Here is a 72,089-nt window from a genome sequence, read left to right as displayed (position 1 = left end):
TTTCAAATTTTGCAGAAAATATTATTCGAGGGAGGCTTACAAAAAAAGAAACACAAAGATGTGCAATTTGCTAAAACAATATGTCCCTTTTCAAGATTATCAATAGGGGAATTTTCAAAACATGATTGGCAATGATGCTCATAATTTACTTGTCATATCATTCGTTCAAAAGCTTTTTTGGAAAACTGGAAATGAAAAAAAAAAGTTCAAAACTAATTTTAAATGCTGGAAGGAAACTAAGATAAAGATAAAAAAAAAAAGTATTACTTTAGAAGTGGCAAAGTAATTAAACGTTACAAAAAAAATAAGGGAGTGGGAAAAAAGGAAGGAAAATATTACGGAAACCGATCTTTTTTTTTTTTTTTTTTAACACTTGAATATAAATTTATTGCACTAAAGCTGTTAACAATAACCTTACCGCTACAGCTTTAACTGTAAGGTACCCTGACATAGTTAGTATCTATAAGAACAGGGTTTCATATAGATAAGTATTTTGTTTTCTTAAATTTTATATTAGTATATTACAATTAAATACAATGTTCAATAATAATGTAATAAAATTCAGTACCCTGATCTGAAATAAATGATATATTTTCCTTCTATACATGTAATCGAATTAAATAACGCCCATTTAATACTCGTATCCGAAATTGAATGTTTGGTGTCAATTATCTCGTTTAAAAATTACATGATTTAAGAGTGTGTGACATCGATTTTCTTAATCGGATGGTTTACCTTGTTTAAAGGTGAGAGAGCATGCTTTTTAATGGATGTATGTTGAATTAGGCCGTGTTCACACCAAACGCTGTGTACAGTAAACATGTTTACATTTGGTTTAATGTAATCCACACTAGTTTCACATTAAATTTGTTCACATCTATACACCTTGTTTAGCTACCTGTACATAAGTTTTGTTCACATTTGTAAACTATATGTCATTTAAATGTTCATTACGTAGAACAGAATTCAAATTTTCGAAAAACTTTTCTAGCAGTTAGGGAACGACCATTTGACTTAAAAAAGGGGTGTGATTTTACCCCAATTTGATTTAACAAAAATCGGGTCATACAGATGATTAGAATGAACAAATGTTCTGAATCCGAAGTTTGCCCATACATTATAGACCTTTATCGGGACTCCGGGATCGGGTGTTTTTAAGCTCGGGATCTCGGGATTGACCCTTTCGGGATCCGGGAATTCTTTTTGTCTAATTTCGGGACTTCGGGATTTAGATTTTTTTAAATCGGGACCTCGGGATTTCGTGTTTTTAAGCCTGGGATTTTGGGATCAGGACCCCTCCTACCCCCCCTCATTATAGTGCCAAATATTGAATTGGTACCATAGAAAAAATAAATAAACACAAATTTTCGCCCGAGAAAAAAAGATGTCTCGATTACGCATTAAAAACGTAGGCTGCTTTAGCTTGCTTACAGACCAGACGAAAACATAGAATTGCTATGTTAAGGATCACTACATTTCTATCTTTTCTGTTTGTTTCAAATAGTTTTTTTTTTTTCCAAGGAGTATTTACATTTAGGCAGCACCCATTTGATTTTCTGGGGGGGGGGCTATGGATTTTTTTCTGGACAATTTTTTTTCTCCATTTTGCCGACAAGTCCAAAACATTTTTTTTCTTTCAATTCTAGCATAAAATATAGTGGCAGCTCAGGGTGAAACAAACATTTTTTTTTTCTTAGGGTCAAATACAAATTATTTTTTTCTCCAAAAACTGGAAACAAATTATTTTTTTTCCAAAAAGAATCAATAGCCCCCCCCCCCCCCCCCCCCCCGAAAATCAAATGGTTGCTGCCTTAGCAAAAAGAGGGGGTTATAGTTTTTTTCTAACTGTATTTAAACGGACTTGAGATACTGCACAAACAAACAATAAGCCTTATCCTTTTTCAGTATTGCATTTATGAGTGAATCGTTGATTGAGTAAAGACCAGTGGCAAATATTTCTGTCAGTGTGTACGTCAAGTCGATTTGGGAAGACCTTTTCAAATGAATTATGTGTTCGGCAATGATGATGGATGAGTTTGTCTAAAAATAAGGCTACGTAAAAAAAATTATAACAAATAAATATATCAAGTTTATACAAATATTTCTTCAAAGAACTTTATTAATAAGTGTTATAAGTATCAATTTTATATAAAAATCGCTTCTTTTTTAAATATATATATGGGAAAATTAAAGTTCTGAATGCCTAGTTTAGTCTACACTTAACCTACACAATGCCTACATCGACTATCGACTGCATGTAGACAAAACATGATTTACACTACATGTAAACATTGTGTTTTATCAATGAGAACGTAATGATGTTTAGTTTATGTGTGAGTTACACTAACACAACACCGAGTTTAGGTCAATGTGAACACGGCCTTAGGCTACTTTACTTCTTTTTTATTTGGATTTTAAACCTTTTAGGTGAGTCTTTTCTTTATTTTTATTTATTTAGTTAAAGTGTTCTAGAAATATCTTCTTTAAGAGTGTTTTATTTTGAAGAAATTAAAGTTTGAAGCACTTGGACTGTAGTATATTCGTGTAGATTGTAGGATCTTAAGTATTCGTCCAGTTCAAATTTAAACAGATTGAATACATTAGTAGATTTATTTCTTTGATCGGATACATAGTATGATTTGCAGATAGCAAATCCTATAAGTGTCAGAATTATATTGAATCCGATATACTCATTATCTGTTATTTTGTAGCCTATTACAATGTCTTTTAAGTTAATGTTTTTGTTAAAATTCATTTGAGATAAGATTTTATTAATGATTTCCCAAAATTCTTTTAGAAATTTACATTCGATAAAAAAGTGTTGATACGTGTCTTTGAGTTGACAAAGTTGACCAAATGGACTAGTTACGATTTTCCATTTATAGAGATTTTCTCTATACGGTAAAATGCAAGTTATTAGTTTCCATCTAAACATTTTAAGTTTATTAAGTTTTAAATGTTGGTGTATTTGGTAAAGTCATAATTTATTTCTAATTCATTTTTCCATTTATTTATGCCAATGTTTGGAGAATTTTTTTTTTTGAACGAGCAATTGATACACGTTTTTGTTGCTTAAATTTTCAATTTTAATGTTTTCTTTGTTTATATTGATAAATAATTAGGAGCCATAGCTATTCAAACAGGCAAATGCTCCTTGTGTAACTTATATAATACGGATATACTTATGCATTATATACTTTGCTGTGCATCTCTTTTACAAATTCGGACAGAAATGTTCTACAAAATTGTTGATATTCTTGACGTAGAGGATTCCGTTCGTTTCTTTAATCAAGATGATGACGAAATTATCGAGTCGTTACTTGGAAGTATGAATCATACCATGCAAACTATAAATGCTGATGTATGGAGCCTCTTGATGTGCCACATAGCAGATTATATGTATAAACTATATCAGGTCTTCAATTATGATCTTTATAGTCACATATTTGATCTTAACTAATGTTGTTCTTGTATGAAGTTTGTGAATTATAGACGTTTTGTTTTTGACTCTATTTCATATGTAATTATGTAACTACCTATAGACTTTTTTTTATTACTGTTTGTATACTTTGATGTTGTTTAGAATATGTAAATATGTTAGTGTTATGTTCTTGATTCTGTTCTTATAATATAAATTGTAAAATCTTCATATTATGGAGGAAATAAAGATAATCAATCAATCAATCAATCAATCAATCTGTTTAAATTTACTTTTGATTTGATGGATTCTTCTGTAGCTAAAATTTTTAGCCATGAGGTTGGAATTGAGTTTTTTACTTTTGAAATTTCTGCTATCCAATTTTTAGTGTTTCGCAGTTTTCTAAATAGTTTATCTTGGGCAATTTTTCCATTATCGTCAATAATATCGTTAATGTAAATAAAATCACTGTGTATCCAGTTATGCATAATAAGCGGCTTGTTTTGAAATTTTATAAATTTATTACCCCAGATAACTTGCTTTCTTATTTCGACAAAGTTTTTCAATTCTGTGATGTTCGTTTCATGAAATAAAATCCAACTTTTGTAAAATTCTGGAATGTCCTTAGTTATGTAATCTAGTTTTTTTAAAGTTTGGTTGTTTAAATTCATTCTAAAAATGAGGAAATTAGAACCTAATTTACTTAAAAATAATTTTGGTATCAATGTCCAATTTTCTTGTTTTGCCTGTAGCAATCTAGAGACCCATCTTATTTGAAGAGAGGAGAAATAGCTTTTTATGTCGGTCATGTTAAGCCCTCCCTGGTTATAATCTGCTACCAAAGTATGTCTTTTAACTTTGTCTTTCTTATTGTTCCATATGAAACCAAAAATTTCTCTTTCTATATCAACTATTTTTGAGTTACTTAAAGCTGTAACATTTGCTAAAAAAGTAAATTGTGGTATAATGAGAGTTTTAACTATTAGAATTTTGCCTAAAATGGTTAAGTTTCTTTTTTTCCACGATGTTATCAGGTTTCGACTCTTTTCAAATCTAGTATCCCAATTTAATTTTTCACAATCTTTTTTATTAATGCCGAAATATATACCTAGCACTTTTACAGGTTTGTCCGTGAATTTAATTTCATCTACTTTATCTCTACAATGCTTTAGTTTACCAATCCAAATTCCTTCCGTTTTATTTTTGTTTAGTTGTAATCCAGAAAAAGTTCCAAAAATTTCGATTATATTTAATGCTGTTCGGATTTCTTCTTTAGATTTTAGGAATAGAGTTGTATCATCAGCCACTTGCGTGATTTTTAAGCAATGTGTTTTACTATCAATTTTTAATTCTATGCCTCTTATATTTTTCGGAAACCGATCTTATTAATAATGAAAATGAACCAAATAATTTAAAATTAAGAATACAAGATTATTATGACAAAAAAAGCCCAGGCAGTCAGAAAAAGGTCTAAGGTTGATTGGTACGAGACAGGCAAAAAATCTACAGGGTACTTCTTTAATCTCTAAAAATAAGAGGGGCGCGAAAAAAAACTTATGAACTAGAATAAAAGGTTCAGACGGAAAGTATAAAGATGATTTAGAATCCATTTTAGAAAAACAGGTATATCTCCAAATTTAAACGATATTCACGGGCTTGTATTTCCTGACATGATATCCTTGATAGAGGCCTAGGTCGCTGCTCACAAGGAAGGTATTAAACGGGGTGTTTCAAATGGTGAAGTTGAAACCATCCATTCGTACATTTTACGGACGCCATCATGAGTTGGTTGATCGTTATGGGAAAAACCGTTTCACAGATGATATCGGAAATGTGTCTTGTGTCGTAACAATAATACCCTTCCCTTTTCACGAATGTGACCTACCGACGACCATTTACCGGATTTGTAATAACATAAGTAACACAACGGGTGCCACATGTGGAGTAGGTTATGATTACCCTTCTGGAGCACCTAAGATTATCCCCAGTTGTTGGTGGGGTTCTTGTTGCAAAGTCTTTAGTTTTCTATGTCGTATTTTGTGTACTTTTCTCTAAATCTTTTTTCTTTTTTTTTTAGTCATGGCGTTGTCAGTTTATTTCGATCCATTAGGTTGACTGCTCTTTTTTGTATCTTTCGCCCCTCCTAGTAAACAAAGTTACCATGCTTATAATGTAATACACTAGACGCGCATTTGTTTTACAGTGAGATTTGGTTTTTATAAGTATTGTGATGCGGTATATTCAATTATTTCCATCAGATTTGTGTATTCTTACAAATTCTAAAGGTCTTATACTTGAAAAACGTATCTACTATTTTGACTATTTTGACGTAATATCTTAATTTCGAACTGTCTACTCTTAACATTATCATTCTCAATTAAAAAAAAAATTAAAACATAGATTCAAGTTTGTTGTGCTTTGTCAACAACTTTACTGCTTCTCAGCATAAATAAGCCAATAATGATATCATCAAAATGCAGGCCCTTTTGGGTCTTTTTTTATCCTCAACTTATTATTTTAGTGTGGTGGTTTGATATTTCAACAGCTAGTCGGTATATAAAAAAAACCCTCATCCATGATACCAGGCTTATAACCGATTTTATCACAGTAGAACTCTGCAAGTTGTTTTTGTTGTTGTATAACAAGTCAGAAATATGTAGTTGTTATCCGTTCTTTGATTAGATTTTGCCATTTCAATAGGGACTTTCCGTTTTGAATATTCCTCGGAGTTCAGTTTTTTGTGATATACATTTTTTTTTCAAAATTCTTTCTTTCTGAAATGACGCTTTGGTCTTGCAGGCTATATCTTATAACTCTAAAAATAAAGCTACACCTTTCATTTCCTTTTTCAACATAAAAATGCATTGCATCTTACTCTTTCGATTTTTAGAGATGATTAGATAGATACATTAATCATCAGAGTGGTTATACATTTTCCTCGTCCAAATAGACATATAATCCAACCAGACGTATCATAAAGAAAAATATATTTTCGCCAGCGCATAGATTGAGAGAACTTCATGTTGATAAAAGATGAAGGTGGACTTTATGATTTTTTTGTATTTATGACTATATGGACTTATGGCCAAGGCTCCGTGTTGAATGCCGTACTTTAACCTATAATGGTTTACTTTTTAAATTGTTATTTGGATGGAGAGTTGTCTCATTGGCACTCATACCACATCTTCCTATATCTATTTAATGTAGCAAAGATGATGAAGGTGTGCACCACGGCCCGATATGTAGAGCCTAAACCAATTTAATCTTTAGAGAAGTCGTCTTCAAAACCAAGGAATTGAAAAAAAAACTACTTTTATATTATAAAATTAAAATATTGATTAAGAAATTGAAAACTTGTGATATGATGAATATATGCCTAAAGTATGTTTCCAGAAGAAAAAACAACATTGGTTTAGCACAGATTTTTTTTCCGCACAGCCGAAACTGTGTATTGCATCTTGCCTGTGGCATATCTCGCTAATTATGCACATGACATTTTTAGACATGTTTTGTCATATAGATCAGACAAGCATATACTATAGTATTCGTTGGTATCATAATTGTTGTAGTTTTCAAGGCTTATTACCTATAAAAGAGCTTGGGGGACGTGTTTGTCATCAGACTGTCGGCATTTAAATGGGAACCAATGTTGCCCCTCTTCTTGCCGACTAGTTTCTTTATTATCAAAAGGCGGAAATCATACAGGAACGTCTTAGGAAGAAAGATAAAGTAAGCAATATTCTCTAACTTTCTTAAAGCTATATAGATGATATTCTTTCCCTAAATAATTCACAATTTGGTGACAATCATATGTTAAACGCATCTATCCCATCGAAATTGAGATACAGGATACAACGAATACTGTTAAGTATGTCTCATATCTTGACTTAAATCTAGACATTTACAATAAGAGTCGGTTGAAAACAAAACTTTACGACAAAAGAAATGATTTCAGCTTCCCAAAATATATATAGCAACGTTCCAGCAGCGCCTGCATACGGAGTAATTATATATCAGAATTGATACGATATTCCCGAGCTTCTATTTCCTATCATGATTTCCTTGATAGTGAGTTGCTGCTGACAAGGAAGCGATAAAACCAAGAGTTCCAAATTGTTAAGTTATACCTCCGTAAATTTTACGGGCGCTGTCACGAGTTGTTGACCGTTATGGAATAAGCGTTTCACAGTTGAAATCGGATGTGTTCCTTGTGTCATAATGTCAATTCAATTCCCTTTTCACCACGAACGTGACCTACCGAATAATACTATTTACAGGGTTTGTAATAACACGAGCAACACGACAGGTGCCACATATGAAGCAGGATCTGCTTGCCTTTCCGAAGCACTTGAGATCACCCCCAGTTTTTACGGGGTTTGTGTTGCTCAATCTTTAGTTTTCTATGTTGTGTGCTATTATTTGTCTGCTTGTCTTTCTTTTTAGCAACGGCGGTGACAGTTTATTTTCGATCTATGAGTTTGACTGTCCCTCGGGTATATTTCGTCTCTGTTTGAAAATATAAAGACTACAAGATGAAAAAGACCAAACAAAGGTTGTACTTTTAATCGAATGAATGAATTTGATCTGATGGGTAAATTTTCATCTAAAATATGCAGAGGTTACAGAAAAACAAAATAAACCTAATACAGTAAACAAACCATATATTAAGTAACTAATCGGCCAAAACACTTTAATACATTCCAGCATATCCAAACAAACCTATTATTTATATAAAAAAGAAAACAAGGTCTGCATAGATTAAGATGTGGCAAGTTAAAACAGATAACGTATTTCATTCTTGAGTTGACATGGTACTACAGGTAGTACAACTATCTTAGCAGTCGACTTTTAAAATCAATAAACCAAACTTCGTTATTTGGTCTCTTGTGTGGAATTGTCTCATTGTGAATCATACCACTTATTTTCATACATAGGGGATGATGTTTCCAACAATATTCGTATTGTTTGGCTTATGTATTGTTTCTACCCGTGGATTTTTACTGGACAGTAGTACAAAGTTTCCTCAGGCTGGAAGCAGTATGTCTGATACCCATTTCACAACACTTTTGAATTTACTTGTAGAAGAGCGAAAATCACGTGAACAGCTAGAAAACTTTGTACAGCGGCTTCAACAGGAATTGACCAGTAAAGTGGATAGTGTAGGTAACTGTAATTGTAAAGGTCCAGACCTAACCGACCATTTAAATAACCATACAAACCGATTGCAAGATGAAATAGACTTACTACGAAAGGATTTCAATGCTTTACAAAGACAATGTGCACAACTCGATAAACGTCTAGTAACCACAGAGAATACCACAGGACGTCTTCAACATGATATGGATGGCTTAAAGCAGCTGAAGGGTGTGGCAGATTTACAGACTGTTTTTAATTTAGAAAATAAGACCAATCATTTAGAAATTAAAGTGCAAAACACGGAACAATCTATGCAAACAATAATGTCTAGTGCCAATGCCAGATCGCAAGATATAATTGGTCTTTTAAATAGGATAAAGGCAACCGATAATATGACATTGCATTTGGAAAACTATATTAAAAAATCAAATGGCAGACTTAATACAGTCGTTAGTGATACCAATAGTAGGAAGCAAGATGTCTTGGCCTTAGTGAATAAAACTGAAGCTACAAATCATCATTTAAAATCATTGGAAGTGTTCATGAAAAATGAAACACATAACCTCGAGAGCAATATCAATAATACAATAGGCCAAAGTATTACAGACGTTAAAAAGGACATGGTGAATAACGTACATCACTTACAGTCTGGTCTGAATGACACATTGTCAAAATTAGACAGAATGTCAAATAGAGGTAAGCTATTATGATGGGTCATTTACTTAGATTAAATTCCTGAAAAGTATTTTGCAATTTGCTCAGGCATTTAGTAAATGTATAACAAGTCTAATAATTTGTTTTGTCCAATTTGAATGTCAACTAGAAAATTTCTTGAATAAAACAGTTGGAAATTGAAATACCATCTATAAGTATGGATTGTGAAGCTCACTTATCAAATCAGCAAATGTATTTGTTTTGATTTGAAGCATATAGTCAAACAAACATTGTTGGCATGGCACTTGGTATGTTATTCTCATATATGTTATGATGGTATGATACTAAACCCCTAACGGGAAGGATTGTGCCAGATATTCATATGATAAAATCATAATCTTTCAATCAGTTTAATTGAAGTCTTGAGGTGGCATGTCAGTTGTCCGTTGTTATTTATGTATTATTGTCATTTTGTTTATTTTCTTTGGTTACATTTTCTGACATCAGACTCGGACTTCTCTTGAACTGAATTTAAATGTGCGTGTTGTTATGGATTTACTTTTCAACATTGGCTAGTGGTACATGGAGAGGGTTGAGATCTCATAAACATGTTTAACCCCGCCGCTTTTGTTGCACCTGTCCCAAGTCAAGAGCCTCTGACCTTTGTTAGTCTTGTGTTATTATTTAAGTTTCTTGTATACTATTCGGAGTTTAGTATGGCATTCATTATCACTGAACTAGTATATATTTGTCTAGGGGCCAGCTGAAGGACGCCTCCGGGTGCGGGAATTTCTCGCTACATTGAAGACCTGTTGGTGACATTCTGCTGTTGTTTTTTCTATGGTCGGGTTGTTGTCTCATATTCCCCATTTCAATTCACAATTTTATTGGCTCTTGTATATATTGTATTCGAATCGACGTCCGACCTATTATCCACGTCCGTTCTTCCAAATTTCTTCGATTGTAAATTAATAACGGAAAGTCCTTAATCAAATGTCAAAAAATCAAACAACAAAACACATCAAACATAATTATGGAAAACAAAGGCCATATTCCCGACTTGGTACAGGCATTTTCAAATGCAGAAAATGATGGATTAAACCTTGTTCCATAGAGGAATACACCCATCATTACAAACGCGCATTTCGTCTACAAAAGACTCATCAGGGACGCCCGAATAAAAAAATGTTAAAAAGGCCAAATAAAGTATAAAGTTGAACTGAAATGGGGACCAAAAGTTCCTAAAACTTTTGCCAAATACAGCTAAGACGATTTATTCCTGAGGTAGAAAAAAAAATCAAAGTTTTGTAAACAGTTAATTTATTATTACAAACATATCAATGGTAACTCAAATCAACACAGACGTTCTGACAACTGTGCTGGTGATACCCTTGCTGGAAATAAATCTCCACCAGCAGTGGCATCGCCAAAGTGGTTGTAAATAAACTCATCATAGATACCAAGACTAAAATGGAACACTTACGCCAGACGCGCCAAAACACACCAGCAAATAAAGAAAGATAATACAAACACATTAACGGGATGTACAAGTACCGAACCGCACCAAATATCTCACAAATATACACCATACACCTATTAAGCCTCGGAATGATTCAGATCGTTGTATTGCATAGACACCTGTTTATTGCTAAGGCTACATGTGCTGTCCTCAATATTATTTGGATGTTTTTTGTTGTAAGGTTGTCTTATTTGCTAATGTCCAACATCTTCTTTTATAACGTTTATAATGTGTATTTGTCATAGCCTATGTTTAACTTTACAACATATTTATTTTCCAGTTGTATTATCGGCTAGGAAATCTAGTGGAAAAGTAGCATCTTCAGCAATTATTCCATTTAAACAAGTGCATACTTCAAATGGAATTACCGACCTCACGTCAATCACAAATGAAGGGAAATTCACTTGTGAGAAACCAGGGTTATATCTTATATCTGTGTATGTGGCTACGGATACAAGTTCTTCTGGATATTATTATGTTTACAAGAATAATCAAGTAGTAGCTATGACATTCAGACATACAAAACCGTATGTTATAACATTTACCGCCATTGTTACAGAACGACTACAGACCAATGATACTGTGTATGTACAAAATGGCCCAGAGATGCATGTTTATGGTGGGTACCAGTCAGCATTCTCAATAATACAAATTGGATAAACAACAAATTTTGTTTTCACAATAAATCTGTTGAGATCGGACATTTTGTATAGGATGTACACCTCTGAGGAGCAAAATAGAATAAGACTGTTTTTCTTAACCTGATATTTAGATTTACACAAATTTTATAAGACTAAAAAATAATTTGTGAAGAAACATTCATATGGTGGTGCACTTCTTTTTTGCTGTTGTTCTTTGAAAATACCAAATTTTTTGATGATTTTCCCATTTTCATCAATGTTTCCCTATTTTTGGGCTGTTATCGTGAAAAAAAATCAGTTCCACAATTAAACTTTGGTATTTACAGACGTATAAGACCTTGAATGTACTTATGCATATAACTACAAGTAATATTTACAAATGCAGTTATTCTTTTACAGAAAACAATGTTGAATTGGTAACCTTTATTAAAGGTTATTTTACCAACACGATAGTTTTACTGGGATCATATCTTAATTCACAGATTCGGCAAACAACATCATCGTTAATCACAAAATGTGCTTTCCTGTTTGTAATAAATCTTTTACAGGTACATCCAAACTTGCAAACAAAATCATTGTGTCAAAGGAAAAGCGTAGTGCATATTTCAAGTACTATCAATCTTTGACCCTATATTTTATCCTGGAGTGCGTTCAAAATCATACATGTTGCATTGGGCTATGTAAATTTTGACAACGGAACCCTACAACTCGCCTAGCCACACAAAATATCTAAATAGCATTAAATCATTTATTCTATTTAGAGAATCGAAAATGGCATTCACAGCTTATTCATCATGGCATAATTTTGATAGGCTTTCATGTTCAAAACACGTTCTACATAGATAGATAGCGGCTATACTAACTACTACGATATTGAACACTGCACAGTATTCGATATGTAACGACGTTCATTAAAATCCAGCACTTGACTACAGACACGAGCAAAACATTGAGCCTATACCTTTTTGTTATCAGGATTTGTATAAAAAAATCAATTAAGAACTTCAGTAAATATATCACCAAGTTTTTCGAGTATTGCGCTGCCTTAACATTTTTCGTCTAGATGTTAAGAAACAGTATATGTATGGTTTTACTGACAATATAGTAATGTCGAACTTCAGGCGATAATCCGAGCTTCTGCGCTATAGCTAGTTTGCAGAATATGTTTTGCATATATCTTGCATAATTAGTCCTCGTTCTGAAAATATACTTAGAATTTATAGAACAAGGTTACCACTTATCAATCAGCAGAATAAGATAATGCATTACTAATTACTATTTATGTATGTACTATGTATCCCTTTGTTGTTCACTAAAAAAAAAGAACACTTTATGATTCGACTAATAGCATGGCGGATAGCGGATTTATTTTATTTATCTGTCTTCAAAAAAGTTATGTTTGAAGTTGCTCCAATCTTGAAACTTTTATTTTGCATTCTCTTTCATTAACCTGCGATCAAATCTGTGTAAAGACTCATTAGAATTCAATTTATCACTTCATCATGACTTACAAATGTATGTTCAATAACAACTTAATTGAGTGTTTTCAACCGTCTTAATTTTCTTCCAATTACATCTTATACGATACTAACAAGTGTAAATGTCTCGTAAACTTTTAAAATTGATTGAAATGTATACAAAGAATTATACCAGTTGTCGTGTCATTAATCTCTGTACGTTCTTTGTAGCTTTTCTCATTATTACTGGTTTAAAGCATATAATTTTACGTGTTTTATAATTGTATTGTTAGAAAACCAATAACATTCCATGTAAATTACATTACCGCTATGTGAGACAGACACTTACAGATGAAGGAGAAAATTGTGGGCGTGATTTTCCGCCATGATTGACAGAAAAGCTTGATATTATAATATTTATGTTATTAGTACATCTTCCCGACACTTATTATCGAGAAAAAATAATGTACGTTCTAGATGTAACTGAGGATAATTACTGTGCGTGTTCTACTGGGATAATTTTAATGAAGGCGAATAATTTTTACGGTGCTTATTTTAGGGATGTATAGTGGTAATACTTCTTGTGTTTTAATCAAATTGGAAAAACTAAAAATCCTTAATTATTTGTTGAATGTGCATTTGCCGTAAATATGAAATCTGTGTTGCTACAGTTACTATTTCTTACTTTACTTTTACACGGATCATTCCAATATAATACCTACCCGAGACGGTATGTCCGAGATCATAGTGCTCATCTGGAGGCCTGTCCTTTACACTGCCGGTGTATGGACCTAAATCAAAGGTCTGCTAGAGGATTATTTGATTCCTGGAATGTAGATCAGTCGTGGCAAAATACGGAACCGGACGAGACTGGACGATCCGTGGTATGTCAGGGACTAAGAGAGCTTCCCGCACGGATACCCTCAGGTGAGAAACTCCGATTGGTGACCTTTAATACATGTGTGCATGATTGGTTCGTAGTCATAAGTCAAACCTTTGCTTTTTCTATGTATAGACTTTTTTAAAGATAAACAGGGAACAAAACAACTTAGCTACACCATTTGGAAAACACACAATACAAGTATAATAACCAAATTTCAGATATTGATTTATGTACGTTAAATAATTTCATTTTCTGTTTTCAATGATTTTTGTTAATAGCAATAAGAGAGCGAATGTGCAAGAAAAAGATGTGTACGGGTAATGTACATTAAGAATAAAATACGCCTCCCAGATAAACTAGCTACATGTACTCAGACATACATAATAAAATTCATATTTTTTCGTGTGGTTTCATCCCTGAGAAAGGCCTATTTGCTCACATAAGCGCTAGATGGTTGACATTTCAATATCTTTTTTTTTTTATTTAGGACAGTAGAGTATCTCATAATTTCGCATTGCTAATTTCGTTCCAAACAAGCGGATAATAAATAATCAATTAACAGTTGACAACTCAAAGAAAAAAAAAAGACCACAACTTGATAATACCTTTTTAGTGTAAACAATATTTATTCAAATACATCAACATTAAACGATATGATACAATGAAATAATATTAAGGATTCAGAAACAAGCAATTTGCTTTTACAAATCTGTTAAGGAAAGTTTTTAACAGTGTCCTTTACAATGCAAATGATATTCCTAAAATCACGAATAATGGTGAGCTTATAAACCAAACGGCATGACCTGGATGTAGTACTTGAACGTTATACTTCAGAATGAATTTTAAGTCGAGTGCAACGTTAAAACCCCAACAAAATCATTATGTAGACTATTTGGATATATAAGCTAGGGTAGAGGCTCTGAAGGATAAAAAACAAATGTACATGTATAGTATGTAACAACTTGCATCCCGTGATTTCAACTGTATTGTCCTAATAAATATGAATAATTAAACGGGAGATTGGGTCACAAGTGAATGAGACAACAACCAAACAACACAAATACGTAGCAATGTAATAAGTTTATCAGGATTTGCCGTTCTTCGTGCTTCGATTTTCAGTTCTCCTTTTCGTTTCTATTGCCAAGGACAAATCGAATCAATCCTATTTTCGTGTAAGACATGCAGGGTATATATGTTTCTAAAAAGGTCTATTAATACTAGCATGACGTGATCAAAACAAACACAGAAACTGATGATGAGATCCTAAGCAAGTTTCAAATGGTCATAGAAATGTTTCCATATTTTATATATAAGTAGCAAAAAATTGAAAGCATTTATTCAGTTGCAATTTTAAATTAACTAGTATCTTAACGTTAAATAAATGTAAGCAAGTCTAGTCAGTGACAAATCCAAAACTTTTTATAAGGGGTCCCGACCCCGCTGACTAACCTAAGGGGCCGCTACAGTCACGTTACAGCGATCTATATGATTAATCAACCCACTTTTTTTTCTCACGAAAGGTAGGGGGCAGGGTCCCCTGTTCCCGCCTATGTCTAGTTCATGGATATATATAAGTTTGTCGAATATACAATGACCTCAGTTAGCATCATACACACCCTCTTTACTATACACGTAAATTCAAAGGTTAAGAGGGCTTTGACCTTTTTCCTTGAGAACCATCTACTTAACATATAAAGATATTCTATACAAAGCTTGCCATTGTTACAAGTATCTTCAATACTTCAGTAAGTATGTGACAAGATTTAGGATTAGAGTTTATAACAGTTCATAATCTTAATAAATACTCTATAAAATATTCATTTAAACGACATCATTGTAGTTCAACGTGTTAGGTGAAATGATTACATAGATATTTTGACCCGAAGATTGTAACCGATTTACTGGGTTTATGATAGACAGACCCAAATACTATAATCGGTTAAATGATCAAAACATTATTCTGATGATGGATAAAATAGAGGGATTGGTTATTGTTTGCTGAACGTTCAGTTTAGATTAGACATATTCTTCATAGTGGATTGGGAAACAAGTTTTTGCAACTCATATTAATCCCTTTCTACTTTGTGGGTGCTAGTGCTGCCTTGTAGCAGCATTAACCTGCTCTTTTTCGAAATCTACAAGGGTGTCCTTTACGTGCAAGAGATATGGCTCCCTCTCTCTTAACACGGGTCAGCCATTTGTCGTCCCCTTCCGACGGACTATCATTTCATTGCAAATAGAAGGTAACAGATAATACCACACGATATATAGAATAAGGTTCTCTCTTGATGAAAAGTAAAATGTCTTTGATTCTAAGCGTTCAAATATATATTGGAAACGAAACCAGGTTGATGTATCGTATACTTTACATCAAACAGTAGTTTGTATGATGATGCATGATCATTCACATCAATTGAAATACTAAGGCTTCTCTACCTCAGGAATAGATTACCTTAGATGTAATGGCAAAACTTTTAGGATTTTTTTGTCTTCAATACTCTTTAACTGGGTACTTTATTAAGACGTCACTAAGGAGGGTTTTTTTTTGTATACATTTTTCGCGCGTCTGGTGTAAATATAAAGTTTCAATTCAATGTGAATGATAACATAGAAATGATAAAAAAAAAGGCAATATTATGACACAAGAAAAGATTTCATATTAAAGAAATCAGAAAAAAATACAGAGAAATCCAGATTTTCAGTAACTTAGTATTTTTTTTAAACTTCACTTTATCTTTAATTTGTAAAACATTACCAGTTAAAAGAAAATCACACACGGTTGCTCTTTCATACTAGAATTAATTTGCCAGATATTTCATTTTAGGTTTCTGCAATCAGCGATGCATTAAACACTCACATATAGCATATGTCCATTAATTGATGATGCAGTATCAATGTGAAACAATCTTCATCGTGATGATAGGTCGTCAGAGTAACGAATCTATTTATTCTCATCATTTTCGAGGCAGAGAACTTTTCATGGTTTAATATACATATGCCGTATTGTTACTTTTAGTAGGTACAAATATCGGCTTATGAAATTATTGCACCTGTTTTCTCTTCCCATTTTTTTATTGTTGTGTGTGTATAATTCTTTTATTACACTTTACTTTCAAATTTCAACTTATTTTCTGATTGTCATCTATCCATGTGCAATCTTACACAAACTTAATCAATATGTATATATCTCATGATAATTCTGGTTTGGTCGGCTGTCGTACTTTCAAAAACCGTAAGCTGGATATAGTCACTAGTACTGTAATGTATGATGAAATATTAACCCTTCCTGTGTATTAATTTGTGGACAAGGGGAGGGCTTTTATTATGGCTATGCGGGATGTACTTATACATATCAACGCCAAGTCAGAATCGAAGACGTTGAATCCATCACCTCGTGTCGAAAATTTGGACATAGAAAAACGGTGAAATAACTCTTCAGAAGTTTCTTGGATGGCCTGTTACATACATGTTCTTTTTACATCTATTAATCATTTGTTAATAATTATAATGATGCACGAACTTGTGCATACTGGATGTTGTCCAAACAACAATTAAACATACTTTCTGAATTGCATTGGTTATGCAAAGAATACCAATAGTGTCTGCATTGAGGACCTGAGCTCAACCTTATGTTTTGTTGGGTATTGTGTTTTCAGTAATTAGTTTTGTATGTCATAGTTTTGAGTTTATGTGTCTCTTTGGTATCTTTTGGTTGTTCCAAATTGTCAGTTTCCCTCTAAATTTATGTACATTTTGTGTATCCTTCCTAACTTTTAAATTGAAGCCTTTCAAATGAACTTTCTGAGTTCCCCAAACTTGTCTCACTGCTTTAGATCTGATACAAGAGGTCCCTATAATAAAAAAAAAGCAAATCCGAGGTCTCGTGTACTTAGTTCAACAAAATAAACACCTTGACATCAATGATAATTTAAGAAAAAGAAATAATAACATTAATCAAAATGACAAGTTAACACTTTAATACATAACTGATTTTATTAACCACAGATTTATCAGTAAAAAATGTCTGATACTAAATATATCAAATTAACCGAATTATAAAGTATGCTGAATACGAAATGTAACAAAACATAGAACTACAATATTTAGTGTAAAATTCATACGCAGATTCATGTACTAGTATCCCTTTTCCATAATGTGTTGCTTTCCTAAATAAAATTGAGAGTGTGAATGGGGATGTTAAAGAGACAGCAACCCGACTATAGATCAGAAGCCGAAATCAACCAATTGGTCGTCAATACAGCGGGATAATCCAACACCCGGAGGCATGCTTCAGCTGCCCCTTCAACAAAAAAGATACCAGTTCAGTGATAATAGACGTCATACTTCGAAACATATAAATGATCTAACCTCTTTCATCTACACTTTCGCCTTTACTGTCTTTAAATTCGTCTGCGGTTTCTATTGGTGGTTAAAAGACAAGACATACATGTACGTTTGTACGTTAAATCAAATTCAAGTTCATCGATCAATTATAAATATTATCTTATCGGCTACTTCAACTTGCTGAAACGTTCTTATCTTATCAGTATTAGATCTTTTTAGATTTGTTGAGGGTTTTTATAAATGCAGCGATGTAATTGAAAATTAGTGAAAAATATCCTAATGTAATTCCAGCCGGATATCAATTAAAACTACAAGCTTCAAAGCAATAAAATCTTACCTTCCTTGACAAGTATCACAGTACGTTCACAGACACACTCAGTAGCTTTTTTGTTTTAAATTTAAAATTAGAAAATATTAGTTGAAAAAAGCTTCCCCCTTGGCGTCTTCGCACTAGATTAAAATCAGATACCAAAAAATCCATTTATTTAAAAGTTGTCAAAATGATGGAGAGATTATTGAATAGAGCACGAATTAATTTATTATACAGTTTTGCAGTCCATCATATAAAATGTACTGCTTCTAATATCGAACGTTGGTGAAACTTGTGAAAAGTGCTACGGTTACCTATAGTTGTTAAAGTTTGTGTCATTTTGGTCTTTTGTGGATAGTTGTCTCATTGGCAATAATACCACATCTTCTTTTTTTATATATTGAACTTTAAATTTGTCCTTATTTAATCAATATACAAAATAAAAATGTTAAATTGGTACTGGATTAATGTTAACATTCAAAATTATATATGAACGACACTATATTTTATAAATCTCACTGTTTCTTAATATAAATAACTAGTAAATAAAATTGAGAATGGAAATGGGGAATGTGTCAAAGAGACAACAACCTGACCAAATAAAAAAACACAACAGCAGAAGGTCACCAACAGGTCTTAAATGTAGCGAGAAATTGCCGCACCCGGAGGCGTCCTTCAGCTGGCCCCTAAACAAATATATTCTAGTTCAGTGATAATGAACGTCATACTAATTTCCAAATTGTACACAAGAAACTAAAATTAAAATAATACAAGACTAACAAAGGCCAGAGGCTCCTGACTTGGGACAGGCGCAAAAATGCGGCGGGGTTAAACATGTTTGTGAGATCTCAACCCTCCCCCTATACCTCTAACCAATGTAGAAAAGTAAACGCACAACAATACGCACATTAAAATTCAGTTCAAGAGAAGTCCAAGTCTGATGTCAGAAGATGTAACCAAAGAAAATAAACAAAATGACAATAATACATAAATAACAACAGACTACTAGCAGCTAACTGACATGCCAGCTCCAGACCTCAATTAAACTGACTGGAAGATTATGATTTCATCATATGAACATCAGGCACAATCCTTCCCGTTGGGGGTTTAGTATCATACCCTCATAACATATATGAGAATAACATAACCCGTGTCATGCCAACAACTGTTTTTAGAATAAATGTGTTCAGTTCCGACGCAAAGACCTTATCAGTGACTCAATATTAACGCCAAAATATGCAATCTTTAATGACTGGACAACAGTATCGTAATTATATCCCTTCTTAATAAGTCTATTCAGAGGTTTTGTAAGTTTCTGATGTGCATACTGACACCTTTGTGCTTTATACAGAATATTTCCATAAAAATTGGATGTGAAATACCTGAATGATAAGAAGTTGAGCTATATTTACGAATGATGTCTTTATACCGATGATCAAATTTAGTAAATGTTTTGACTAGTTTGTGATATCGAAAACCCTGGTGTAATAATTTTTCAGTAATACATAAATTTCTCTCGTTAAAATCTAAAACATTGTTACATACACGAGCGAATCGTACAAGTTGAGATATATAAACAACGTAAGATGGTGACAAGGGAACGTCACCATCTAGAAACGGATAATTAACGATAGGAAATGAAAAATCATCCCTTTTATCATAAATTTTAGTATTCAGCTTTGCGTTAGTGATATAGTAAAGCACACCTCATACTAGAAAAAAGGCTTTTCCAGATCTGAATTTAGATTATAATTGTTTAATTCCAGACCGGTGCCTATAAACACATGCTTACATGTTTTCCGGTTGTTGTCTTTTGATTTGTGTGTTTCGTAAGGTTACTGTTTCGTTGACGTATACCACATTGTTGATGTATTCAAATATGTTGATATTAATTCATACTGATTGACCTTTTTGGATTCACCTCATATTTTGCAAACTCAAACCAAAAGTATTTGAAACCTCATGATGTATGCATGCTTTATTACATGTGTACTTCTATGATCATAAGGGACAGAAAAGGAATAGCAATATCCACATACTTTTAAATTTGAAAGTGGGAGTTTGAACCATAGTCTCTTAACAACTTTAGAATCTAGGTACATATGAGTATTGAAAACAAAAGAGACGGAAATTGCCAAAGGGACAACTAATACTCATTAGTCGTAGAGAAATTGACAATAAGAAATAGGGGGGGGGGGGGGGGATAGAACTACGAAAATACAAACAACAGTTAAAAACTCAACATAAAAAAACTTAAGTTGAAGAAAAACGAGCCCTAAGGGGTGATATCAGTTGTTTCTGTAGTTTAAACAGAACCTGCTCAAAATTTAGCATACGTCGTGTTACTCGTGGTGAGAAAAAAATCACTTACAAATCTGAATTGATAAGACTATGATATAAGAAAAAAAAGTATTAATTATCTAACACGAAATCAAACCTATAATGTGTATATAGATTATGTATTGCATCTTATTTAAATATATATATATTTAAGTAATATTCAACATGCAAGTCACACATATTTTGAAAAAAACAATGAATTAAATCTATGAAATAGTTTTTATGATTTTTACGTCAGGTCAAGTCATTGCGATCATTGTATTACATGCAATGAATGCACATTACACGTTTTTACACGTTATAAATGCATGTCAATTGGCAAACAGTTTAAAATCTGTCTGATTATTTACATAGTAATGTGCCCTTGCAGTGATGTCTTGCAGCAACAATTAAGCATATGTTATATGTATATATAGGTGATGTATATACAAAAGATGCATATGTTATAAGTATTAATTAATGGAGACAGCTTCTAGAAACACCAATTAACTCTGTACTCCTTGAGACAAAATATAAACAATCAGCAAGTTATTTGTATGATTTTATCTCTATACACTGCTGAGACGGTGATGGCAAAAAAATTAATCTAATGTTTATAATGACGAGAGTGTATATATTCATAAACTAATTACAACGCTTGATACGACGAAAACTGTTATTCAATAAACACCTTTTCCGTAGAATAATAAAATGTATAAAAAAGTTCGTCAATGATAGTCTAAACTTGCCAGTTTTCTTTTCTTATCTTTTTTTTCAATTTGAAATGTCTTCGTAATAAACGACCGATGTATTTGTAACGTTTGATCAGTTTTGAAACTTTTGAAAAACATATGTTTTGTATATTTATAAAATGGCACGGATTTGTTAACTGCCTCCTTCTTTCAAATTTGTTGTGCTAATGCGGCGTAAAGCAACTAACAATCAATCAATCTTCTTTCAAGTGATTGGCCCATGTCGTCAAATTCTAGATCTGCCACATATTGTTTTTAGGGTAAGATAAAGTAAGCCAAAGAGTGCGGGAGTTTTTCAATGTGTTGAAGAACCATTGTTTGCCTTCGTATGCTTTCTGATCTTTGGTCTGATTGTTGTCCTCCTTTACACATTCTCCATTTCTATTCTCAATTTTACTATTGTATAAGTCGAACTCGATAGCATTTCATAGCTTAAAAACACAAGACACATTAATATTATTGTTTTTTTATTATAATTTTGTGAACAAACCTGATTTGAACTGGGTTTTTTTCAGCTATATCAGGGCCTTTTATGGCTTGCAGTATGTGTGATTTTGCTCAATGTTGAAGGTCATATATGATTGATAGATTACCAACATGGCATATTTTATTTTATTTAAACTAGACTCTGAGACAGACTGGTTTTTCCGTTATTTAAGAGCCTTTTATAGCTTGTTGTATGTGTGATTTTGCTCAATGTTGAAGGTGGTGTCTGATTAATTACAGCTGTGTATATAATTGGCAATCATGCTATAAATTTTTATGAATTCTATCTTAACTGGGTTCTGAGACAGATAATTTAAAAGTTGATTTCGGCCTTTTGTTCCTGTTTGTGCTTCTGTCATAGAAAAGTAAAGCCCCGGAAGAAGTTTCGTTACCAACGACGCAGTTACTGCACTGTATCAACACTTCATATCTGATCTTTTCAGATATTGATTAAAAAAAAAGAGTATAAAATAAATTCGAATTTTTGGAAGTCAAATATATGTGCTTGTTTTGCTCAATCTGCAGTTTTCCGTGTTTTTTTTTTTTTTCTCGCAATTTGTTTCTTACTTGTGTATTTTTTAGCCCACTATTTTCAAATTAACTTAGTTTATCCATTGATGTCCTTATGCATATGCGGCCATGTAATTCAAGATAGAATTGGTATATTAAAAAACAAGGATAAAAGCAAAAATATTGAGAACTCAACGTTTTATTAAAGTACATTTCGAGTCCTCTTAAAAGCGTTACTCTTTTAATCTCTATGGAGGATATGATTATAGATCGAAGTTCTGAGAGCATGTAGACGACAAATCAACAGAAAATATTTACGTTATTTCCATCAAAGAATATCATTCTTGTAGGTTATACTTTTATCTGCTTTCTGTTTGTAAAACGCCAAACGCTATAACTTGAGAACATATGTTAAATCTATATCAGTCAAGACATTAGGTTTAAACGTGTTTACTCGAACTGAATATTAATTCTGAGATACGTATCTAAATCTGTTTCTGCTTATAGATAGTACAGCATATAATTCTAAATCAGAAATAATAAATCCTCTTTGATGTCTGTACATACGTAACTAAAACATGTCATTAAAGTCAAAGACAAGGAAATAAAACATAGAAGGACTTTAATGTATGGAGATGTTACACTAGTCGACATCTGATTTTAATACAATTCCTGATATCATCTCAACACACCCTATCACAAAATACCGGTACCTAAAGTACAATAATATATGTAATCCCACTTTCTATTAAAAACGATTGGTTTTGCAACTCTGTATGCGTTTCTTATTGCAATTGCAATAATTTATACTGAATTTTGCAAACGTGTATCGGAGATCTTGATCTATGTTACCTGTTGCTCCTATCTTTAAAAGTCGTGGTAATTTCTGTTATAATGTCTTACCGGAAGTCGTGGTAATTTTGGTTATAAGGTTTTACCATTTGTCTCAATTCAGGGAGACAACATTAAGTAAACACTGTTTTCTATGTTTAAGACAGTGTACTCTGCTCACAATGTTTTTCTTTTGGGTTTCATTTTGTCGTATTGTTTCTGTTTCATTAACGCACACCAAAAATACATCATGTAAGGAGATGTTGTGTGGTGTCATATGACAGTGCACAAGTCCAAATGACATTGGTGTGATCAAATACTCTGTAGCGTTCACCGTATGACAACAAAGAGCAACCTCAATATCGTTTACCCAAAATATCTTCTTTTGAAGATATAAACCCTGATCCATGATAGAGATAACAACGGGAATAAGTCGGATTTATTTCACATTTGATAGTATCACACGATTGTACTCACGATAGTTCAAAATTATAAATATATTTTAAAAAGTTATAAGTATATTGATGATCAGTAAATAGTCGCCTTAAAAGTATTTGTCAAATGTTTTTTTAATACAAGGTTTAAGATCTAAATTACTTAGAATAGTTCAGTGATATGTCGAGATGACCTTATGTAAGCCAAATATAAAAAAGAAGATGTGGTATGATTGCCAATGAGACAACTATCCACAAAAGACCAAAATGACACAAACATTAACAACTATAGGTCACCGTACGTCCTTCAACAATGAGCAAAGCCCATACCGAATAGTCAGCTATAAAAGGCCCCGATAAGACAATGTAAAACAATTCAAACGAGAAAACTAACGGCCTTATTTAGGTAAAAAAAATTAAAAAAAAAAGCTTCTTCATTCGAAATCCTCCGACATGCCTTGTTTATTTTAAAACACATAGAAAGATTTTACCGTCGCTCACTCACTCACTTTGTAAAATCCTCTCCGTTGATATATTATGAAATATCATTTTAATATGAATGTACATAACTATTTGCTACTGTGCATTAATCAAGACGAAAGCAATCGACGTATGGTCAGTTGTTCAATAATAACAACATGAAGACCGATTTCGACCTACATGTAATACATCTAGTAAATTTAATATAATCTCAGGAACTAAAAATCGAGGCTTTCTCACATTTTGTATGAACCTTTCTTCGATCATGTGTTATCGTGTGCTGCGTTCTTACTTACTGCTCATCTAATACTTATAGCAGGGATATCATAATTAAGCAAGCATACGCTTACAATTTAACTTGATCTTTCTGAACAAACTTCTAGTAACAGCAGTCGTCTTACATCCAAGCGAAATAGTGTGACATGGAACTTATATAACAGTTACAGAATGAAAAAGTTTACAAGAAATCACAACATTATATAATTTGAATGCAGTGTTAAAAATACTGATAATAAAAATGAAAATGAAAAATGTATCAAAAAGACAACAACCTAACCAAATACTAAATAACACATAATTCCGTATCTAGTTTTCATTGGAGATCTGATAATTTTCTTATATTTCTTCATTTTGACATACATCTCATTTTCTTCATATATGAACTATCTACCTTCTAAAACCAGATAACACATTAAACAGTTTGAATGAATAAACTTGGCACAATAACTGTAATATTTATCGTATACAATTTATTTTATTATGTAATTCAGCACCTTTAATCTTTTGACTAGTTATATCTTTAGATCACACACGGACTAATAATAAGTTAGAAAAAAAATCATTCATAAAAATAACCATTCATGAATGATTTAAAATCATTATATGAATTTACAACGAAAAAGATATTATTGAAGTTCAGTAATGATATTTGTATGCAATTCATGTTCTTTAATATATGAGAAATAATAAATGCGTTTTACAGAAAATGAAATTAAGAATCAAACTTTCAATGTGAGCCGAATGTTGTCGCAATACGTATATAATGATCATATATTGCGAGTACTCTCAGATCGATACTCTATCATAAGTCTTTTCGAATTTGCTTATTGTATACTTTGAGTACGCATTTTCAACTGATTTTTATACTTTGTTCTTATATTGTACTGCTAAACTACTGTCACATTTTAGTGGGAAGGTTGGCGCTTGAAAACATGTTAAAACCCGCGACATAATATACGTCCGTATATCAAGTCAGGAGCCTGTATATTTATTTAAACTACTTTGTTGTTGTTTGGTGGGGTTTATCATGTTTGGTTTTCGTTATTCGTTAATTTTCCCGTTTGTATTATTTGATATTTATTATGCTCGGGTCCTTCATAGCTTGCTTTATATGCGGTATATGATTTATACAATGATATGTAAATAGTTATACTATATCATTTTATTCTAGTGGAATAATGTCTCATTGTCATCAACAGTATTGCCAAGTCGTTTTTTTTCTTTCTTTTTTTTTATGTGAAGGCTCAAATGTAAGAATTCAATGATGAAGAAATTTAAGAAATACATAGAAGTTATGGAAAAAAAAAGAATCAGCTATAATTCTAATCTGAAGAAATGTAACATAATTTAATTTAAAAATACGGTCACGTGGTTTGACATGTAAAAATACAGTCATGACATATAAGACTAAGGACGTTTGATTTGAAATTATAAAAATTAAGTCATGTGGTTTGACATATAAAGATAAGGACATGTGATATGACATATAAAAATTGGAACATGTGGTTGACGTAAAAACAAAATGACAGGTGTAAGCTATATATATGTATTTACTTAGATAATTTATCTGATCTGTAAAAATAACATTTCCATGCCTTATATATCATGTACTGTAGTACGACGCTAGATTAAAACTGACGTGGAAATGTAACACCCGGCCACCGAAAGCTTCATTTTATGAAGCCCAGGTGGTCGTGTGGTCTAGCGGGACGGCTACATGGTAGGCGATTTGGTGTCACGATATCCCAGTAGCATGGGTTCGAATCCCGGCGAGGGAAGATAAAAAAACTTCGAAAGCAAATTTACAGATCTAACATTGTTGGGTTGATGTTTAGACGAGTTGTATAGATGTATATATATACAGATGTGTCCTCCATTATTGTGTGTGTGTCACGGTGTGGATTATTTTTACGCGAATTTAGCTTCGATGTCAAATCCCGAAGAATACACTTTATCTAGAGAAATATGATAACTTATTTTTTACTATTGATACATTTGAAGTCATAGAAAACCTGTCCATTGCTGAACCCTTTATGTTTTACAAGTCATATTTATTTTACTGGCGTTAGCTTGCCGTCTCAATTGACATTAACCTCACTCCTCTCTTTATGTCATATTGTATTTTTGTGTATCTTTTGTATCGGCTATTTTACAACAGGTATTGATACAAGTACCCTCTATTTAACCTTATAATTTTATTGCTCTCTAGACAAATGCCATAGAAACAAAACTATGCCCACCTGAAACGTAGCAGACATTTATTACTATAGATAACAATTCTTTCTACCAGAACTAATTATTAAACAGAAGCTACTTACAGGGAAATATGTAGAATACCTGGTGACTCTAACAGATAGGTGCAGTTGTATATTCGTTGAAGTTTTTTCAATTCAATAACTCTTCGAAAGGTGAAGCTTGAGTCTTCAATGTTCTATACTAGAGTTACTGGGGGTCCCCAAAATGTTGTGCCACTGTAAATAAGGACCAAGTTTGGTGCGATGGAACATCGAAGTCATTTAAAACACGAACTGTTTTACTTCTTTAATATCTGCATGTCTTGGGTACTTTTTTTATATTTGATCTGTACTTTTTTTTAATGTAAAACAACGGATGTCCTACATAAATCAATTTAATATTCACACATACTAAATTAATCACATGCAACGGAAAAACATTCTCAATAATATGTAAACTAAATAAAAAAATAAGAAATTTTATAGGTTTCATAGAGTTTGGCTAAATTTGTAATATGTCGAAGCAATAACATATAAAACGCTTATCTGGACTATCTACAGAACAAAACGTTAATGTTTCATAAAATAATAAATCTGCTGATCATTCCTAAACACAGATATTTTTTATTAGTGCTCGATGCTAATACTTATTGGTACTAACACGTTTTAAAATGTATGCGTCCAAAGCATGGATTAACCATCATCAAGAATGCCCAAAGCCACAAAAAAGAAAGACAATGATGCAACTGTACCGGAAGACTTGTAGTGCCACGTGACCGAAAGGAAGATGTATATCTTACGATTCATAGTTTCCTGTTAAACCATTTCAATTGTTTGAACTATTACTTATCATTGACTGGTCTGTTTTAACTTAACAGTGTTTTCCATTGTTTTCGACCTCGGGTTGAGCGGGGTTAATTTAAGGAGGTTGTCCTTGAACAAGGGTTTCTTGATATAATTGGGATATTTCATTCAAACCATGATTGTTTGGGGAAAAACTGAAAGTTGTCACATTGGCAATCCTGTCATATATCTTCTTATTTGATATTGACCAAATATCCATTATAGTACTTAATCGGGTTAGGCCATTCCGATGGACGAATCTATTCGTTAAGAAGTCGTGCTCGGAATTCTTTGACTACTAAAGAGACTAAACAAAAAGCCATCATTTATCACCCTTGTAAGTCGAGAGACATTTGAACAGACATACAATGTTGAATGTTTACAATAATATGATTGAGTACTATTGAAATACAGTAATTGTTGATTTAAAACCACACAAAACGTCAGCGTAGAGATACAGGGTTGAGTTTGATATACTGAGATGAAACACCAGTCTTTGTTTCAAGCTTGCTGTACATCTATTGATATTGAAATCTTTGAAATTTGAATCTCACCAACTACTTTTGTTCTAGTCAAATTTGCACTGTGAACTTAAGACATGCACTAAGCTTAAATCCTGCATCAGATCTTTGATATATGATCCCACTTGTGTAGTCATTTAATCATAAGCTCCATGTATACTTTGTGGACTCACGTTTTAAGTTCGTATGCGAGACTTTAATGTCGTATATATGTCGAATACAAAAGACCTTTCATTTTAACGCGGTGTAATGGATGTATGCCAGAGACCCTCTATAACAGCTTGTACAATTATAAGTTTAATCTACATGACGGTTCGTTAACACTGTGGCCTTACATATATATATTACAGGTGTATGAACCCTTTCTTATAAATGGTTCTGACAGTAATGAAGTAGCAGCTACTTTCTTGAGTGATGATTTATACCTCCACCTACACCAACTTGTATATATATATATATATGCAATACTATACAATGCAAGTTATTATATCCTATTGCGAAAGATCCTCTGTGAAGATTTTAATGACAAAACATTATCTGTGAAAAGAATTGAACCATCAAAATAATAAACATGTAATTCGTTAGGACGCTATGCATTTTAGTTTCACAGAAAACATTCTGATAAATTTCGATGAAATAAAAATAAAACTTGAAATATAATCTCTTTCCTTTTTTTCTAAAAATTACCGTGTTACTTTTTCTATACATTTATCTGCTTTTTATTTTCTACTAGAACACGTCAATTATCGGTTCATGTGTTTGGAACATGTCAATATTCCGTATACAAAAATAGCCGCTTGTGTCATTGAACATGTAAATAAGATGGAACGTAGAAAGGACATAGATAGCATTGCCTCGTACACGAAGAAATACGAAAGTGTCATTTGGACACGTGAATATTGACAAATAGCTTGATGTTCGGTGTGAGCCAAGGCTCCGTGTTGAAGGCCGTACATTGACCTGTAATGGTTTACCTTTTTTTTAAATAGTTATTTAGATGGAGAGTTGTCTCATTGGCAGTCACACCACATCTTCCTATATATATATGTTATGTTAAAAACAATACATGTGTTATGTATATACTTATGTGTAATAGTCAAGACAAATGAAGGTTGAATAAATGCTAGTAATTATGATAGTGGATGGGTGTGATTTAAACTTGTAAGACGTTGTAAGTGGTAGCTGTTAGGGAAAAGCTTGAAACTTAGAACATTCAGGAAAACTTCAAGAATGGTGTGTGAAAATTACAAATGATTCTCTGAGAATAGAAAATAATTTCCCATGAATGATTTATCTATGAGCAACACAGATAAACATATTAATATCAAATAGATTTCAACGTTGCAATGTGTTTTGCTTGGAAGACATTTAAAAGTAAATCATTGTGCATGTATCATTTGTTAAACAATAAAATTATTAAACAATTGACTTGAACAGATATTAATTATTTGAATACTGGAAAGTATAATGTGTAAAATAATTAAATTGAATTCAAAAAAAATATTAAAAAAAAAAATTTTTTTTTTTAAAGTTTTTCGAAAACATAATTTAGAAAGTTACTTTAAAAAAAGTTGAGTTTCCAAACAATGTTCATTGTGTAAATTGTTGAATATTTTCGTCAATTCGTCCATATAAAAATGTGTTTTTTTTCACTGTTGAGGCATATGAAAGAAAGATTTCATATTGAATGTATCAAATTTTGGGTCCGACGTCCGTGAACTTTTTCCTCTTTAAACTTCTTTTCGGGAACCATAAAAAAGGATCAATATATGAATCTGTTATTTTTCTCTACTGTTGAAGCATATGATAAAAAGATCATACTATGCGGCTCTTGGGCTGATATTGAACCTAGGGCTGATAATACATGCGATATGAAAAATGCCATGTAATAATCTGATATTATCATACTGCAGAACGGCAGATGCTAAATGAGCGTTTGCATTTCTTAAAAAAAGTATTAGCTCGGGAGTGTCCTTATTTATTACAAGCTTTATCTTTCGTCCTCTTTTCAGCTTTAATGTAAATTAAACTGATACACGTGGGACATACTTTTTGTGTAAAAGTACTGATTGGTTTGTTTATTTGCAATGAAAAATCAGCTGAAAAGTACATTCGCTACATCAGATTATTAAAAATTGTAACCTTTTACCAAAACAATATGACAACAAAAAGTACATATGCTATGTTCTCTTGTTTCACGCTATTTTATTTTCAATACTAACACGTAATAAGCCTTTTTTACATTTTGATAACGTCTGTTTTCACAATTATATTTCAACGTATGTCTATCTAAAAATCACTAGCTATTAAAATGAAACTCCGAAACATCGTTCTACAGTTGATGTGGCGGTGATAAGACTGATAAAACAGTTTTTTGTATAAAATAAACAGCTTGGAAATATAATATTACAATTATCAAATCTCTAGACATCCTGATAAAATATATAAATATAAAAAGCAAATCCTGAACATCGATAAAATATGATAAATGTTGTCTATTGGCAGTGACCTTAAAACCTTTACCTCGCCGTGCATAATCGGACGAATGACTGGTCTAGCTGTCAATGCTGATATATTCTTTATCATAAAGAAAAACATTTTGATTCATCCATATACAACATGTATACATTTACATGTTCACAAAAAAGTAAAAATATCGAGAAAAATATCTGCTAAGTTTATAGTTCAATGCTGAAACAAAACTATGTAACCTTCTCTTTTCTCAAACCGAAAGCAAATAAAAAATTTAAACAAAAATGTTAACTTTATTTATACACGTTGCTACATATACAGCAGCACCATGGCTATGTCTACATTATAATTTGTGAAACAGTTATTAAGCATTTCCTGCTCTCCTTAGTGGACACGTCACTTACTCTAACAAGCCACTTAATGTCAATGCTTTTTCTCAATAATTATGTACGTTTGTATTGTTTCAATATTTTTTGTCGAGTACCTTCTTTATAACTGATTTCTTTCGTTTTCTATCATTCTATATCTACCTCTTGTCACTGGGTCACACAAGTGTTTAGTTTTTTTGTTTTACATTTTACAGTGTAACCTTTGTTATCCGATACACTGGGGGCCAGAAAAAAATATCGGACTAAGCAGGATGTTTGAATACTCAGGTTGTTTCCTGCTAGGATAGTCAAATTTTAAGACCATGGGAATGTGTCTGTAAAAAACAGGATGTTGGAAATGTCAGGTGTTTGATAAAGCAGTATACACACTGATATTCGTTATGACGTTACCAAATATTCATCACTTCTTTTCAAAGAATGTTTTATTTTACAGATGCTACAAAGCTCACTGTGTATGGAGACAGCAGCAGTATGAGATCACGTGGTACGCGTCATACGGACCGCCATCTTATCTCCGAAACTCAGATTCAGTACATCAACAGAAATGTATTTCGGGACAGCGTGGCAGTCAAAGAAATTATAATGTCGGGAAATAACATTGCTATAATGTTTCCGTCAGCGTTTCACTACCTCCGAAGTCTCCAAATCTTGTCTTTAACAAACAATAATATACGCCATCTATCCGCAGCTGTTTTTAATGGACTTGGGAATCTGCAAGAATTACGATTGTCTGACAACATGATAAAGTTCTTACCCTATACGGTATTTACGTACCTTACTGAACTTAAATCTTTATATCTAAATGGGAACAAAATAAAAATGTTACCAAGAGACGTGTTGAAACCACTCGTAAATCTAGAGGTACTTGATCTGTCCCGTAACAATATATCAGACTTTTACGATGCAACGTTTGATCACAACGTAAACTTACAAGAACTTCTACTAAATGGAAATAGACTTTGGAAAATTAGACCGAGATGGTTTCAAAACCTTTATTCACTTCGAAGTCTTTCATTGAGAGGAAATGCCATTATTCATGTTCCAGCTAAGTCCTTTGCTAATTTGTTTAATCTTGAAGAATTACTTCTATCCGCAAATCACATTGAAGATATAGAAAACGGTGCTTTCAATAATTTACGGGATGTAAAAAGCTTAGATTTATCTACAAATGATCTTTCTGAAATCCGCTCGTCCTATTTGAATGATCTCGATTCTCTTTCTGAGTTATTTTTATCCAATAATAAAGTGGTACAGATTAAGAATGGAACATTTGATTTTATTCGCTATTTGAAAAAGTTAGATTTATCCCGGAATGATATAAGCATCATTGAAACAGGATCATTCTCATCAATGAGACAACTTCAAATCTTAGATTTATCGTATAATAAAATGTTGAAATTTAAAAAGGGAATCGCATACGGAATTGAGAATCTGGAGGAAATACATCTGGATAATAACTTCATAAGCGGGATAGATGATGGCGCATTTATGACTTCTAATGTGGAAAGATTGTCCAAAATGAAACTTTTGAATCTGGAACAAAATAATATAAAAAAGATAGATGCTAAAACATTAAAAGGTATGCCTAGACTGAACACTCTGAGGCTTGGAAACAATAACATAAGGAAAATTCATCCTCAAGCCATGGCAACGTTTATATACCTCGAAACGTTAACATTGAACAATAATAAGTTAAGAGATCTTAACAATGGTATGTTTTCAAATCTACAAAATGTCTACTCGATAGATATATCTAACAATAAAATAAGATCTATCAGTGAAAATACATTTCTTGGGTTGGATAAATTAGAAGATCTTCTAATGGCAGGAAACAAGGTTAACTCTATAAATAAACTTGCATTTCGAGCACTCCCTAGTTTGAGTTCGCTGGATTTAAAAGAAAATAAACTAGTTAGTTTTAATTTCTCATTTGTAACAAATATGGCACAGTTAACAGTAATGGATCTGAGTAAAAATCATTTGTTTTGGATTGATATACCACCAGGAGCGTATCTACGACTTAAAGACTTGCTATTGTCTAACAACAACTTACAGACCTTAAGTTCCAACATCAAACACATAATGGGTCGTTCTTCTATCCTATCTTTGGACAATAACCCATGGGATTGTGACTGTCAACTGAAATGGGTAGTACAGCCATTAAAGAATGTCAGATTAGATACGTCAAATGATGCTATGTGTAAATCACCTCCTAAACTTCATGGTACAAAGGTAAATACATTATGTAACAACACTTCCTAAATACAATTTTATGCAATTGTACTGCTAATTTATAATTTTGCCAGACCTTATAACAGTCAAGCTTTATGTTTGATGTTCACTTAAATTTCATGTTGAGTTTAATTGAAGATAGGGTGTACCACTTTCAGAAAGAAGCATGGAAGGTAATCTCGCAGAGATTCTGCCCGAACCTAGTGGTGATGCAAGTGTATCTGAAAATCTTACGTACTAGACGAATTGTGCATATTTGCGTACATAATTACAAGCTTAAGATTAAATCGTAGAGTATTTGCACGTGTAGCGATGTCTGGACTTTTGTTCAATGCTGAATACCAGTAGCCTAATGAAATATGACTTTGAGAAAAAAATATTACCTATGAAAACATTATTCGTTGGCAATGTTAGTTTTGTGATTTCCTATGAAGAATTAATACACAGTCATCAGTTTTTCCATTCAGAGATTCAGATGGTGACCATACCATGCCTTATACATAATTAATTACAGATTACTATGCAGTATGGGTTTTGCTCATTGTTGAATTATGGCCGTACGGTGACCTATAGTTGTTAATCTCTGTGTCATTTTGGTCTCTTGTGGACAGTTGTCTCATTGGCAATCATACCACATCCTTTTTTTTTTTTATTTATATGCAATTCGACAATTTAATATTTTATAAGTTTGTGAATATAGCGTTTTATTTCTCCACGTTCAAACCTGACTGTATTAGAATCTCTGAAAACTTTGTGTGGACTCCGATTCATAATAGACTGAAATTATAATCAATACTGTCAAATGTTTTGTTTTATACCAAAACTGCCCGTCAGAATGTATTCGTTGGTTGTTAATTTGTATTTCAATGAAAACTTTATTTTTTGTAGTTCTCGGAACTAGCCGATGAAGATATGACTTGTAGCCAGAAAGTTAACGCCAGTCATGACGTCACTCTGATGTGTAAAGATGGCGTGTTCAGTAAAAGACCGATAGCTAGACGACGGTAAATAGTAGTATATTATATTTCCTAACACGAATTTTTGTAATTTATGCTTGAAAATACGACTTGACCCCTGTAAAAATATTGTGTTGTGTTATTTCTAGAATTTGATCCTCCAAAAATGATTCCTTGATATTTGATAAATGTACAGTATGTAACAACCTGAAGTTGATGAGTTGAATTTTGCTTGTATTGTGTCCAGTGGCAAATATTGCATGCATATAGTAAGGATCAGATCAAACAAAAAATAAGTACAGTTCGGCCAAGGTCGTGAAAACTGTATTGGTCACCTTCAAATCCCTGAAAGAGATGACGTTGCTAGTTTTTTTTTTAACCTGCATTGACCATGTCACTGAGACTCTCCTACAAAGCACTGGATTTATCACGCCTGTTTCGAAAAGACGGGATTGAGTATGGTATTTATACGTATAACGCAACAAAAATTATTTCCGTCATATTGTTCTTACACTAATACCACCTTGAAAAGAACTTTATATTATGTAAGCATATGCTACTTAATTGAATTATCGATAACTTTCCTTTCAAGAACGGAGAGAAAACGTTACATTGATTAAACGAACATAGTTTCTTAATGTAAATCATATAACTTATTAAGTAGACATTGGCAATGGTACAAAGACGTATTGTAGTGTCTTGGCTTATATATCTCTATGTCAAATTCTTTCTGATTACATAATTATATAACTCAGTTGGCCAAGGTGATAGTATTCCCGCCAAAAACGTTCATGAAAGAGTTAGTTATACACTTAATCAATCTTCCATATTATCTGATTTTTAACAGACAAATATATGCGAGTCCACCAAGAAAGATGTGTGTCACTTGTCGTCTCTAAATTGTATCAGCACAAATGGCGAAAATAAGTTAGGTCTAATTCTTATTTGGTGTAGGAAAGCTGGAAAAAAGTAAAATCACGAAAATACTGAACTCCGAGGAAAATTTAAAACGGAAATTCCCCAAATTCCTGGCAAAATCAAATGATTTACCACATCAAACGAATAGACAACAACTGTCATACTCCTTATTTGGTGCCGGCTATTATCCATAGTCATTAAGATTCTGAATTTATTGCGAATGTGTAATAACAAAGTGTTGGCATGTTTTGTCTTATTACCCTACTTCCCCGTTCGTCTTTATCACTACCGTTATATTTGACAATATAAACCAAAGTCATAGCGAAGTTTTCAACATGTACTTTTGAAATTGTTATTATGTCTACCTAGAAGCATGAAAACATATTTGAATTTGATAAATGTAAAACTAGCAGTAATGTGAAAAAACGAACTTCAAGATAATGTATTTATAAAGTTACATAATTGCAAATCATTCAAAACTAATAAATATAACAAACCCAATAAAAGTTGAAGAGATATAAATGCATTGTAAGTTTGTTTCTCCAGTAGCAGTTTATACTGATAACATTGAACATAATTTTTTAACAAATTCATGGTATTTCAACAAGTTCGTGTAATTAATAGCATATGATTGTACGTTTTATTTAAACATGAACACACTAACAAATATAATTTAAAAGATAAAGGAATTAGATATCGGCAATTCACTTGGCGACTGAACATATATCCAAAGACACCCACCGAAGAAACATTTTGAAAAATCATAGGTCTGTTCTATCTTCTATGTTCCTTTGGAATTTTAACCAAGATAAAAACAATAGATCTTCACATTATTGGATCCCTAAATTACATTAGTTGCCTTAGAGCCAACATCAAATTGATGGACCTTTCAAGTGATATACTTCATAAACTATAAACATCAATTTTATGAACAAAAAATTTCTAGTTTATGAGAAGGACATTTGTACCTTTTAATAAACACTGTTTGAAACTGACATTATTTTAGTGATTCTTTTTTTTTTTAGATTTTGCATTCGTGTTTAGTAACGAACAAAAGTGGCATTTCTATTGGAACCATCTGTAAACTTCTTCATGTCGCATTGTTCCTTTATTTATATGGAGCAGATAGTCACACAGTATAATTATGATACGAATCGCGCGTAAAAAAAATGTGATCCTGGTATCTATGATGAGTTTATTTATATGCTTAGACCTTGACCAGTACTATTTCATTAATAACATGTCAGTTCGATGTTCGGTTTGTTGTCTCTTTGACACATTTCTCATTTTCATTCTCATTTTTATTTATTATTTACAGGTCAGTTGGGAAGGAAATGATGAAGAAACATGTGACAGTCTTTAGAAACCGTGGCGATTACGTTGTAGATGGCGCTATGTTGACCCCAGATTGGGCATTAGTACCTGCAGGTGCCCTTAGGTATCTCACAGATGCAGATATACACGTTAAAATAGGACGTGGTAAAACGTCATATAAAATATCACACATAGTGCAACACCCTTTACTGTCTCTCGGTATGCAGCAGTTTAACATTGCTCTTCTACGTCTTGTGAAAAAGAAATCGTCTCCTGTAATGGAACACCAGTGTATTATCGCTGAAAAACAATTCAAATCGCTTTCACAAGTTTTACCTGTCTTCTATGTTTCAATTCGACTGGATGGGAAGAAACCGAAAACCAAATTAAAAATAAGAAAGGGTAAAGTGAATCACAGATGTGCTAACGACAAAGATTATATCTGTGGTGTATTAAAGGGGAATAAAAACGATGCTATAACATCAGTGGACGGATCTCCACTCTATATAGGTCACTCTACTAACCTCCGACTCGCTGGCATCGGGACACATTCATGGAGTAACCAAAAAAGTCAATATATATTCATTCCTCTTTGGACTATTTCGGACTGGGCTGATGATATCATGATAGAATTTAACGAAAAATGTACAAAACAAAAAAGTGGGAAACTCAGCTGTGACGAACTAACATTACCATCCACAGACGATCTTTTCATGAAAATACGTAAAACGGAACAGCACTGAACCCAAACTTCATTATTGAATGCAAATCTTTAAAAATACTTGATTATATCGGTAAGAAGGTTGTGATTTAAAATACAGTGAGGGAAATAATTCAAATATCCAGGAAAGGCAACTAGATTAGCTGTCATAAAATGTTAATGTTAGTATCCACTCAAGTTCTTCAATGATAGCAATCTCCACCCCAGCTTTCCCGTCGTGATAGCAATGAATACACATGAATCTGTTATAATTGAGATAATGTTTGTCCTACTGTTGGTGCCAAATTTGTATAAGCAAAATATTGACATTACTCAAATATGCTGAAGATCTCGCCCGAAAAAATACTTTCGAAAACAATTTTTTTTTAATTCTGCTCTTTGCCTTACATGCATACAAAAGGTATTTGTACATGTATTATATAATTAACGATATGCTTACCAAAACGGTGTGCACGTATTACATATAAGTTTATGGACACTAGTTTTTGAAAGAATACTTAACAGCACAAATAACATATATATATATGAGGCATTTTGTGTATTTATGTTTGATACAGTAAAGTTACTAGTCCTATCTTGATTAGACTAGCTAACAATTTGGTGAGGACAAAATAGAAACAGTAGAAGAGAGAGCAGTAAAACCGACGGCATTGTAGGAGAATACTACACAAGATGTGATATGAGTGCCAATGAGACAACTCTCCATCCATATAAAGATTTATAAAAGTAAACCATTATAAGTCAAGATACGGCCTTCAACACGGAGCCTTGGCTCGCATCGAACAACAAGCTATAAAGGGCCCCAAGTTACAAGACTATTAGTTCCTTGGTAATGTTTTAGTTATTGAATGATATTCTTGTATATACACACAATGAATATCCTATTGTTGTTGCTGTTTGCATACCTACTGTTAAATGATTTATGTTACTGTTTTAGAAAAAGATTACCATTAAAAAACCGCTACATAAACATGTATGGATATAGGTATTATGTTGACGTAATTTTAGTATTGGAATGTCAGAAAAGTCTACAGACAAAAAAGTAATGTAGGCAATTAACATGTTGTGAAGTTGTTTGTCTGTCTTGTTTAAAGTATAAATAATTCCCATAATCGTTCAAATATTAAAGCGGAAGTGTATAATGATCTTTCTAGTCGCAGATTTCGTTCGTCCTCTTGAAACAGTATGTAACTTTTTAAGAAATCATCAGTTCCCAATGGATTCAAGTTGATATTTGCATGCAAACAGATAATATGGCAGGAGAGCAGAAATTATATGTGGTTTGTAAAGTTATCTGGATTAAAGTTTACTTCTAGTTTCCCCTCGGCGTTGTAAACATGTGTGAACATTTTCCCACGTACAACTCTTAGCAGCATTCATTAAACGATAGTTGTGTAAATATATTATCATTGTCTTTCAATAAATTGTATACTTGTTAATACCGTGTTACATTATAATGTCTTGTTATGCAGGTATTTTACTAATAAAACACATTTTGTAACCATCTTCAATTATACTTTTCTTTCCTAGAAGCGGAATCACAATTTTATACATTATTAAAGCTGGACCATTCTCGAAACGCGCATCTGACGTTTATACAAAATTTACTCCTGGTATCTTTGATGAGTTTATCTAATTAAAGCTTTGAAATGATAAAAAACTATTTTTGAATTTCTTTCAATGTATAAATTCTGGTCACTTAATAAAATATATCATTATTATAGTTTACTATAAACATATTAAGACCTAATCCAAGGAGTTTTAAAACTTACCACACTCCCAACACTTCCAATGCTGCATCCGATTAATTTCGTATTGTACACATTGCCAATTTATAGGGACATTTTACAGATTCATCTCAATTAAGTCATCCCATTCAACAGGTTTATTTTACATGAAGCAAAAATTAAAATATATAGTTGCTTTACCATAAATAATTGTGAAAACAACTTTTGAACGTTTGCTGTCTAGTTTAAATAATGCTCTCCTGGCACAAGACATTTGTTAAAAAGATTTATAAGCCGTATGCTATTATCTGTCTTAGGACGAATAATGATGGTATAATGCTTATCTTAAGACATTACATTTTAAAGCTTTCAGCTAATGGTACGTCAGTGATGATTGTATTTTTTTCTTAAAATGTATTTAGTTTATTGAAGAAGGAAGAAAAATGGATGACCACCTATGAATATGTAATTTGTTTTGTATCAAGATGTGAGGCTAACGCCAACGAGACAACAACCCAACAATATTTAGAATCTGACGTCTGTGAAAATTTGCAGATGTCATTGTTATTGAAAACCCAATAATGTGGCAGATTTTCAAATATGTATTATTACAATGGCAAAGTAACCATTCGTTTGATGTGTTTTAACTTTAGATTTTCCGTTCTGAATTTTCATTTAAGTTCGACACTTGTTATTTAACTGTTTACATAATACCAGAAACACAGAATTATAATATGCATGAAGCATTAAAGGACTATTTTAAAGAAGACACTGTTCAAACGTTCACAGTTCACTAACAAAATATCTTAAACGTAGTTTGAAGTTAATGTTTGATTTCTTATGAACTCGGTTGTCTCCCATGATTTTATTAGGTGGTATAAAATTCCCTTATCAACGCATCTGCTTGATATTATAAATTTCTATATTCCATATCTGTAAGTGTTGCTGTTTTGACACAGGTGCTGCTTTGATGATATTACAGTGAAGTTTGCATGAAAAAAGTAGATATATATATCTGAAAACCGATCATAATTTATAAAGGTGATTGACAATAATCATGCTGCCAGAATAAGATAGTTCTCGGGAGTAGCCTTCTAGCAGGTGTTTCCTGTCTTACAGTACCAAAGTAGCACTATAGGTGATATAGCATATATTATTTTATAGTTTCGTCTGTTCATTAACTAATTTCCTGCTGAATAATAGATCTAATATTTTCACTGTTTGTTATCAAATCTTTTACTTTTTCTTGTTTTAACGTTATTCTTTTCTTGATACTTTTTGCTTTATACCATGGCTTTGTCGGTTTCTCTACCAATTAATAATTTCAATTTTTATTGTCGTCGTTTTGAGATCTTCCGTCCTATTTTAACAAATTATGCGACAATTTGGACTTCTACGAAAGAGAATGATTTATCATTTGGTCTACAGATTGATAATGTTAAGTTGCAGGTAAACAATTTCTACATCTGCCTTGAAGCACCTTCCTGGATTGTTATAGTTTGAAATTTAACAAAACTCATTCAACAATGAAAATTTTTATCAAACTTTTCAAGGCTTCGTTTGGCATGTTTAAATTGTTGGTCTGAAACTGATCAGTTATGCACTGGTATACATGTAAACCAAATCAACTGTAAGTAGCGATCAAGTCCAGACTCGGTAATTAATTGAAATGAGTACTCTGTGTCTTTCGTCTTTTTCCTGACTGAAAAAGCTGAGTAAAATCTTGGAAAAAAGAAGCGCGAAGTAACTCATAACACGTATTCCTTAAAACTATTAGTCGAAAAAGCACATATATTAATATCATTGAAGATAGCAAAGCGATAAAAGAGGGGCGAAAGATATCAGTGGAAAAGTCAAACTCAAATAATTGAACATAAACTGATTAAAAAAGAAAAAGACAAACAGAAAAAATATAGTTGAAAAGTTACAACATAGAAAACTAGATAATTCGATAGGTAAAATGTGTGAAAAGGGAACGGGAGTGTAGTTACGACCTAGTTTACCCATGGATATTGGAAGATACACCGTTTATTATATGTCTATCTTTTACTTGAATCTTGACCTCTGCCACAAACTAGTAATATGTGGGACGTATTGTTTCTTTGCAGAGACCTTATGTGTCCTACAGCAAGCAGTGCTAATAGTTATGAAAGGTACCAGGACTATTATTAAGTACGCCACACGCTCGTTTTGTCTACACAAGACTCACCAGTGACGCGCATATCAAAATATGTATAAAGCCAAACAAGTACGAAGTTGAAGAGCATCGAGGATACAAAATTCCCAAAAGTTGTGCCAAATACGGCTAAGGTTATCTGTCTGGGATAAGAAAATCCTTAGTATTTCGAAAAATGCTTATCTTTGAACTATCTAAAATATTGCTGTATTTTACCTATGCACTACTATCCTGTGCACCGCTATCATGTGCACTATCTGGCCTTTTCTGCATGTGCAGTGCCAAATCAGTACACTCTCTGTTTTAATGATTACCTATGAACTTTAACCGCACAATCGCCTATGCACATATTACCCGGTGCGTATGTTTCACTTATATACTCCTTCGACTCGTCAAAATCCGTGCACCTCGTCTGAACAAAACCGAAATCTGTCAGGTTTCTATGTGGCTCTTTTGGTATTGTGGTGTCAAAAGCCTAGGATTTTGAGTTTGTCTCAACTTCTCACCTTTTGCTTACCGTCTTTCTCTAACGTACTTATATGCTGTTGTAAATCGTCCATATCTAAACACGTATCAGCAGATTTTCCAGTATCCCACCGCTGCCACCAAAATTATGTCACGTACGTGGTGTAGTCACCTATGGGTATCGTACCACAGTTTATCCTGGATATTGGAAGATGCACCATTTCTTATATATATCTTCAACTTGTTAACTTGGCCTCTGTCACCAACTAGCAATATGTGGGACGACTTGTTGTCTTTGCACATACAATGGTACCAGTCTTGTATTACAGCTCCAGTTACCGGTACATGAACATGTAGGGAAACAAAATAGTGGTTTTTTTTTCTGTTTTATTATAGTTTTATGCTGAATTGAAACATATGTATAGACTTTAAAAAAAAATCTTACATCTTTTGGGGGATATCAATCCCGGAAAGTGGAAGGAAATCATGTTTACTGGAAGTGGTGCGGCCTAGTAAAAATAGCAAACAGAGAGTAGAAAAAAATGTTTAGACTTCAGGATTTTAACTTTTTATTCTTCGTGACATGACCCACTTTTTTTTTATTTAATCACAATTTCACATTGGTACATAAATGATATGAACATGAAATATTTTTTCTTTGTAGCATTTTTTACTTTTTTATTTGTAAAGATCAGCTGTTTTGCATGTAAGCCTATGAAGCAGTCAATTACAAGACTGCAACCTTATGCGTACTACAGCAATCAGTGCTAACTTGTGCACTATCCAAAATCTAGCTGTATTCTACCTATGCACTACTATCCTATACACCGCTATCCTATGCACTATCTGGTCTGTTCTGTCTGTGCAATGCATAACCAATACACTCTCTGTTTTAAGATTTACCGGTGCACCTATGTACCTATGCACTATAACCGCCCCGTGACTTAATGTGTATGTATTTATAGATACAAAGATTTGATTAGTAAATTTGGCTATACCTGTAGAAAGCTTATTAAAAATGGTATTTCTCATCCTAAATTTTATGGTAATATTGTACTTAAAGCGAGGAAATCACTATGTGATCCTTGTAAACTCATCGAACCTTTAAACAAACTTATAAGTAAGGGTTATCGTACCAATATTGTAATTAGATCTCTGAATATAGTTCACATTGGCACTAATATTGATTTTGTCATTAGCGAATTAAAACATAACTAAATTTCATTATCTTTTGAGGCGAGATGTATAGGGGACACAGCCACGTTTACTTTTATTTCTATAGAAGTCGCTCTTCATTATACTACTACCTGTCGATACATTTATTTTTGGCATTGCACAAGTCATGTCTTCTTTGACTATTAATGACGTTAAAATACTAAATCCCTGTGATGTGTTTTAGTCGATTTTAGTCTCTGATGCATGATTTTTTACTATTAATGGGTTTTGGCTTTTAACTAGCTGTCAGTAACTGCGAGTACTCTCAAATCGTATTTTCTTGTTAATTCGACCTGTTGATACTGTTTATAATGCTTTTTTGTCATTTTTTATTTATATGGATCTTTGCTGTATACCAGCTTTGATTATTTGTAATATCTTCAATTTTTCACTTATTCTTACAACATTTGTATAAACTTCAAGATTATAAAAAAACGGTTTTTTTCTAAAGTGAACATTGATTGGTTAAATATTTCTCAGTGTGTTTGAATTTGTTTGTTAGCCTTTTGATCATGAATGTTTGTCTCTAATATTTAATTAACTGTGCATTTGTATTCAGATATCGCAGATCAAATTTATTCGTTCATTGTGTAATCATACGTTTTTTGATTGAGTTAAGTCTGCCAATTGATATTTTATCGTATGTTTTTATATGTTGTGATGTTATGCTATTGTTTCAGAAAAAGGGAGAAGGTTTGGGCCCATTAAAACGTTTAATCCCGCTGCAAATGTTTGCACCTGTCCTAAGTCAGGAATCTGATGTACAGTAGTTGTCGTTTGTTTATGTAATATATACGTGTTTCTCGTTTCTCGTTATGTTTATATAGATTAGACCATTGGTTTTCCCGTTTTAAAGGTTTTATACTAGTTATTTTGGGGCCCTTTATAGCTTGTTGTTCGGTGTGAGCCAAGGCTCCGTGTTGAAGGCCGTACTTTAACCTATAATGGTTTAATTTTTGAATTGTTGTTTGGATGGAGAGTTGTCTCATTGGCACTCACACCACATCTTCCTATATCTATGTATGTATATAATTGAATTAATTATATACTAAACCAGGTGGACATAGGAAAAACTCTTTAATTTAAGGATGCATTGTATGTAAAAGGAGATAAATGGATACATTTTACATGCAGTACAGTGCATTACAACATGGTAAGAAACAAATCACCGGCTAACCATCATGAAATGAAAGCAATATCACGTAACTGTCGCTTAGTTTTAGAGTCACTATAATTCAAGGAAAATGTAAACTATCCGGTATGAAGTATTAGTCTTTTCACTGTTAATACGATTTTTTATCTTAAGAGAATTCATGGGTTACATCAAACAATAATATTGGCAATTTCTGATGTAGGTAATATATATGTTATGTCTTGCACATGTGTTATGAAGCCGAACGCACTTTTGCAACTTTTGCAAGTTGAATTTGAAAAAACAGAATGAGTAAACAAACTTTTTTTTTCAATTATAAAACCTCTACACTACAGTTAATAAATGATTCCCGACCGTTCATGGGTAGTCGAGATTTTCCAAAATCCACCCTAGCCTTATAAATGCATGAGGCAAACATATTGGTTAATATATTGCGTCGGATGCACTAAATTAATTAAGAGACAACAACCCGACCAAAGAGCAGACAATGCACGTATTCAAATGTCTAACGTCAATTCTTTGTGATATGTGTTCATTTTTTACGAGCGGTTGACGTATGTATTCCTAAACTACTCTTAATTAATTTAGTGCATCCGACGCAATATACCGGATAGTTTACATTTTCCTTGAATTATAGTATCTCTAGAACTAAGCGACAGTTAAATTGTATACTCTGTCTTATATGTTGTGATGCTACACTATTGTTTCAGATAAGTGTGAATGTTGGTCCCTATTAAAACGTGTAAAACAACTGCATTTGATTACATCTGACCTAAGTCGGGAATCTGTGTTTAGTAGTTGTCGTTTGTGTGGTTCATAAGTGCTTCTCGTTTCTCGTTTTCTATATGGATTAGACTGTTGGTTTTCCCGTTTGAACTGTTTTAACAATAGTTAATTTTTTGGGGTCCATTGAAAGCCTACTGTTTGGTGTGAGCAAATGCTCCTTGTTGAAGACCGTACTTTGACCTATAATGGTTTACTTTTACAAATTGTGACTTGGACAGAGTTTTCTCATTTGCACTCATACCATATTTTCTTATATCAAAATAAACAAAGTATAGGAAAATCAAACAACAAAACAGGTAATTATTTTAAATTATAAATGTTGACAGCATTATTCAGAGTCTTTATATTAATTATGAATATAACATCTGAGTAGTTATATACCATCTTTACATGCATATGGGATATACATTTCCAAACAAAATCGGTATTCAAGAGCTTGCATGTGCTACCCAGAATTAATAAAAGTTTAAACGTCACCATTGTCTGAGCAGAAATGTAATGTTAAAGAACGTCTTGTAGAGGATTATCAAAAGATAACTAGACCTTTTAGATAAATATTCCGTATCAACTTCATATACAATACATAGAGGCTCTTTACGTACATATTCTAGGTCCTCACGTTGTTTATCATGCATCTTTATAACATGCTATATAGTGATTTGTTTTGTATTTTTACATTATTAACCTTTAATGTAGTCTTTTTTCTTTTGTAATATCCATTTTGGCGTGGTTCGATACTTATGCATCCCACCAATGTGTTCTTTGGTAATGTTCTGTATTTTTGTCTTTCATGTTTGCTTATCAGATTATGCCAATCATTTCAAAGCAACATCAATCGCCCCTTGTTTTGCTTGATCTTTTGTTTTCCTTATAGTAATTTGTATACCGTTCTTTACCTTTTCGTTCTTTATTCGTTTTTGTTATGGCATTTTCCGTTTTTCTTCGTCAAACTAGTTTGATAATACCATTGTTGTTATCATCTGCCTTTTCATCATTTTTGAACTCTAAAAAGGAGTAATTTGGCGTATACCCGTAATCTTCTTTAATTCGTAAAGATTCGGATAAAAGATGACATGAAAGTTCTAAAGTATTAAATGATATATATTTAAATGTTTACATCTGTCTACAATTACAATATAAAATGTTCCTATATTTTAACGACACAATAATGTAAACTTGAGTATAGACACATGTGTTTGTGTGGGTTCATAAGACACATAATAAAGGTATGAAGTAAGACATTAACATAGGTAGACAAAGCATACAGTTTGGAAGATGAAATAAAGCTTCAATGACTGTTCATAGCATTTGTTAAAGAAAAGTTCCACCTTGAAAAAAAAGTCGAAGAGATGAGAAGACTATCATAACATACTATCTCTTTCATTAACAGCCAAGTGAGTTGAGAAGTTCTATGTCATATAATAATACAATATATCCCATCTTTCAGCTTCATACCTTGACTTACATCTAGAAATTGACAATGAGGGTCGGTTGAAATCAAAACTTTACGACAAAAGAGATAATTTCAGCTTTCCAATTTTGAACTTTCCTTTTTCAAAGTAGCAATATTCCAGCAGCATCTGCATACGGGGTATACATCTCCCAATTGATACGATATTCCCGTGCTTGCATTTCCTATCGTGATTTTCTTGATAGAGGGTTGCTGCTCACAAGGAAGCTATTAAACCAAGAGTTTCAAATGGTAAAGTTGAAATCATTCCTTCGTAAAATTTACGGACGCCATCACGAAATGGTTGACCGTTATGGAATAACCGTTTCACAAATGATATCGGATATGTTCATTACGTCGTAACTACAACCCCTTCCCTTTCATGACTATTTACCGGATTTGATATCACATAAGCAACACGACGGGTGCCACATGTGGAGCAGGATCTACTTACCCTTCCAGGGCACCTGAGATCACCCCTAGTTTTTGGTGGGGTTCGTGTTGTTTATTCTTTGGGTTTCTATGTTGTGTCATGTGTACTATTGTTTGACTGTTTGTCTTTTTCATTTTAGCCATGGCGTTGTCAGTTTGTTTTAGATTTATGACGTTGACTGTCCCTTTGGTATCTTTCGTCCCTCATAAGTTATATTGTCATATGCAATGTAACCAAAGAAACGCTATCATCAGGTAACGTTTTTTCATATCAAGGAATTATTAAAAATGAAATTGGTATTATTATTATATTTGTGTTTTGGGAGGCGACTTTCCTGATATGGAATTTGCGCCCTGGTAATGAAATTGGTATTGCGTTCCTTCCTATTTTATACTAGACTGATACATATATATTTTACTCAAAGTTTAATACAAACAAGATCGGTAAAAGGAAGTTCATTGTAGATTTCTGCGCAGATGCGGGAATTCAAAACATGACATAAAAAAAATTAAACGATTTTTTTATTTTTTTATCTTTTTTATTGATTTTTGTACTGTTATTGGGGACTTCGTCCCCATAATATGAAACAGACATTACCTGTAAATGGGGACGAAGTCTGTATGAATTATTTTTTTGTAACTTAAATATTTGTTTAAAAAAAAGAAAAGGAAATACCGTAACGTTTCCGATTTCCGATTTTGGTTCTGTTGTAAGGGATTTTAGTTGTGACGTTATTTAAGATATGACGTCATATGCAATATAAACAATGAAACGCTTTCATCAGGTAACGTTTTTTTCATATCTAGGAATTGATAAATATGAAATTGGTATTGCGTTCCTTCCTATTTTATACTAGATTGATAAATATATATTTTACTCAAAGTTTCATACAAACGAGACCGGAAAAATGAAGTACATTGTAGATTTTATCGCAGATGCGGGAATTCAAAAACATGACATCAAAAAAATTGAACGATTTTGAGTTCATTAGTACAATGAAAACTTCTGAAAAATTTTCCCGATTTTTTTTGATTTTTTTTTCATTGATTTTTCTACTGTTATTGGGGACTTCGTCCTCATATAAATTGTGAATATAACACCTGAGTATTAATACATGCATATGGGATATTCATTTCCAAACAAATTCGGTATTCAAGAGCTTGCATGTTAATTTTAAGAATCAGAATCCAGAATTAACAAAACGTCACCATTGTCTGAGCAGAAATTTAAACGTTAGAGAACGTCTTGTTCATTTTCTAAAAATGGTTTAATAGAAGATACCAAGACCTTTTTGATAAATATTCCGTATCAACTTCACATATAATACATAGAGGCTCTTTACGTACATATTCTGGGTCCTCAGGTTGTTTATCGTCCATCTTTACAACATGTTTTAGTGATGTTTTTTTTTGTATGTTTAAAATATTAACCTTTACTGTAGTCTTTTTCTTTTGTAATATCCATTTTGGCGTGGTTCGATACTTATGCATCCCACCAATGTGTGCTTTGGTAATGTTCTGTATTTTTGTCTTTCATGTTTGCTTATATGCTTATACCTCTTTGTTTTTCTTTGTTTACTAATTCCTTTTTTTAGTGATAAAGAATATAAAACAATGCTGACTACTGCACCCCTTTTTATGACATTGTTCCCTATTGTGTCTGTTTGTTTTGCCCACACATTGTTGTCATTATAATCGAATTTTTTGTGCAATCCATAAATACATCAGAGGTTATAATAAACTAGCTGTGAGTCTATATTTAATCTTCTCTTTTATACATGGTGAACTGCATGTGTCGGGAATGAAATGTGACAGTTACTTCGTTTGATGTGTCCGAGCTTTTAATGTTACTCTGGCTTTTTATTGAGTTTGTGTCGATAGTTAATACACATTGTCTATTTTCAATGATAAAAAAGAAAGTATTACAAAAATTGGGAACTACAAGAAATTTTCCAAAAGGTGAAGTCCATTTAAAAAGAAAGAAATCAAACCTTATGAATTATCGGAACTAACAAAAATCAACTGTCATACTTCTTATTCGGAACAGTCAATATAGGAAGACACATGTGGATTAAACCTGTTTTGAGACATATTATTACCTCCCATTTGTATTACCGTTATTTAAAACTTCGTCCTATTATAATTGGGTGAGTATCCTAAATAGATAAAATAGGTTAATGTGTCAAGCAACCAAAACTTTTAAAACAAACACATACAGACAATCAACACAACAGAGCAAAATATCCCAATTTTTTTACAAACTAGTCTAAGAAAGACACCAACACAATATGTTTTTAAGCACGAACTCCAGGTAGTCGTCATTCACACATGTATAGACTTGTATTGTAGTGTTATGATGCTGTAGGTAACGTAGAAACATTTTTTGAGATAATTGTAATTAAAGAATAATTGTTTGTCTGTTATTACACATAATATATAGATCTTTCTATGGTTCCATTAAGAACCAAGTTAAACACACCGAAGATACAATTCATACAATTACCAAAGTATACATTTTACGACCATTCTGTCAGATAAAACATTGCTTCAAGTGGTCAATTGCATGGTTATGTGGATTAATAGATACAATTATGATATTAATATCTCATAAAACACAATACTGATATAGCTCGAAGGCATGATACCCAATAATATTTTAAGACAAGCAATAATGACTATTTCATATTGTATTTTCTTAAGAGAGTAACATGTTTCTACGTGAATTATACTTTAGCTCGTCATCATACAAAATGATTATTATACCCAATTTGATAAGCACTTTGGGTGGCCAAAACATAAACGGTGTAATCGCAACAGCTTAGAATGTTAAACGTCTAGAAGTTGGTACACAATGCTTTACATTACATGTTTATATCACGAGCTTATCATTGATTTTAAATATAAGTTTTTGCTCAAGAATGAAGGTTTTACCGAAACTAAATAACAGTGTTATATCAAGGCTTCAGTAGTTGTTGTTTGTTGATATGTATCATAAGTCTTTACCGTTTTTCGTTTAAAACTAGTATATTAGTTATTCAAAATAAACATCAGAGATACCCGAATTGAAATTATTGAAATGCACCAGACGCGCGTTTCGTCTTTCAGAAGACTAATAAGTGACGCTAAAAAAAATATGTTAAAATAGCGAAACAGAAAAGGAAAATCCATGAGTAGGATGTTACAAGTACTCAAAAAACGTTAACATGTTTTGTCAAATATTTTTTTACTAGCAGTTTAGATTAACATAACGAAATACATTTTTTTCCCCTTTAAAATGATGCAACTGTTATACAAGTGAGAGGTTTAGCTAGCTATAGCTAGTAATTTTACATTTTATTTGCATTGTAATTTTATTTGCTGTAACTCGTTTAAGGCGTTTTTCTGTAACGAAAGAGGGAAGTATGCTAGATCCACTTACTGGAAGTGTGAGGATATGATTGAAGCTTTAAACTTTCTGCTTGATAACATTTATGTACGTTTCGGCGATAAAGTGTATCGTCAGGTAGTAGGTATTCCTATGGGCACCAACTGTGCACCTTTAATAGCAGATTTATTTCTATATTGCTATGAATCTCAGTTTATGACCAAACTCAGTAAAGACCCATCATTGTTACATTTGGTTGATACAAAAAACCTACCGTTATCTGGATGATATTTTTTCGTTGAATAATCCAGAGTTTTCTAAATATACTATAGAAATTTACCCAAACTAACTTACTTTAACTAAATCTAACATAAACAGCAGCAGTTGTCCTTTCAATTTCAAACGGGAAACTTCACACTAAAATTTACGACAAAAGAGACGATTTTTCATTTCCTATTGTTAATTTTCCTTTTTTAGACGGCGATGTGCCTTTGGCTCCATCATACGGTGTTTATATATCGCAACTCGTTCGGTTTGCCCGTGTGTGTTCTGATGTCATAGATTTAAACGAACGTAATCAATGCATCACTGGTAAATTGTTGTGTCAGGGATTTCGATACCATAAATTACTTAAAACTTTTACTAAATTCTTTCATAGATACAAAGATTTGATTAGTAAATTTGTTTATACCTGTGGAAAGCTTATTAAAAATGGTATTTCACATCCTAAATTTTATGGTAATATTGTACTTAAAGCGAGGAAATCACCATGTGATCCTTGTAAACTCATCGAACCTTTAAACAAACTTATAAGTAAGGGTTATCGTACCAATATTGTAATTAGATCTCTGAATATAGTGCACATTGGCACTAATATTGATTTTGTCATTAGCAAATTAAAACATAACTAAATTTCATTATCTTTTGAGGCGAGATGTATAGAGACACAGACTTAACTTTTATTTCTATAGAAGTCGCTCTTCACTATACTACTACCTGTCGATACATTTATTTTTGGCATTGTACAAGACATGTCTTATTTTACTATTAATAATGTTAAAATACTAAATCCCTGTGATGTGTTTTAGTCGATTTTAGTCCCTGATGCATGATTTTTTATTATTAATTGGTTTTGGCTTTTAACTAGCTGTCAGTAACTGCGAGTACTCTCAAATCGTATTTTCTTGTTAATTTGGCCTGTTGATACTGTTTATTATAATGCTTTTTTTTTTTTTTTATTCATATGGATCTTGTCTGTACACCAGCTTTGATTATTTGTAATATCTTCAATTTTTCACTTATTCTTACAACATTTGTATAAACTTCAAGATTATAAAAGAACGGATTTTTCTAAAGTGAACATTGATTGGTTAAATATTTCTCAGTGATGTCCTGTGTTTGAATTTGTTTGTTAGCTTTTTGGTCATGAATGTTTGTCTCTAATATTTAATTAACTGTGCATTTGTATTCAGATATCGTAGATCAAATTTATTCGTTCATTGTGTAATCATACGTTTTTTGATTGAGTTAAGTCTGCCAATTGATATTTTATCGTATGTTTTTCTATGTTGTGATGTTATGCTATTGTTTCAGAAAAAGGGAGAAGGTGTGGATCCATTAAAACGTTTAATCCCGCTGCAAATGTTTGCACCTGTCCTAAGTCAGGAATCTGATGTACAGTAGTTGTCGTTTGTTTAAGTAATATATACGTGTTTCTCGTTTCTCGTTTTGTTTATATAGATTAGACCGTTGGTTTTCTCGTTTGAAGGGTTTTACACTAGTAATTTTGGGGCCCTTTATAGCTTGTTGTTCGGTGTGAGCCAAGGCTCCGTGTTGAAGGCCGTACTTTTACCTATAATGGTTTACTTTTTAAATTGTTATTTGGATGGAGAGTTGTCTCATTGGCACTCACACCACATCTTCCTATTTCTATAAAATCAGGTTTATTCCACCATTTTCTACATGCACTAAAAGTTTTCTGACGCATGATCTGGTTCCCTTTTGTCACCATTGGCCATTTGCATGTTATTATTGTAATTTCCACATTGTGTTCATCTTTTCCTCAATCGATTTTGATGGCCATGAACGACACGACGGATGCCACTAGTTGATCAGATTCTGCCAATCATTTAAAAGCAACATCAATCGGCCCCTGTTTTGCTTGATCTTTTGTTTTCCTTATAGTAATTTGTATACCGTTCTTTACCTTTTCGTCCTTTATTCGTTTTTGTCATGGCATTATCCATTTACCTCGACAAATTAGTTTTGATAATACAATTGTTATCATCTGCCTTTCTTCAATTTAGAAATCTAGAAAGGCGTACATTGGCGTTTACCCGTAATCGTCGTTTATATCGTAAAGAATCGGATACAATATGACATGTAAGTTCTGATGTATGAAATGTTTTATAATAAAATGTTTACATCTGTCCACAATTACAATATAATATGTATCCTATATTTTAACGACAAAATAATGTAAACATGAGTATGTACACATGTTTTGGTGTGGGTTCATAAGATACATAATAAATTTAACGGTATGAAGTAAGAAATTGACATAGGTAGACAAAGCATAACTCTGAATAATGATAACTGGTATGTAGACTTCCTGCAGATTTTATTTACATACATGCCATACAGTTTGGAAGATGAAATAAAACTTCAATGACTGTTCATAGCATTTGTCAAAGAAAAGTTCCACCTTGAAAAAAAGTCGAAGAGATGAAAAGACCACCAAAACGTACTATCTCTTTCATTAACAGCCAATTGAGTTGAGAAGTTCTATGTCATATACTAATACAATAAATCCAATCTTCTGTTATAAAGTTAGAAGTGATCATTATAATTAAATTGGTTGATCTAAAAGAAAACGACCAAAATGAGGCAATACTCTAGTTATAAGATTCAATAAACAAAACAAAGTGCATACACCTTTCCTGTATTAAATGGCACTAAATAATGGATTAAGTTATTAATTAAAATCCCTCTCTATACATGTGTCTACGCTTATATCCAGAACAGAACTTACATATTTATGCTATGGATAGATGGGTTTGTTGAAAACATGTATAGCTTTAAAAAGTTTCTATTTTTGTAAATTGAAGGACATATGCACCCCTAATAAAATCAAATGATCAGCCAAAAGACAGCAGATCCGGACCTACTTGCACCTATCGGGATCTGTCTGTGATTAAGTTGAACGAAACATATATATAGTTAGTATTTTGTATCTCCGACACTCGTTGTACATGAAGGTAATTTTAGCATATGCATTTTGTACTTAATGATTATGAAAAAATATATGCCAGTGAATCATGAATGTTTTGTCTTAATAATAAAAGGTATTATGTGTTTGGATCATCACAAGTGATAGATATTATGTCTCTGTGACCAATTCTTGTCGTATACCTGTCATCACATGACATCTGGCAAGACTAAAACGGCATTACTACATTGTTGTTTCAAAATAGATCACACACACAAATGAATTATTGGAATAAACCTTGAATAACACTGACAGACAAGTATGTTAGATAATCCATTCAACATAAACATTGTACAAATATATTAGATTAGAATAAACGCCGGTATCATTAAAACCCAACAGTTCAAGTTTACTAAAAGGGTTAATTGCAAATTAAATTCAACAAAATTGAACAACACAAAATATTTGACAACAACACTAAAGTCTAAGCAACGTAATATAAACAAGATGCTAAATATCTGACAATACCTAACTCTTAGTAGTGAAATACAACAGAGACGCCAAGTAACTGAACACAAAACCAACATATCAGTTGTGAAACATAACAGAGACAATATCAAAATCATAATAACGAAACAAAATAGAGATACGAATATTTTCTATCACATCAAAGTTTCAGATGTTAAGAAACCAAATATCTGACAACAATACCAAAATCTCAGAAGCAAAACACATCTTCAACGCCGATAATCTGACAGTAACTCCAAAGCCTCAGTAGTGAATGTACTTGTATTCAATGTCAACTAGGTACGTCGAATATCTGACGCAAAAACAACAAAGTCTCAGTAACGAAACTTAACAGGGAGTTCGAATATTTGAAAACAAAACCAAATTTCACATAACAGAGACACCACATATTTGAAAACACTATCAAACTTTGAATTAGTAACGAAACATAACAGAGACATAAAATAAATGAAAAAAACACAAAACTCTCAGTAGCTAGCGAAACATAACAGAAAAGCCAAATATCTAGACTCAACTCCCTAAACTCAATACAGTGATATTCATGTAATTGTTTGTGTCAGTCTCCCCCTATTGTACAAATGAATAGTAGCATTATGTCACCAATGTGTCAGACTTTGCACATGTTCACCAGTGAAAGATTACAATGACGCCGAATATCTGACAATAACAACAAAATTTCAGTAGCCAAACATAACAGAGACGTCGAATACTTGTAAACAACATCACAATCTCAGTAGCGAAACAACAGAGAAGTCAGACTTTCATATTTGAAAACGATAAACGCCTTTGTATCCATTTTTTAATATATGTTTACATAGCTTAAAGGTTAAGCTAGCTTTAACACTAGTTTTAATCCACCATTTTCCATATACAGACATGTATGTAACAAGTCAGTAATATTGTACTCGATTTTTATTCATTTGATGTTTTTGACATTTTGACATTTTCATCATGTTCATTTTGACATTTTATCTTGGAGTTTGGTATTTTTGTTAATTTATCATTTGTTCGTATCGTTTTTATAAAAAAGGGACGAAAGATCAAAAACAGCCAAACTCATAAATCTAAAACAAACTGACAACGCCATGGCTAAAAATTAAAAAGACAAACAGAAAAAACAATAGTACATATTAGTACAACATAGAAAACTAAAGAATAAACAAAACGAACCCCACCAAAAACTTGCGGTGATCTCAGGTGCTCCAGAAGGATAAGCAGATCCTGCTCCACATGGGGTACCCGTCGTGTTGCTTATGGTATCTGCTATCTAGTATTATACTATTTTTTTTTCTTTTCATACAATTTCATTCAAAATATTTATACACACAATTCATATAAAAATTCTAGAGAATTAATCGCGTTCAAAGCTGAAAAATAATGTAAAAATACACACCAACCTATCACATTTTCAAATAGCTTTAATGAACAATACATTTGCTATCGAAAATACGTTATTGGTGAAAATATTATTTTGAATCCAACATAAAGATGCTAATTTGTGACACGTTAACATTAAAGTGGTTTTGCATATTTTAGGTATGCAATGAGAATAAAAGGACAAGATGAAAGACATTGGTATCTTGTATCTTGCATTTAACGTTGAATTAACAGAATTAAATAATACATTAACAACATAAATTTCTGGCAAGTCCTGACACACAAAGGTTCCACAACATTACCACTGACTGGTTTATATGTAATAAACTGTTTCATCGCATGACTAAAGGCAGTCAAAGGTATTCAATGTCAACTAGTAACATACTTAGCTGTCTTCAAATGTTTGTTTACTCTCCAGAAGAAACTTGCAATGAAGATTACTATGTACTATATATAGTGAAGTAAATGACGACTTGAAGTAAAAGTTAACAAAAGTCAATACACTATGTCTTCATAATGCATTTCCGGTCATTTACCCCACCTATATTTATTTATCTTTATACATGTAGCATTGTAAAGTTGTGCTATCTGCCTGTACCAGTTTTAAAATATGACAGTTGTTTTCCATTCGTTTGATCATTTGATAAGTGACTTTCCGATTTGAATTTCTTTAGAGTTTTGTATTTTTGTTATTTTATTTTATATCATGCTGTTCGTTTTTCCTTAGATATTACTCTGGTCGACAATTACTGTTTTTCCAAAGCTACAGGTAAGAGGATGATATAACATAACACGTGACAGAATATACTAATCATGGACACTACAATGTCTAGATTAAGGCAATATATATGCAAAACAATGTGTAATTGATTCGAAATAAAAAATCAACAAAGAAAACAAAAATAAAATGAAAACGAAAACTCAGAAATAATTATGATGTGTAAATGCGTTGCAAAACAAACCTACATATATAAAATAAGCAGCTCTTATGGCTACTTTTAATTTGTCTGAACATCGTTTTTTATCCTTAAGATTTTGGTTTTGACTGGTTTTTTTTTGTATTCCTTTGTTGCTTTTTCTGAACTTTTTAGTTAAGTAAATATAGATTAGATTGAAAACAAGATTATACGAATGTACTTTAACGTACATGAAAACATAAGATTATCTGAAGAGATTGCTTTGATAATATGTCCCCTTTACTGATTTATTTATCTTTACTGTATAACTAATAACCGTTTTTCAAATGACTTTTCCTGATGAAATAACAGCACGTTACAAGACACGGTAGTTTCCCTAACGATTTAAAGATTGTTTAGATTACAGCGAGTTACTTCCCTTTAATTCATGGTAATTACCCTTCATTTTCCGCTGACTTAGAAACATGTCTTTGATTTGTTGTGTTAGTATGGGGTATTTGACAAATTCTGCAATAAACACTTACATCAATGATTAATATTACACGTGTTAACGACCTTCGTATGTGTTATTGATGGTTAAAACCATGGAAGAACTGTAACCTCTGAAAGCAGTACATGTGTAGTGGAGTATGCCTTTTTCTACAGTTTGTTTTTCCTAAGTGCAATTGAAAAAAGAAATATGTAATTATAGATCATACATTTCAATATGTCTGTTATCAGTCCAATTAGAAATGTTTGTGTTGGGTGACAATGATTTGTTAATGTTTATATATATATATATATATAACACAATTATATTTTAGTTTGACAAAATCAACACAGTCTTATCTACATTCTATATTTATTGTAGATGCTGTAATATCATGACGATACCAGGAATTTCTTGTACCAAGTCAGGAATATGATAGTTGTTTTCCTTTCGTTCGATGAGTTTGAGGCTTTCATTTTGCCATTTTATAAAGAATTTTCGTTTTTAAAAATGTTTGCATGATACTGCATAAGAAAAGGAATATTTGTTACCAGCCGATAAGGTCAAAATTAATTACTTTTTTTTACTATATTCATAAATATTGCTTCGAAAATAAACGAAAAATAAATATGGAACACATAATATTAACCGACAACCACTGAATTACTTGTTTGTCTATATGTTTTTGATCGAGTTAAGCTTATGCAAATTAATATACTTTAAAATGTGTCTTTGTGTGTTATAATGGTACACTTCCAGTTTAGGTCTAGATGAACGATGTTATAATGAAAATGTTTAAATCCGCTGTATATTATGCACCTGCTAGAAATCTGTTCAGTTTTTGTCGTTTGTTGACGTTGTTTTTAAATGTGTTTCGGTTCTCGTTTGTTTTTTAAAAGCTTAGACCGCTGGTGTCCTGTTTGAATAGTTTTACGCTAATGATTTTGGGGCCCTTAATATGCTGTTCACTCATATCACATCTTCTTTATTTGTAATTAATAATGTAATTAACCACTAATTTGTCTTCATTCATATAAACAGTTCTGCACGTTTTAAATTGTCAATCTGTCTCAAAATTCGCAGATGTAGGTAAAGAACTAAACCTATTGTTAGTGCTGTTTTACAATCAAAGGTGGCGGTAATTAGTTGATATATGAAACCATTTTGTTTTCAAGCAGTTAAATTTATAAAGTAAGAAAGTTTACGAACTGGTTAAATTACATGCTTTATTTTATGTAGGACTATAATGAAAGCATCTAGTTTATGGAAAAATATTTTTTTAAGACAAAAAACAAATTGAGCGTGAACAGGTTTAAGTATAGTTCTTTTCAACGCCTGTTGTTGTGTTACAGGTACATCACGAGTACACTCAAACAGTTAAAAGTTCAGAGGATAATTTTGAATGTACAATTTAGTTTTAAGAAAAGATCAATTAAAGAAAACTACTTGTTCGCTTTTCAAATTATGCTTTTCTTGTTTATTTTTATTTAACACGTCTATTTTATTACCATGTATTTTATATGTTTAAGTTTCAAATTACAGAAAGTTTCAAATTACAGGTAAATCGCATATCAAATTGTCAAAAACGCTATTTGGTAATAACATTTAAGCCTGTAACCTCCAGTCCGTAACAGTAGCTTTCTACATAATTTCAGTCAAGTCTTATTGAGGATGAAGTTTGCAGTCTCTATAGTTGCTTTGATAGCAGTCATGAATATAGGACAAATGGTTGTAGCTAACAAGAAAGGTATAATAACTTAATGTTTCTTACATGTACAGTCGAAAATGAATGCTTCAAACTATTAAAAGCTATGTGTTCTGTAATGATTCTATTTCCTATTTCGAGCTCTGTTTTTTTGTCAACACTTTATCATGTTGTAACAATAATACGACCTATTTGTTACATGTCATTGGCACTTTTTATGAATAATTATGTTGCAGATAATACTTGTTCTGAAAACCTACTGGACCTGTTATGTAAATCCCGAAACCAAAAGACTGAAATAGGAGGTACGTTTATTTGTTTTTAGGTTTTCATATGTTAATGAAACTTTCTATAGTTGATATGAATATGTTGCCTCCGAAAGTATCAACATAACAATAGCTTTAGCTTTTTACTGCTAAAATTCAGAAACTGTTTTGATCATAACTCTTCCAGATATTATTCAGGCAGTTTTTGGTTGTCGTTTGTTAATGTGTTACATATTTGTTTTTCGTTCATTTTTTTTTACATAAATGAAGCCGTTAGTTTTCACGTTTAAATTGTTTTACATTGTCATATCGGGGCCTTGTAGCTGACAATGCGGTATGGGTCTTCCTGATTGTTGAAGGCCGTACGTGACATAGTTATTAATGTCTGTGCAAATTTGGTCTCTTGTGGACAGTTGTCTCATTGGCATTCATACCACATCTTCTTTGTTATATTTGTAGTTCGCTATGGGTTTTGTTCTTCTGTGTATTTAATCATGTTTAATGTTTAATTATGAAAATCTACTTTCTATTTCATTTTTGAATCTGTTGATCTGTTTATTTAGTTATACATAATTATCCTGTTTATTTACGGCACAATAATTTGAAGTACTAAAATATGTTTATGTATAGTCTATAATATCTTACTTTCTTTGATTTCTTTTTCATTAAACTCTAAGATAGAAATATTTAATCTTCCATAGTGCTCACAAGGAAGACACGGCCTGCATTTACCGCATCAAGAACTCATACAAAACCTATTGCAGCAAATCAAGTTATAACATTTGAGACAGTGTGGCTAAACACGGGTCATATTTATAATCCATCAACTGGCGTGTTCACAGTACCAATGGATGGTCTATATTTGGTGTCAAGTTCTTTGATGTCTACGTATGCAAAACATCTACACTGTCACATGTGGAAGAACGATCAACCCAATGTCGGAGCATTTGGTACAGGTTGGTCTCAAGGTACTTTGAATGCTTTAATGGACTTGAAGAAAGGTGACACACTGTCAATACGCCATGACAATAGAAAAGATGAGGTAGTTTATGGTGGACATTGGTCAATGTTCTCGGCGTACCTGATATCTGAATGAAATATAATAAAAGTTGTACTATGTCTTTGTATATGTTGTCATTATTTGTCGTGGTGTATACAATTTATTCCATAAAGGCATGTATCCATTAAAATATGTTAAGGGGCCAGCTTAAAGATGCCTCGGGGTGCGAGAGTTTATCGCTGCATAGAAAACCCATTGGTGGCTTTCGGCTGTTGTCTGCTCTATGGTTGGGTAGTTGTCTCTTTGACACATATCCCTTTTCCATTCACAATATTATTTTTAATACTGTACAGATTATCTAGTTTCATCAAAACGTTTCAATACATACCATATCGGTTATATTCAACACATTGAATTTATTTAACCAACATACTTATAGCCCCTTAGTTTTTCTTTTCACCTTCGTTATTATGTTGTGCTTGTACACCACTGTCCCAGATTAGCAAATAATTCAACGCACATGTCCTAAGTAAGGAGCTTATTACACAGCAGTTGTCGTTGGTTGCTGTTTGTCATCCCCATTTTGGTTATTTCTTGTTTTGTTATAACTAACAAAATTGAGAATGTAAATAGGGGTTTTTGCACAGAGACAACTACCAACCATAGAGCAGATAACAGCTGAAAGCCATCAATAGGTCTTTAATGCAGCGAGAAACTCACGCACCCAGAGGCGTTATATAGCTGGTCCCTGAACAAATATGTATACTAGTTCAGGGATAATGGACATCATAATAAACTTCGAATTATACCCAAGAAACTAAAATAAAAAAAATCATACTAGACTAACAAAGGTCAGACAGGCGCAAAAATGCGGAGGGATAAACATGTTTTTTTTTATATCTCAACTCTTCCCCTTTACCTCTAGCTAATGTAGAAAAAACAAACGCACAACAATACATACAATAAAACTCAGTTTAAGAGAAGTCCGAGTACGATGTCAGAAAAGGTGACAAAAGGAAATAAATTAAATGACAATAATATACAAATAACAAAAGACTATCACCAGTTCCTTACATGCCAGCTCCAGACCTCAATTAACTGTCGGCATCCCAATGGGAACAAACTGTGCCCCCCTACTTGCTGACTTGTTTCTTTATTATTATGAGGCTGACTTCATGCAGGAACTTCTTAGGAAGAAAGATAAGAAGTTAGCAATATCCTTTAACTCTACTTTCCGCTATATAGATGACGTTCTTTCACTAAACAATTCAAAATTTGGTGACTATGTGGATCGCATCTATCCCATCGAATTGGAGATAAAGGATACTACAGATACAGTTAAGTCGGCTTCATATCTTGATTTACATCTAGAAATTGACAATGAGGGTCGGTTGAAGACAAAACTTTACGACAAAAGAGATGATTTCAGCTTTCCAATTGTGAACTTTCCATTTCTAAGTAGCAACATTCCAGCAGCACCTGCATACGGGGTATATATCTCCCAATTGATACGATATTCCCGTGCTTGCATTTCCTATCATGATTTTCTTGATAGAGGGTTACCGCTCACAAGGAAGCTATTAAACCAAGAGTTCCAAATGGTGAAGTTGAAATCATCCCTTCGTAAATTTTACGGACGCCATCACGAGTTGGTTGAACGTTATGGAATAACCGTTTCACAAATGATATCGGATATGTTCCTTACGTCGTAACTACAATCCCCTTCCCTTTCATGAATTTGACCTACCGAATTATACTATTTACCGGATTTGTAATCACATAAGCAACACGACGGGTGCCGCATGTGGAGCAGGATCTGCTTACCCTTCCGGAGCACCTGAGATCACCCCTAGTTTTTGGTGGGGTTCGTGTTGTTCATTCTTAGTTTTCTATGTTGTGTCATGTGTACTATTGTTTTTCTGTTTGTCTTTTTCATTTTTAGCCATGGCGTTGTCAGTTTGTTTTAGATTTACGAGTTTGACTGTCCCTTTGGTGTCTTTCGTCCCTCTTTTAAACTGATTTAAAAGTTATTTTTTCATCATATGACTAATGAATAAGCACAATCCCTCCCGTTATGGGTTTAGTGTCAGACCATCATAAAATATATGAGAAGAACATAACCCGTGTCTTGCCAACAACTGAGTTTAGAATAAATCTGTTTAATTCCGATTCAAAGACCATATATTAAGTGAATCAATATTTGAGCCAAAATATGCAATCTTTGATGACCTGACAACAGTACCGTAACTATATTCCTTCTTAATTAGTCATTTTAAAGGTTTTGTTAGCTTTTGTGGTGAATATTGATATGTTTTTGCTTTGTAAAGAATATACTATAAAATATATATTGGAAGTGAAATATCTGAAAGTATAAGATGTCTGCATGTAAGTAAGTAAGTAAAAAGTTTATTAAAGTGTCACATATTGATTGACATAAATATAAGCAACATTATATAAATATATACACATAAAACAATCAATATCCAGCCATAAAAACGACTTATGAGACATTAAAAAGCTTAAAAATCTATAAAAATTTCAAATATATTACGTAAAAAAACATACAAGTCACCAAAAAAAATTAATCACCATTAAAATTAAAAATCACTATATTCAATGAATATATATATATATAAATTGTCGAAATCTGACTTTCCTGGTAAAATTAAAATAATAAAACTCTGAAGCTAGTAAAAATTTAATAAAGAGCAGTTAAACAATTTTCCTCGCCAGAAAAATTTATATAAAAATTTGCATAGGAAATATTGTATATCAGAACAGTTCATAATTTCAATAAATTTGTTATCTCTATCAAGGCTGAAAAAATTTTGAATTTATTTTGAACATTCATGAAAAAGGTTATACCGAATATCGTCATAAAGTGTGCATTCCATCAGAAAATGTTTTTCAGTCTCTAAACTGCAACTTTCACAAAACAAACAAAGTCTATCTTCTACGGGTGTAGGCGGCCTGGAATATCTGCCAGTTTCGTGCGCTAGCGATAAAGCCCTGGATCACAACAAAGCCATTACAAGCCATTCTGTTTAGAAATGTTTAAAAGCACATAAGGTTCTTTTTTCACACATTGTTAATAACATCTGTAAGTGCGTAATTTGTTTCCGTTTTTTATATTACGACGGTCATCAAAAAGTTCATCATAAAATTCTGTGTTGTCCAGCTCACATAGTTTTTTACTTATCATATGCATAACTGATTTAGTCGATAATGTTAAGTCATACGTCGGATCCTTTAGTCGGATCCGGTCAACTATCTTATGCACTTCAAATGACCAACCCTTTCTTCTTCTAGACGTCCATTTAAAAGAGTTGTATGAAATTCTTTGTTGGTCAGTACGGATCAATTTGCACAAAAGTCTACAATAATTTATTAGTTGTTTGGCTATTGGCGAAGTCCATCCCTTATCACCGCGTGAAGCTAAGTTCGATGTGCGCTTTTCCACCGATAAGAAAAAATTGCATGCTCGGTTTTGTACTGCTGATATGGCCCTGAACGATTTTGTGCCCCAGATACCACTACCATAAAGTAAAATTGGTTCAACAACGGACGTATACAGTTTATTGTACACTTTAAAAGTCATCCCTTCCATGGATTGGATTTTTGTAATTAAAGCACCCAAAGCACGGTTCGCTGCTTTGGCAAGTTCTTTTGCATTTTTTACGAAAGTTAAATGTTCGTCCATCCACACTCCAAGGTATCTGTATGAATCAATGTAGTCAATATTTTTTCCAGAACATCGAAACGTAAAATCTGAAGATAAGAATGACTGTGGACGGAAATGGACAATTTTAGTTTTGCCAATGTTTACGGATAACTTCCATTCAGCGCACCATTCGGTTACTACATTTAACATACGTTATAGACTTTCTTTATCTGGAGCTATTAGCGCTATATCGTCCGCGTAGAGCAATAAACTGAGACGGAAATCATCAATATGCACTCCACTTTCTGCATGTTGAGGTATATTTACGAAGGATATTCATGTACCGATAATTTAATTTAGTAAATATTTTGACTAGTTTGTGATGGTATTATAACGGACTTTTTAAACGCTAATTCAATTAGGTGTGTACATTTGTTCTTAATAAGAATATGATGCAAAGTGGTATATAGGATAGAATAATCAAAACTTTGAACAGGTTCAAAATCAGCAACATACGCATGAAATTTATTAAGTACTTCGAAGTGTATGTTATCTTTTGTGGCAATTTGTACTAATAAATAAATATTACCGCGAGACTTAACTCCAGTATAATTAGTAAAACGTATTTTCACGCGTACAATATATCGGAATCTTTGAAAACGAGAAATAGGACGTTTTTATTTTGTTCAATACGGTATTATCTGGGACAATATCCCTAATGCGCATTTGATTGGAGAACACAAATTTAAAGTTGTTTGTAAACAAAAATCTCTGTGCACATGTTTAAATTTTTAACAAGTGACTGAGCTTAACTTTATGTGTTGATCTGGAAATTATAGGACCTTAGAATAAATGTGTTAAAATTATGGAGTTATTATATGTATTCAAAGTATTAAATTTTCAAAGAAGTTATTGTGTGAAAAAAAGGATTTTTGGGGTATACTAATTTACGGAAAACAAATCACACTGCGTACCCCGAAAATGTAACAACATATGTGAAAATGTCTCAGCTTCGAAAGAAGCCATCATACATATACAAGTTTACGATATGGGCTGAGCTACAGAAGAAAACGTCACCATATATAACCACCTATGGAGAAACAATTGCGCATATCGCCCCATCTCCTTACATTACATCGTCAACCTTTTATCCACAGGTACTAGCCTAGGGTGGTATTGATTGGATGATACACAATTTCAATAATTTTAATTAAAAGCTTAGTCAATTAATTTTATAAAATCAAGAAAATTATATTCGTATTCAATTAATTGACGAACAACAAGTTAATATATTTTAGAATAAGCTTGAAACAAATGCTCTTTTACCAATAGTAGACGCTTGTATTCCTAATCCATTTCGGGCCAACAATGCCGCATAACCATATGCCTTTTATTTTGCTGCACATTTGTATAAATAAGTAGTTATCAAAGGTACCAGGATTATAAACGTTTATATTTTATGACTTCATTTGTTTCAAGTAATTGAATGTGGAACACCACTGGTATATATATTACGGAAAATGCATTACACATTGTTGCATTTTTGTTTTACCTACAACTTTATGTCTAATCTTCTAGTTGACTATAGGGAAAACGGTAGTATTTATCCTGCCATAGGCGACAATACTAACATTTTCTAAATTTACCAGTTTTTATAATAAAAACTTGGATAAAACAGTTATGTGTGGTGTTTGTAATTTATTACTGTATTCTAAAAATTGAAGCCAAATAGTATCATGACCAATTTCCAACGGAACTGGTTTATGTTATCCATGCCCACCGTCATTTTGCACCAAATTTATGAAATTTTGGAAGCCTTTTCAAATAATTCTCTAGAAAATATTTCAATAGGTTTTAAAATTTATATTGTAAATATACAAACTGCAGTTATTCATAGATAAATAAAAAATATATTGTACCCTTACATCCAATCACAGCGCTCATAAGTTGACTTCCTTCGCCTCTCTTGGGTACACAAAAGGCCAACCTAATGCTGGGAAAATGTAATACTACCGTTTTCCCTATTCTGTGACACAAAGCTATAAAGAATTATGTTTAACCCCGCCGCATTTTTGCGCCTGTCCCAAGACAGGAGCCTCTGGCCTTTGTTAGTCTTGTATTATTTAAATTTTAGTTTCTTGTGTACAATTTGGAAATTAGTATGGCGTTCATTATCACTGAACTAGTATATATTTTTAAGGGGCCAGCTGAAGGACGCCTCCGGGTGCGGGAATTTCTCGCTACATTGAAGACCTGTTGGTGACCTTCTGCTGTTGTGTTTTTTTTATTTTGGTCGGGTTGTTGTCTCTTTGACACATTCCCCATTTCCATTCTCAATTTTATTATGACACCATCAATGCAATACTGGGTTATTGTGGAAACTTTGACTATAACTAATACTTGTATATCCCCATTACTTAAAGAAACATGGATAATTTTATGTCCCAACCCCAACATACTGATTTACCTCTTTCTCTATTTCTTTCAGATAAGGCCAAAGGAACAACCTGTTTCCAACTATATCTTATCTTATTTAAGAAAAATAATAAACATTTTCATTTAAACAAATAAAAATGACAATTCTATTTAATTTGTATACATTTTATCCAAAATTTACAACATAAGCACAAATTCAAGATTTGTCATACTAATCTCCATTCCATGCTTTAGTAAATGCCATATTGTGGTTCAAAATTTCAGAGCTGGTTATAAAATCCATTATTCTATCTTGAGATTATAAAAACAAGGATATTAGACACTTAAAACATTAAATCTGCAAAATACTCAGCTGTAAAGTTGCCTTTGTTGCCTGTATTAATCTATGAAAAAGCTGAATTATGTCCCTTGGGAGTATTAATTTCCAACAAAAGTCCTTTCAAACAGTACAAAATGACAAATTGTATATGCCTGATGTAATAAAAGATAGAAACTACAAAAAGAAGCACTATTGAAATATTTGCTGCATGAATTGCCAACAATGTGAGCAATTCTTTACACAGGAGGGTATAAATTCTATCTAAATTTAGCCTCCAGTGGGCCTCTTTTTTTTCTTAGATGAACAATTCTAACAGTGAAAATGCTTCTAGTATAACCAAATACTGTCTTACTATATAAACAGTACAAACTTCACCAGACAATATCCAATTTTAATAGATTGTGTCAAGGGAAATACCCGAATTATACATTTAGGGAATTACACAGCAAAAAAGGCAAATATTTCAGTTAAAAATATATGTCACGACTTAAAATCTGGGTTTTCAAATTGAATTAATCATTGCGAATGGTGAAAACAAATACAAAAGAACAATAATTTGGTGCAGTTTATACAATATAGTTAATATTGACACCCTAGAATAAAGTTTTATAGCAGTACCCATCAATTTGACTTATTATGATGACTCAGCACTTTTCTGTACTGTCCTCAGATAAAAATTCCTATTCTTAGTGATAAAAATCAAATGTTCTTATCAAATGCTTCAAAATAGTATAATATGACTGAAGTCTGATTGATTTTGATTTCCCTTGCTATCTTGAGTATAGGGAAAACGGTAGTATTTATTCTGTCATAGGCGACAATACTAACATTTTCTAAATTTACCAGTTTTTATAATAAAAACTTGGATAAAACAGTTATGTGTGGTGTTTGTACTTTATTACTGTATTCTAAAAATTGAAGCCAAATAGTATCATGACCAATTTCCAACGGAGCTTGTTTATGTTATCCATGCCCACCGTCATTGTGCACCAAATTTATGAAATTTTGGAAGCCTTTTCAAATAATTCTCTAGAAAATATTTCAATAGGTTTTAAAATTTATATTGTAAATATACAAACTGCAGTTATTCATAGATAAATAAAAAAAATATATTGTACCCTTACATCCAATCACAGCGCTCATAAGTTGACTTCCTTCACCTGTCTTGGGTACACAAAAGGCCAACCTAATGCTGCGAAAATGTAATACTACCGTTTTCCCTATATATTGATGTGATAAGAGCAGCTGGTGGAGGAATGCGCGGTAATATTACATTTTACCGATGTCTTTTGAGTTAATTATACCTCAGAGTGTAATGTTATTATGTTATTAAAGTGTAACTTTTAGGGGTTACGAGATATATAAAATATGATTTTGTTTTGTTAAATTATTAATGGAAGTGAAAAAGTGAAATAACATATCGCTTTTCGCAGTAAGTATGGTTCAATTTGAAAACAAGCTAAGAAACATTGATGATGAATTATTCACTTGCAAGGGAATAATCCCACCTGATTTAATTCGTATTCATGTGAATTTGAATTTTACTATTAAACAGCCTTAGCCTTTCAAAAAGGCTATAGTCCAGTCAATCTAGCATAAATTTGACCCTAACCCGAAAGTAATTGCAACAGAAGATTTTAAAGTTTTAATCTTTAGCATTATATCCCAAATATACACAGAAAAAAAGTCCCATAAAATCTAACTTAAGGAAGACTTAAAAAATCACCATTTAAAATTCCTATGGAAATTTGCATTGAAAAGGGAGATAACTCTTGCAAAAAAAGCAGAAATATCAATAAAAATTGATACTAAATTATAACTTTACCGCTTCTATTCATCAAAATGTATTGATTCTTTTATTTAAGCGGTCTTTAGAATATTTTAAACAACTCTAAAGGTGTTTTCATATATTTTATCAAGCTATAATCTAGATTTCGTAATTCATTAGTTGACCATTTATTGAATTCTTCAACATGTCAAGGTAAAGAATCTAAAATTTAATAAAAATAATTCAGCATGTATTCTTTTTTTTTGTGGGTTAAAGTTTCTTTAGAAAATAAGTTGCTGAAAAAATATCATATACAGATATAAACAATTCCATATTTTCACAATATTTTTAAAAAAAATGGATACAAAGCTTCAAATTTGCAATTTCTTTCATGAAAAAAAGCATACTACTACTTATAACACTTCGGTTTTGTACATTTCATGAGCAGAAGCTTATATGATTTAGCCAAATACAAACTTATAACCCCTTCATAACATAAATTTCAAGAAAAACAACAAAAAACTGACCCAAAAAGACTTTTTTTTCAACAGTTATCTTCCCTCCCAATGTTTATTTCCATAGGAAATTAAAAATGCTGATTTCGAGTTTTCCTAAAATTAGATTGTATGGGACTTTTTTCTGTGTATATATAGGGCATCATGCTATAGATTAGAGCTAAACATTTTCTGTTGCAATTAGTTTGAGGTTAAATCTTAATTTAACTGGACTACTATTCGACGCTTAGCTGATGAAAATTGAAAGTGCTCTCGCTTTGTAGATTAATTCATTAACTAGAATAGCCACGTGCATCAATCAACAAATTTTACCACACACGTGAGGTCACACGTTATGAAGTAGTTTGTAACATGTTTAATCCCGCCACAATATTTTATGTATGTGCCTGTCCCAAGTCAGGTGCCTGTGATTCAGTGGTTGTCGTTTGTTTGTGTGTTACATATTTGTTTTTCGTTCATTTTTTAACTGAAATAAGGCCGTTAGTTTTCTTGTTTGAATTGTTTTACATTGTCTTATTGGGGTCTTTTATAGCTGATTATGCGGTATGGGCTTTGCTCATTGTTAAAAGGCTGTGCGGTGACCTAAAAACTAAATGTACTCATAGTATTCGTAAATACTAATATGGTCTTATTTTGGATGAGCCAAGGTTAAAGGTTGACGTTTCGACCCCGAGGGTATCACCAGCCCAGTAGTCAGCACTTCGGTGTTGACATGAATATCAATAATATGGTCATTTTTATAACTATTCTGTTTACAAAACTTTGAATTTTTCGAAAAAATAAGGATTTTCTTAGCCGTATTTGGCACAACTTTTTGGATTTTTGGGTCCTCAATGCTCTTCAACTTTGTATTTGTTTGGCTTTTTAACTATTTTGATCTGAGCGTCACTGATGCGTCTTATGTAAACGAAACGCGCGTCTGGCGTATACAATTATAATCCTGGTACTTTTGATAACTATTAATGGGCAATTATCAAGGCAATTTTGAAATTGTTTCCCTGTTTTAATGAGTGTATGATGCCATGCACAGATGGTTGTTGTCCATGCAAAGCATAATATTGTTCTATGAAATATTATCCATCAAGACCATATTTCATAACAATGTAAAATGAAAAATTGTCCTCTTCATCTATGACAAAAAGAAAGAGAAGGGCAAATTTTCATTCGAAATTTTGTATATAGATAATATTTCACAGATAAATACATTGTGCTGTATATTTTTTTCCCCTGTGAATTGAAGGTGGTATTATGTGTGTCTTGAAACAATAATTCATAGGCAGATTGCCATGACGTATTATCTCATTAAGGGGAGGTTGAGAAAATATATCTTGTTGGATATTGAAACTTTATTTGACTGATAAGAACAAATCAACACAAATAATATTTCAGTTTCATTGTATTTCTGTACCTCCAAAGCGGTTTTTCAAAAAGCGTTTGTCAATCTATAGATTATATATCGATGAACAAACTTGCTGCAAATCCAAAACTTAAAATATAGTAATTGTAAGGCTATCTGCATATAAACACTAAAACAATCAATTAGTATTCGTTTAACCTGTTGCATGACACCACTTCCGCCTTGATAAGATACTTTTTTGTACAGAAAGTTTAATTTACGGTCTTTCCTTTCATTTACGCATAAGCCATTTAAAAACGTTTCCAATTGGAATAAACAATTCATCGAGTGGTTCAAAGTTTATTCAAGAGAACAGGAAAAATATACAAAACCCGAAACTTAAACATTATGACATCGAAGCAGTCATATATCTTTACTATATAAAAATTTTAAAAAATTGTGTTTCTTTGATACATATGCCATGGCACTGTACTTATACCTCCCATCATTGTGTTATTTTGCTATTGTAAATGTTTGTATTCTTTTCTTTCCTTTTTGCTATTATGCTTTGTCATTATGCCTTTCAGTGTATTTTATATTTCTTTTTTTAAGTGTTTTAGATAATAACACAAGGTTGACCGCTGTACCCCTTTTTTGACATTTGTACCCATTATGTATGTTTGTTTTGTTCACACATGTTGTCAATATAATATAATTTGATGCTACTGTCCTACACGTAAGAGGGTCAACTAGCTGTTAAACCAGGTTTAATCCATCATTTTAACATAGAAAAATGACTGTGCTAATATCAGGAATATAAAAGTTGTTACCCATTCATTTACTGTGTTCGGGCTTCTGATTTACCATTTGATAAGGGACTTTTCTTCAGCGTTTATTGCTGTTATGCTTTTACTTTTTACTCACCTCATAAGTTAAAATCCAAGCATAAAGGTGTAAAATTCAACAACATATGCCTTTAAAAAGCATACTCTCAACTTTTAACAAGGTAAATATTATCCGATCAGGACAATCGATATTCCATACACTTACATCATACAATTTCTAATCGAGATATATTAGATATATAATTTCGAATTAGTGTACATTGTTATTGAACATTTTATTTTATTGTATGATTATCACATGAAACATAAGAAAACAATAGACCATTATTATTGGCATTAATGTTACAAGTCATACATAACAGAGCCTTAGTCTTTATTCAAAAAGTAAAATCACAAAAATACCGAAAGCCAAAGACTATTCAAAATGGAAAGTCCTTAATCAAATGGGTGAATTAAAAGTTCAAACACTAAAAACGAATTGATAACATCTTTCATATTCCTGACTTGGAACAGGTTTGTAGAAGGATTGAACTGGGTTTAAAGCTACACACTTTTCGTGAATTATATACGGTTAGTCGTAAACGGCGTGCTCTCTCTCTCTAACGTACTTTATTTCACCTCAGTGGTATGTTTTATCGTAATACGTGATACTGGCAAATTACTCATCAATCTCGCGTTATTCCGTAAGCAACATCATTACACAATCAAATTTATCATTCATGATGACACGAGATCCCACAATAAAAGTGAGCAGGTAATTTAAATAAAAACTTGATAAAAATCGTGTTTTCATGATTCTAGCTGAAAAATGTAATAATAGGTATTGAATTCTTCTTTTTGTAACGTCATAGGGTTGTAAAAGCGCTCACGTTGCGCATCTTTTTTTTTATAATGAACACTTCAGTCAATGTTTTTACATCCCAATGAAGTTAAAAAATAATTTTTGAAACGTTTGTCTCTTAAAGACCGATCACGATTTGGCTATTCAAAGTTTTGATCCTGGTATCTATGATAAGTGTTAAAATAAATCGAATACATAGACAAATCATATTAAGAAGAATGTAAAAAGTTTTGTGTGTCGATATCAATTGTTAAAGGAAAGCCTTGTAGAGCTTACAAGCTTACAAACTCAAGGGAAAGTGTACATAAAAAGGAGGGAGACAGGGAGCGAGGACATATAAATCGTTTCCTTCGATGAATACATCATTTGCATTCACGTCAAAAGGACCAAAACTAATAATAATTATCAAAGGTACCAGGATTATAATGTTATACGCCAGACGCGCTTTTCGTCTACATAAGACTCATCAGTGACGCTCATATCAAAATATTTATTTAGCCAAACAAGTACAAAGTTGAAGAGCATTGAGGATCCAAAATTAACATAACATAGAAGAAAAATCAAGTAAGCAAAAACGACAAGACAAAAATTTGTTTATAAAAATCGAGTTCTCATCACATTATGATTCCGTTGTGCTGCTTATGGATGTCGATATGTAGCAATCGCGAGAATGTCATACTCGGCTTAAATAGAACATCGACGAATAATCTGGTATCACAAGTAATAAGACTGCGAAATCATGTCCCTAATGAATCAATAGGCAGACATTCCGGATAGTAAAAAGTTTTGTGTGTCGATATCAATTGTTAAAGGAAAGCCTTGTAGAGCTTACAAGAGAGACGAAATATTCGGTAAGTCATATTTATGGAAAAGAGAATGGACTTAGTTTTCTCGTTTGATTTGTTTTACATTTTCATTTTGGGGCCTTTTGTAGGTGACTTTGCGGTATGGGCTTCGCTCATTATTAAAGGCAGTATGGTCACCAATATTTGTTGAGTTCAATGTCATTTTGGTCGCTTGTTGAAAGCTATCTCATTGACATTCATACCACATCTTTTTTTATATTGTGAACATATT

General features: G+C 32.3%; 2 protein-coding genes across 2 annotated transcripts; both read left to right on the top strand.

The window, feature by feature from the left end:
- The first annotated feature begins 13,259 nt into the window (after positions 1 to 13,259).
- On the top strand, positions 13,260 to 38,564 carry LOC134685018 (protein artichoke-like). Its single transcript, XM_063544365.1, has 4 exons — positions 13,260 to 13,752; positions 31,346 to 33,144; positions 34,033 to 34,148; positions 36,337 to 38,564. Exons 1-4 carry the CDS (start codon positions 13,476 to 13,478, stop codon positions 37,073 to 37,075), a joined length of 2,931 nt encoding a protein of 976 aa, XP_063400435.1. The 5' UTR covers positions 13,260 to 13,475; the 3' UTR covers positions 37,076 to 38,564.
- Positions 38,565 to 57,991: 19,427 nt separating this feature from the next.
- LOC134683631 (EMILIN-2-like) lies at positions 57,992 to 59,387 on the top strand. The gene is made up of 3 exons (XM_063542943.1): positions 57,992 to 58,067; positions 58,262 to 58,330; positions 58,993 to 59,387. Exons 1-3 carry the CDS (start codon positions 57,992 to 57,994, stop codon positions 59,385 to 59,387), a joined length of 540 nt encoding a protein of 179 aa, XP_063399013.1.
- The last annotated feature ends 12,702 nt before the right edge of the window (positions 59,388 to 72,089 follow it).

Source organism: Mytilus trossulus, chromosome 9 (assembly GCF_036588685.1).
Source record: "Mytilus trossulus isolate FHL-02 chromosome 9, PNRI_Mtr1.1.1.hap1, whole genome shotgun sequence".
NCBI lineage: Eukaryota > Metazoa > Mollusca > Bivalvia > Mytilida > Mytilidae > Mytilus > Mytilus trossulus.
The sequence above is the reverse complement of the archived record's forward strand: the minus strand, read 5'-3'. Positions and strand labels throughout refer to the sequence as shown.

What these genes read in the sequence shown, in the direction of transcription:
- LOC134685018 (XM_063544365.1), top strand. Translation starts at nt 13,476, where the DNA reads ATGAAATCTGTGTTGCTACAGTTACTATTTCTTACTTTACTTTTACAC. An exon ending in TCCCGCACGGATACCCTCAG is followed by an intron (nt 13,753 to 31,345) that starts GTGAGAAACTCC and finishes TTTATTTTACAG; the next exon opens with ATGCTACAAAGCTCACTGTG. An exon ending in CTAAACTTCATGGTACAAAG is followed by an intron (nt 33,145 to 34,032) that starts GTAAATACATTA and finishes TATTTTTTGTAG; the next exon opens with TTCTCGGAACTAGCCGATGA.
- LOC134683631 (XM_063542943.1), top strand. Translation starts at nt 57,992, where the DNA reads ATGAAGTTTGCAGTCTCTATAGTTGCTTTGATAGCAGTCATGAATATA. An exon ending in GGTTGTAGCTAACAAGAAAG is followed by an intron (nt 58,068 to 58,261) that starts GTATAATAACTT and finishes ATTATGTTGCAG; the next exon opens with ATAATACTTGTTCTGAAAAC. An exon ending in CCAAAAGACTGAAATAGGAG is followed by an intron (nt 58,331 to 58,992) that starts GTACGTTTATTT and finishes AATCTTCCATAG; the next exon opens with TGCTCACAAGGAAGACACGG.